A 72,089-nucleotide genomic window follows, 5' to 3' on the forward strand; every position below is an offset into this window, starting at 1 on the left:
TGGATCTCTCTTGAAACGTTGGAGAAGGCAGTGTGTTGCAGTTGTGGTGCCTGACAACCACTATCACCTTTGACACAACAGTGTAAACATTTTGCCTTTAATGATGATATCTCACGGTTCTTCTCCGCATTGTCCCGGCTTGGAGTCATTCTCTGGAAAGGGGGGACAGTTCAGGTGAACTTAGTGACCGGACGACCTTAGAGCACGACCATGAGCAGGCACTTGTAAGTGGGTGTGGATGCGCCAGTCTTTGTTCCTTTCATCAGTGGTTTGTGATAAATACCCTGCCAGCATTGTGGGTGTCTTTAACTTAGAGGTGTCACTGGATCTCACCCAAGGCAGCTCTCCAGACATGGGCAAACCTGAGAGAAGACCACAGCACGGCCTTCTTTCCAGGTGATGCGATGCAGAGTGAAGGCAGGGCAGGGTGGCTGCAATCTAAGACGGCAGTATAGGTCAGCAGCATTGTCTTGACAACGTGAAGACAGACATTTGGTGGTAAGCCCATGCTGCCTTGTTTAGCTAAGTGATTCAGGATATCTTATGTTTGTAAAACTGTGTGGCCCCACATTTCGATTTATGGTCAATTAATATGTGATGGATGACAACATTATTTATTTGTGAGCACAGTGCAAACTCTGGTACCTGCCTGGCCCTGGGTGCTGTGTGCATGGGCCAAGAAGCTCAGGTCATTGTCAAGGGGCACTGACGACAGATCCTGTTCATGGGGTTAAGTGCAGTGGTGGCTCCTCTGCTATTGTAGAGGAGCATTGCCCCCCCCCCCAAACGCCAGGAAAATAAAAATAAAACCATACTCGTTTTATTTTTCCTTACCTGCTGAGTCTTGAGGGTGGGGTGGGGGTGGGGTGGATTGACAAGCACTGAGGGAGCGGTTGTGCATTCCCTTCACTGCGCATGACAGTTAAGCCTGCAGTATCTTTCTGTCAAAACCGCCATGCACAGTGAAAGCTCTCCTCAACCCAGCTGCACTGCTGGGTTGGAGAGAGCAGGGCACTGACTCCCAATCTGTTATGGAGTGCAAATCGAGGGTGCTCAGGCCAATCCTGAAGCTGCTCTAATGCGTGAGAGCAGCTTTAGGATTGGGCGCCGGGCATTCAGAGAGCCTATTCCTTCGTGCTGTGAAGAATAGCAGAAGAGCGTGAGGAGGAAGGCTGCATTTAATTTTTTTAACACCCGCACCCTTATTCCCCCCCACTCCCCGCCCGCCTGTCTGCTCCAGCACACCGGCCTCTCCAAGTTAAGAGTCTCTAAAGGGAGACTAGTGACCAAAGGCCCATTCATCAGTGGGAAGACTCTATGCCTACTGCATTCACGAAGGCCTGTATCACTGTTCTGTTTGCAAAAGCAATGCCTTTGTCTTTTTATTTCTTTATTTATCAGAGAACCAGTGTGAAATCAGCAGGGATGGAAGCTGATGTTGACATGCACAAATGAACAGCAGGTGTATCCTGAGCCCTCCCAACGATGCTAAAAGAGACTGCTAGTACCCGTCACCAGGTGCTTAGGAGATGAAAAAAGCGATAATGCAAAGAAGCCTGAACATGATTTTTCCCTCCCAAAACAAGTAAATTATAATGTGCCTAAAATCAGAACCTCTATTTTAGCAGACGGTTTGTTCAATTTTCTTGAATTCAAATTGTTTTTATTGAGTTTTGCAGAAAGAATAACAAACATATAGATATTGGCAGAAATACGTTATTCAAAAGGGGTGGATTATACCATTGTACCAGTATATAGGGGTTACAGAAGAGAAGGGGGGGAGTGGGGTGGTAAAGCTGTTTAAATTTCTACATCAGTATCAGTTCTATTATTTGCTGTTTTAGTACATAGCTTGTTCAGAACATAGTATGCATACATATCATTACAATATTGCCTTTTGTATAACGTACTTTATCTTATGTAGAGTGGCAGAAAACATATTTTTACAGTACAAATGCACAGGAAAAAACAACTGTCAGTGCTTAGATATGAGAGGTAAAGTGTAAATGAGTTAGATGCCCGGGTTGAGCTAGAACCATTTGAGGGGCCCCAGGTGGTGAGGTAAAGCGATATAGAGGATCGGGAATCTGTGGGTGTAGTTGTCCCAGTAAATTTGCAGGATGGGATAGTAAAATAACATATGGGCCAGGTTCCCTTCATGCAGTTTGTAATTCCAGCAACTAGGATTTTGAACAATGTTCCCTCTAATTTTTTTCCTCTATGTGCGGCAGTGTAAGTTCTCTGTGTGCTGCAGCCAAGTCTATGTGCGCTAGGAACCAGACAGCACATGTGGGAGCAGCGACCAATGTTCTTATTTTTTTACTCTGTGTGCAGCAGTGTAAGATCGAGGAAACAGTGGTTGGTTGGTACATTCTTCAGTTCCTGAGAGACATTAAAGAGCTCTAACTGAGTAAGAAGCAATGCACAAGCCCTGATCCTCATTTTGGCTGGGTGGTGGCAATGTTCTTCTCACCAGCTTAACATCACTCATTCGCTCCATGGCATTGCATTCACCGCCCATCTCATCACGGGGTGCATTATATATCACATTACAGCGAGAAGTAATGAATCTGCAAATGCTGTACATCAAAGACTGCATCGACTTTAAGGCTTGAACCTACAAATCAGTAACAACAGGTCCACTGATTCACCTGCTTGAAAATCATGACATTGGAAGCCTCCAGATCAAGAAATGCAAGAATGAAAACTGGGGACAGTGTACGCTGCAGGACCTCCAAGAAAGCCCCTTCTGGATTTCAGGCTCAGCACATCGCTATCGAAGTTCAGAAAGGAACTAAAGTCTTTTCTCTTCAGTGATCACCTCATCTGGCATCGATAAGGACCTCCCAGCTCCGCTGTCTATGAGCCCAACTATGAAGAAACTCTGTCCCAATTTTAACTCTCTCCTTCCATCGTACACTCTGACTTGCTCCATAGTCTCCACGTGAACTAAAATGGTTTCACTTTCATATTACTATGTAACGCACAGCACTGCTTTTCACATTTTATTCAATTTTTGGGGAACTTTTTCAGACATAAAATGTATACATATTTTGTGGAGGCGAGGAGTATGATGAGTTAGACAGTAAAATACCCAACTGTATAAATACAGTTGAAGAGACCATCGTATACAAGGGGAATCATTTCTATAGATCAGGATTTGTGGAGGATTAGCTCAGAATGTGTAGTAAATGCCTGGAATTTGCAGCAAAAGTAGCAAAATAATAACAAGCATTGTCAAATCCAATATGTCTTGTTTTTACGGCCTCTTTGCCAAAACCTTTTAGCTATGCTATTCAGCATTATCAAGACGCTGTGCAGCATAATGGAAAACTAAAAAATGGAAGGTACTATTATGCAAACAAGCTATTTTGTAGGCACGAGTATGCTGCATTGCGCATGCATGCCTACAAAATGTTTTATGTTTACAGATATCAGATGGAATAGTAGATTTAAAAAAATAGAATAGAAATAGCACACAAGTGCTTTTAAGTTGGAAGAGGAGGAGGGGATAGCCTGGGGGAGCATGAGTGTGGAGGAAAGCAATGGGAAGTGGCTGAGGAAGATATCACTTGTGGCAGAAGAACAGAAGTGTAGAAACAAAGTGGTTGAGTAGCACATGAAGACGTGTGAAACACATAGAGGAGGAGGAAACACATGGGCAAGAGAGGGCAACATGAAGCCTAGCAGAATATGGAAGAGAAGTACACAAGGGAGACAGCTGGAAAACACATGCACTCTCATGGAGTGCTGAACCAAAAAGAAAAATTCAGTTCCCGAAAAGTAAGTGGTTGAAGGAAGTAAAGATGCTATGTTCCAGGGGGAGGGAAAACAGGAAAGGAAGGTAAGCCCAAACAAGGAAATTAATAATGAGCAAGCTGATAGTGAAAATAAAGCCAATCAATGGGAAGCAGTGGGCAGCGTCTAAGACCACTACAAGTTTACCATAGGTCTATTCACAACCAGACAGATTGAGCTGTGTGGTAGGTGAGACCCAAACAATCCCAGATCGGGCGAGAAAGCAAGGTCTGTAGATTTATAGTAGGCAGCCCTTATGTGCGTTAAATACCGACTTTTCCGTGCATCCGCCACCATCCGCAGTAGGGTCCGTTGAAGAGTAAAGCAATTGTGACATATTATACAACACATATGAGAGCTTAATGATATTTCAAACAAAGGTGTAGATCCAGATGCAAGGAGGAGGGATCCTAGTGAAACAGTAACACCTCTATCCATCAAGGACATTTGTAAATCATTGATGTTGGCCAAATCGGGCTCCCCCATGACCCTTACCAGGTGGCGGTGTCAAAACTAGCCCCTAAACCCATTGTTATAACGCTCACTTCTATGATGAACTCAATGTTTAAGGAAGGATATTTTCCTAAAGCCTGCAAAACTGCTCCAATACATCCTCTACTCAAGAAGTCGAATCTGGACCCGAAGGATCCCAATAACTTTCAGCCGATCTCCCGCATCCCCCTGCCAGCTAAACTGATAGAGAAAGGCATGAATGCACAACTAAGTACATTCTTACGAGAGGCACAAATATTGGATCCAACGCAATACGGGTTCAGAGAGGGACACAGTACTGAGTCCGCTCTCTTAAACTCTACAGAGGAAATTAGGGCCGCGCTCGACCAAGGAGGCAAAGCAGTAATAATTATGTTGGACCTGTCTGCAGCTTTTGACACGGTCCACCATGACTTGCTGCTGGACCGTTTGTGGGATTGTGGAATCCAAGGTAAAACTTGGGATCTCCTGAAGTCCTTCCTCTCGGACAGAGTACAAACAGTTTCGCTCTGCGCATTCTGTTCCAAACCCTTCTCTCTGCCCTGCGGAGTTCCGCAGGGGTCCTCACTTAGCCCCACGCTTTTTAATGTCTACGTGTCCCTGATGGCCCCCCTGATCAAATCCTTTGGATTTGCTCTGACATCGTATGCAGACAACACTCAGATTGTGGTGTCCCTGCTGCCTGTGCAAGAGACGGGGACTGCAAAACAATTTCATGACTGTATGGAAGCAGTGGGTAAATGGATGACCCAAAATTGTTTAAAAGTCAATTCTGGTAAGACAGAAGTCATTCTGTTTGGCAATGACCCCAAGCTCTGGACCCTAAGTTGGTGGCCAGATTCGCTGGGGGTGCTTCCGATCCCTAAGAGGAAAGTTAAGAACTTGGGTGTCCTGATTGATGACAAACTCAACTTTGAGGACCAGGTCAATGCAGTTGTCTCGGTGACTACATTTGCTCTTACAACATGCAAGAAAATCTTGCAGTTTCTACCTAAGGAAAACCAACGCACAGTAGTGACGGCACTAACTATGTCGCGGTTGGACTACTGCAACAGCCTTTACCTAAACATTCAGGAACGATTACTGCATAGACTAAAACTTTTACATGAAACTCAGGAACATAAAGGTTTCCAGATGTGTCTCAGCGATGCTTGATGTGTGGTGCTTTGGCACGCCTGAGACTGCTTCGTGGTCCGTGGTACTGTTTACGAGGTGCCCCATGATCGCATTGTCCCCGCAGTGTGAAACATCATCCACACTGCTGCATTGCTGTTTGTGGCCTGACCCGTCATTGTAACGGAGGCTGTGAGTAAGAATCACCGCCGCAGGCCCAAGCAGCAACATGCCACAGGATTTCTGAAAGACTGCCGTGTGTTCCGTGGTACTGCTTACGAGGTGCCCCGTGATCGCATTGCCCCCGCAGCGTGAAACATCATCCACGCTGCTATATTGCTGTTGTGGCCCGAGCCATCATCGTAACTGAGGCTGTGAGTAAGGATCACCGCCGCCGGCCCGGGCCGCATCGTGCTAAAGGATTTCTTGAAGCTAAGAAAGCTGCAAGGTGAAAGGGATTGTGATCATTGTTCACCGAGAGGAATCTGCCCAAGATTGTCAATGAAGGAGAAGGCAGTGCCATAATCCGTCCGGCTACAGTGTCGCTTAACAAAGGAGCTGCAACGTCATCAGGACTGCCCAGCAGGACATCCGACGATCGGGGAGAGAGAGAGAGCAAGAAAGCGCACCCCCCCAGGTAAGGCTTGGACTTCGGTTGGGAGCCGCAAGCAAGTGTGACCTGGGGAGGCGTGCAGGAGTGCTCCAAGCTCTTTCCCGCTGCGACGCGTTAGACGCACTGAGTCCCCAAGCAGCCCGTACATGACCAGCAGGCCGGGCCGCTCCTTTAAGCTCATGACCATTGTCTCTGACGTTGGGGCCTAGTGGGAGCTCGAGTTGACCGCGCAGATTGGCGTATAGCTTTATTCTTACATTACAAACTGCCTGATTCTTGCATTACGAATCGCATTATTCATACAGTACGAACTGCGTTATTCTTGCATTACGAATCACATTATTCTTACAGTATGAACTGCCTGATTCTTGCATTATGAATTTTTTTATTCTTGCATTACTAATTACATTATTCTTGCATTACAACCTGCATTATTCCTGCAGTACTGCAGTAGTACGTGCATTAAGGACTGTGTTATTACTAAATTATGAACTGCATTACGAACTGCATAGCATTGCATTATGACTGCATTAGATCATTGTGAACTGCTCATTAATACTGCAAGAACCTATAAGTGTTTGCTGGCCTAATAACCGGCAAAGTGAAAGATTACGAATACGCTTATGTTGAATTTCTATCTTTTGGTCTCATCGTATTCCTTTTGATAAAGATACCGCTATTTTTATAAAAACCAGTGTGGTGTCCATTTGTGGTGTTATCACTGTGTTACTGGGAGTGTAGTTGCAAATACTTTACACATCGCCTCGGAGATAAGCCTGGCTGCTCGTGCCAAGCTACCGGGGTGAGTAGGGGTTATCTAAGAGGGTGTCCATCCTATCCCTGACTAGAAGCAAGGGTCCCTATTTGGACTAAGGTACCTACCTCAGCCAACTAGAGACACCAGTTCTAACAAGTAGCAAACCACAAACAGCAATAAGGTCTAGGAAAGGCACAAAAATGTCTGGCAAATGGTCTGGCTAGAGGGATAAAAACATTAACCTACTCTAAGAACACGCACTATTATAATCTGTTGAAAAGAATGTTGCAGTTTATGCTTCATCTTCTCCTCCTCCTCTCATCCAATCTGCTTTCAGTGTTCTCCTGGGAACAGGATCACTGCTCTTCTTCCACAGAAGGTTATCTCTAAGTGTACAACCTTGTTGTAACATTCTAAACTACACATTAGACTTTTTCACATTCAGGGTGTCTTTCCCACGAATTAAACTACATCTCTAACCCTCTAATAAAGCGAATTGTATGTTTTGTCAACAATGAGCGAAGTAAAAATCAAAACATCAGCATTAATGAGAGAATTCTTAGTGAACATCATCCCCTGGAAGTAAAACAAGTATGTTAACAGAGATCAAGTTCACTTTATGTGCCGCACTCTATGTGTGGTTATTCTTCACAATTCTGTTAAATGAAACATTGACAGCCTTCTTTGTATAAGTAGAAACATTTTAGAGCTATGCACAGGTTTTATTTAACAAGAAAAAAATAAGTATCAATGAAAGAACAAGAATTAACACTTTTTTCATCCTTCAGCACATCTAGCCAAGCGGCTTGTTAAGCAAAGCTGTTTTAAACATGTTGCAGCCTATTAAGAGTAAGTATGAATGCCTACTACAATTTTGTACATTTTTAAACACATTTTTGTTTAAGTCTGTATGTTAATATGACACATGCATTTTAACTATATTATTTTATGTTTTTCTAAAAATAACCCCTCAATCCCCCTTCATGGTTATCTTAACCATCACGCTTTCACATGTGAATTTATTAGAGCACACTCTCATCCTCAGTTAAGTCTTTTCTCTTTTTTTTCAAACTTTTTTATTGTTTTGTCTTTCTGTACTCTTCATTAATGCGATTTTTGAATGCTATTCCTCTCTGTTCTTTCACTCATTTCCCCGCTCTTCCTTTTTTTCCAAGCAAAATCTACAGCCTTTGAATAAAGCAACCAATAAGCAAAGCCCTCTAATTAATATTGGCATAAAAATAGCTTTCAGGATTCCTCCTTCAGCAGTGGTAAACCAAGTTCCAATTGTTTTAGTTCACTTTTCAAAATGTCCTAAATTACTAGGTGTCTATAGAGGTTCTAATTCAGGTTTCAAATCAAAAATGTTCTTTGCAACTTCTTGTGTTTTCTTACTTTCATTTGGGATATATGAACATAATGCTACATTAATCCGGGCACTTCTAGGACCAGTGACTCATGTCCACGCCGACTGTCTATAGCACCTCATCCATCAATACCACTCCACATGCAGTTTTAAATAGATGGAGTTGCGCAATCTCCTTTGCTATTGGGTTTAGTTGCTTACATCAGACCCTGAGCCATTGTGGAGATTACTTGGTAGGCCTGCTAGGAACAGGAGATGATATCCTTTTGAACTGAGATTCTGGGGTTCACCAATGGAATGATCAGTACTCTTTTACTAAAGAGCACTGATTCTTCCATTCGAGTATTCGAGATGAAGTTCTGATCAACAATACCTCAAGATGAGTTTGGAATATTTTGCAACCTGAATCCAGACCTAGTACTATGGAAGGTAGGGACCCAGAAGCCAATGCAGGCCAGTACCGGGGACAATAAGTTCATTCATTGATTGGATGCTGGACAGCTGGACAGTAAGAGGGACTGTCCATAATGGTCTGGTTCAAGCTCCATCTGAAGAATAGACAGAAGAGGCAGGGGGCTTTCATCTAATTATTGTTTCAATGGGGCCAGAAGTGAGTCGGGCAAATCTGCCAATTGGGTTGTTCAACCACACCTGCTACTTGCTGTCACCTTCACACATTCTGACATTCACATAGATCAGCTGAAGGGCAACACAAGTAGCCACATAAACCTCTAACATGGAATAGCTTAACAACTGGGCTGAAAACAATATAGAAGACAGATGTTAACAAATATTGTTATGGAACTCTGTTTCACACAAGAGAAAACAACTTAACATGAAGAAGATGCTGCTACCCTAACAATGATATGTACACAACACACTTTGACAGGACCAATAGGTCTTGCTTTAAATATGCAAGTGCTAAGCTATTGGCTTTCCAATACTTGCTGATAAAGCATTGTTATAAAAGGAAAACAGATTTAAAAAATTGAAAATTCTGTCTTTTTAAATAGTATGGTTTGTTTTGAAAACTTCATGCTGGAAACTGATCAGAATTTAAAGAGCTTTTTGCATGTGATCCAGCTTAAAAATAACCTGAACGACTAGTTGGAAGTGCTTAAAAGAAAGTAACTGCTTGGGGAAAATACTTGCCATTTACTTTCCTCATGACGTGTAAGGTGAACAAATGCTTTGGCCATTTAATACGCTGATCTCCTATAGCCATAAATGCTGCCTTTGTGTGCCAATACATGGGCATCCATGCAACATGTGGAAGGTAGGAGATAAAAGAAAATGAAACCAATGAAGGTGTGCTCCTTAGTGTAACATGGCAAACGTATATTTATTGACGAGCCTTTGTGGATCAGCTTGGAGGGGCAGCATTGTTTAACCCGCAATCTTTACAATGAACAGCATTTACAACGAGGTTGGTGCCCGACATGTGACGCTACCATCCGTTACTTTCAGTGCAGAAGTTGTTAGAATGATTTGCTGTAGGGGGCGCAAAGCTGGACTGATGTTGGATTCTTAAGTCCAACCCCTTCCTTACTGTTGCGTAGACTGGAGTTGACATAGTAATTTATACTATTCCAAAGTCCAGCGCCCCCCAAAACAAGTTGTTGTAATAACTTCGTGCTAAAGTAAGACATGGACGCATGGTAATGTAGCACGCAGGGTAAAGGCATGCGGGCTTAATGCCTGCGGGGTTCTGTTATACAACCAGCTGGGAGAGGTGGTAAGCAGCACAAAGAGAACAGGGAGGGGGTGCCAGCGGGGAAGGACTTTATATGGAAGGGAGCAAAAAAAACACAATTCACTCCCATGGAGTACTCAAGGAAAATGAGCTATAGTAGTTTGCTCATCGGAGCGGAGGAAGGGTACAAGTCATCTAATCAAAAGAATGGTAAAGAAGCAATGCTTCTTGAGAGGGATAACCACAAGAAGAGGACGAAAAGCCATTAAATAAGAAGCAATCAACTGAGACTTACAAGAAATCCAAATAATGAGAAGCAATGGATGTCCCACAGCAGACTCAAAGTGTTTTTATTATACACAACAGGTCTCCGACAAGAAACAGCTAAGAGCTGCCTGTAGGTGAGATCTGAAAATGTTGTTTATTTAGCAAAAAAATAAACAACGGCTCCAAGCAGGACCAGAGTGGGAACCAAAAGCAGCCCTGGCAAATTTTGTCACACCAGGCCCGTATGATGCATAGCAAGTGGAGCGAACCAGCCTGACCCCTAGAAATAGGGGGTTTGGGCAGGAGCGTAGCTTGGTCCGTAAGATTGGGGGGGGTGAGCTTCAGATTTCCCAAAAATCACGCTGCCATATAATGTTAAAATCCAATATACAATAAGTAGTGTGCATGAGAGGGGCCTAATGGACAGTGGAAAGGGTGAGGAATGTGGATTGAGAGGGGCACTAAGTGAGAGAAAACACAATATCATGTAAACATGAGGAATTTAAAATCAGAGGGAGAGAGTGTGTGTGTGCGTTTGTCTGTGTGTATGTAAAGATTTCTGGTGAAACCCGACAGACACCTCACCACACCCGACTGAAAGCACCTGTACCCAACTATTTATCAGGATATACATTTATATACATTTAGTAGGGGGGTGTAACAAACTCCCCCACCGAAGTTAGCCCCTGGGTTTGGGGGTGGGTTCTCCCTCAAAGAAAATTATTGAACAAATGGTACATTTTACAACACATTTGTCATTATACATTCAATTGTTTTTGCTTTTAAAGCATAGTAAATTATGACTTTACTGTGCATCAGGATACAACAAACTTTGTTGGGGCTCTTCAATGATTCCCTCACTATCAGCCTCCAATAGTGCCTCTCATCTCACCATAGCCCCTGTCTCACATGTATTTTATCTGTTTTAAAGCACCTCTCATCAATCAATCAATCATTTGTATAGCGCGCTACTCACCCGGAGGGTCTCAAGGCGCTGGGGGTCCTCTACTGTTCGAACAGCCAGGTCTTGAGTTGCTTCCTGAAGGAGAGGTGGTCTTAGGTCAGGCGGAGGTGGATGGGGAGGGAATTCCACGTCTTGGCAGCCAGGTAGGAGAAGGATCTTCCTCCCGTTGAGGCTCTTTGGATGCGGGGAACGACGGCGATGGCGTGGCTGGTCGATCGTAGTTGGCGGGTGAGGGTGTAGAAGGTCAGGTGGTCGTGGAGGTATCTGGGTCCTTGGTTGTGGAGAGCTTTGTGTGCGTGGGTGAGGAGTCGGAACGTGATTCTCTTGCTGACGGGGAGCCAGTGCAGGTCTTTCAGGTGTCCGGTGGTGTGGCTGCGTCGGGGGATGTCCATGATGAGTCGTGCTGAGGCGTTCTGGATGCGCTGGAGCCTGTTCTGGAGTTTGGCTGTGGTTCTGGCGTAGAGGGAGTTGCCGTAGTGCAGACGGCTGGTGACTAGGGACTGGGTGACCGTCTTCCTGGTTTCGGTGGGGATCCACCGGAAGATCTTGCGTAGCATGTGTAGGATGTTGAAGCATGACGAGGACACGGCGTTGACTTGTCTGGTCATCGAGAGGGAGGAGTCCAGGATGAAGCCCAGGTTGCGTGCGTGGTCCGTTGGTATGGGTGCGCTGCCCAGGGCGGTGGGCCATCAGGAGTCGTTCCAGGCGGAGGGTGATGATCCCAGGATGAGGACTTCTGTCTTATCTGAGTTCAGTTTCAGGCGGCTGTTCATCATCCACTCGGCTACGTCTTTCATCCATTCGTGTAGGATGGTTCTGGCGGTTGCGGGGTCCTTGGTGAGGGAGAGGATCAGCTGGGTGTCGTCGGCGTAGGATAGGATGTTGAGGTTGTGTTGGCGTGCGATGGCCGCGAGGAGGCTCATGTAGACGTTGAACAGCGTGGGGCTCAGTGATGAGCCTTGCGGTACGCCGCAGATGACTTCGGTGGCCTCGGATCTGAATGGGGGGAGGCGGACTCTCTGTGTTCTTCCGGCGAGGAAGGAGATGATCCACTCCAGTGCCTTCTCCTGGATTCCGATGGTGTTCAGGCGCTGCACTAGGGTGCGGTGGCAGACAGTCTCGAACGCTGCGGAGAGGTCCAGGAGGATGAGGGCCGCTGTTTCCCCGTTGTCGAGCAGGGCTCGGATGTCGTCAGTGGCTGCGATGAGGGCAGTCTCGGTGCTGTGGTTGGCCCGGAAGCCGGATTGTGAGTGGTCGAGGGTTCCATTCGTCTCGAGGAAGGTGGCCAGCTGTCTGTTGACGCTCTTCTCGATGACTTTGGCAGGAAAAGGAAGGAGCGAGATGGGGCGGTAGTTTTTGAGGTCGGTGGGGTCCGCTGATGGTTTCTTCAGTAGGGCGCTGAGCTCGGCGTGCTTCCAGCTCTCTGGGAAGGTGGCGGTGTCGAAGGAGGCGTTGGTGATGTCCCGGAGATGGGGTGCGATGACTGAGTTGGCCTTGTTGAAGACGTGGTGAGGGCAGGGGTCGGTTGGTGATCCGGAGTGGATGGAGTTCATCGTGCAGATGATGTCTTCCGTGTTGACCGGGGTCTAGGTGCGGAGGGTGCTGGTGGGTGGCGTTGGTGGGGTCGTAGGGTGCATTGGCCGTGTGCTGAAACTGTTGTGTATATCTGCGATCTTGCTATGGAAGAACGAGGCGAGCGAGTTGCAGAGGTCTTGCGAGGGAGTGATGTCGTTGTTTCCGGCGCTTGGGTTCGACAGCTCTTTGACAATGTTGAAGAGTTCCTTGCTGTTGTGGGCGTTGTTGTCCAGTCGTTCCTTGAATGAGGTTTTCTTGGTGGTGCGGATCAGTTGGTGGTGTTTTCGGGTGGCGTGCTTGAGGGTGGTCATGTTGTCTGTAGTCAGGTCTCTGCGCCAGGCTTTCTCAAGGGCTCGGCAGTTCTTCTTGGAGCGCTTGAGCTCGTCGGTGGACCAGGATAATAACATTGTAGGGTGTCGGAGCACTTTACATCACATACACATAAAGAGACAATGAATCATATGCATGTAAATCAGTGTATAGGAAATGTTACATAAGGCAAAGGGGACTGCAAAGTGTAGGAGTCACATGTGCTCCATACTGGTAGACATTTTGCTTGGTCTATAGAAGCACAAACTCAGTATTCAGAACATAACACAGTGGCAAGGGTTGAACTTAATAATTAGAATTTATTTCTACCAAAATAAACCTTTTTAGCACCATCACGATAAAGAAAGGCTAGGAAAAAATGTCTAACCTGTACCATGCAGCTTGCATGCAAGTCTTTAATGGCAGTGCATTGCTCACTGTGCAGGATTACGATTATAAATTGTGAACTGCACAGTAGCAAAATAATCTGTGTGACAAAAGCAGTAACCCACTGAGCTATGCACATAAAATATTATTCTTTAATATGCATGGCGCACATTCTTTGCAGCAGGCATATTAACACTCTCGCTACCTTAGATGAGTCAAACCTGCCACTAGACAAAACTCCCATCCCTCTCCAGCAGGTACATTATTCACCAGAGTTATCTTGACACTTTTATTGTTGCCCGAAAACTGCTGAATATACAGGGAGCTTTGCAGGGCTTTTGATACTGCTACGGTTCTACACAACCGGCCCCACCACCAAAACCGGCCCCCCACCCTTCCAGCCTCCCGGGGAAACGCCCGAAACCTAGTCCGGCCGTGATTCCATGTTTGTAAGTGGCTCCACTTGAGGCATGTGACCTTTATGTTTGTCACAATTATCTGAAATATTCAGAAGGAAAAAACAAGTAGGTACTAATTGCCATTAATAGCAACTAAGAAAATTATTATTGCAATCGACATCCTCTTCTCCATTAACATCAGTACTAGAGGTGGACAAGACACTGAAAGCTCAAGCCAGACTCGAGCCAGATGCAAAACAGGAGACTGAAAATATTACGAATCTAGTATCTGAACTACAAAAGGTGATAAAAGAAACCCGTGTTGATCCCGGCTATCTTTCTCTTGAATGGTGTGGTCCCAGGCAAGTATTTTAGACCAACACGCCTACTTTTTCTTCAGCAACAGTTATGAGAGCACCTTCAAATATGTGAGTCCTGGATGTACGCTCATTTTGCTCCATCGATAATAGGAATCAAGGCCACATTTAGGGGATACTTGAGAAATGAATTTTCTCTAGGGCTTCCCCCTGGCTGTTTCTTTACCACCATGACCAATATGTTAACGTCTCACCTGGTATATAAATTAGGAAAATCCTCTAACACCAGTATTATTTCCCCTTATTAATACATAATTAAAACAGTAATTATAAGAATAAAGCACCTTAAACTGTGTTCTCGAGCTGGCTTAAAAACCCCTGATTAATAATTAAAATAAACAGAGACAGATGGCTCATGTTAAAAATAATAGTGGGAAATGTTGTATAAATGTCTGTTTAAGCATCATTTAGGCCTTTGCAGAAACTTAAAAGGTGAAGAAATGGCCGGTATTTTCCTCAGAGAAAGGTGGCACCCTAACTCCCCTTTCATTACACTAATGGCATTTTCGTAATGGCCGGGAGGGGGACAATGGAGCGTTTTGAAGTTCATGATTAAAAACTATCACTTTTAATAAAAGCGCTCAATGCGGTTGTATGATGCCATGTATTAAGGTGAAAAGCTCTTGTAAGTGAAATAAATGATTTATATGCCCAATATTATTAAGGGTCGGCTGGTTCACGGGCTCTTAGAGCCAGACCCTTTGGCTCTTCCCCTTAATCTGTTGGCTCGCTGGCCTCTTCTATGTAAGAGCAAAAACACACAGGTGCGAACGTAAACCAGAATAGCAGAGCCACGAACCAGGTAAGCAAAGGAAAGCCATCAATAGGAGGTCTTGACTTCAGTTTACAGAGTAAAACAAAAATAAAGACAAAAGGCCGGAGAGCGCCCGCGGGACGCGAACCTCCGAAGAGGTTGGGTGAAAAGCATTTTTCATGTTGAGAAGGAACCACTGAGCTAAAGCCGACCTGCTTCGTAGATCGTACCACTCGTTGAAGAGTTTCATTTCGTCAGCCTGGAGGCGGAATGTCATGAATGAGGCGGGGCTCACCTGCGACTGGGAATTAGGGTTGTAGGTACCGGATATGATTATTAAGCGCCACCCACCGGAGAGCCCGTGTCCCCGCGCAGCCCCAGCACTACAGAACCGCTGGAATATCGGGGTCTCGGAGTTGGCCTTGCCCTTGCTATATATAACACTATCAGTAATTCTTTCCAAAGTGTCGTTGAGGCCCTCTGGGCGGGGCAGGCGAGCTCTGCACCACGCCTCGCCTCGCCATGGTACAGCCTTCGCACGACTAATGACTTCCGAGTTTTCAGACAAACTGAGAACACTGCAAAATAATGATCAAAGTTTCTAATTTGTGAGTTTTGATGGACGAAATACAGAGGTGGGCGAACCAATAAATGAGGGCTTGGCTCGGGTTTCAGAGACATGCACGAGCTGAGACCTGAAAAGATTTGCTATGTAATCATACATCACGTAAAATATAGCAAAGTCGTTTCAAAATGCAAAAAGCTTCAACATTAATAGGGCACATTATCGTAATGCACTGAGAAGTACTTTTAAAAATTGTAGTTTTCTACAACTGGTAGTGTGAATTCACATATTTGAAAGAGGTTTCATACTCGATAATGTCATATCCTGGTGGAGGGAGCGAAGCAGACAGACCCACATGAAAGCTCGGTTCGTTATAGGCTCGAGGTTCCAACAGGACTGAGTCAGAGCCAGGCGCGAGTTTTAAATGGCTGGCTCACCTCTTATGAAATACTGAGAAATTCAACAGGTAAATATGGAACTACAGTGGGAACCCTGGGGTACTTGCAACATTAAAGAAACGTGGACAGTGAGAGGTGGACTTGTGTAAAACACTCAAAGAAGGGGGCAGAGGAACGGGTTTTCATAGAGGAGGGGGAAAGATGTCAGCAAAGTAACTTGGGATATGAGATATCAATGTTTGTTTAGAAGCGAATGATTAGAAAAGATCACTTTTCACAATTGCCTGAAACCAGGTGGGAAGATGAATTAGTTTGATGGCGAACACAGGCTCCTCGGTTCATCTGACATCACCATCAATTCTGTGAAGTAAACGCAGAACTTTACAGAAAGGATCCGAGGTCCTTAGCAAGATGTCCAGATGAACGCTGTCCTTTAGAATAGCACAACCTGGTCTCTTTCAAGTGCCTAGAAGTGATCCAGTGTGTGGTGTGCTACATACCAAATCCCTGTGACACTTTCATTCGCACCAAGGGCATGCATGGCTCAGACACTGAGGGGCATTTGTAGTTTAAGAGCAAAGATGGGACTGGAGAGTAGGTAGAGTGTGTGATGAGGCCCCCGGCGGGAAATATAGAGATTATATGGGCCTGGCAGCCCTGATCTGCCATCTGTGTATCCATTAAAGACTGTCATGATTGCAATACCTTTCGCTTCTGTGCTCAGCAGTCCTGACATGCCCTGCCTCTGAGACACTTCTTGGGGCAGATGTAGGTAATTCTATTTTACCACTTCTTAAATACCGAATCATACCGATTCGGTATTTAAGAAGTGCTAAAATAGAGGGGGGGTGGAGGGATGTAGGTAATTCAGACTCGGTAAATACCGAATCGTTAAGATTCAGTATTTTCCGATTCTGTAAATACCGATTCGGTAATGCCCATTGATTCCTATGGGCATTGAAGCCCATAGGAATCAATGGGCATTACCGAATCGGTATTTACAGAATCGGTAAATACCGATTTCAGCAAGGGTGCAGGGGGTGTTACTTTGACACCCTCTAGCACCCCAAATACAGGCATGTGTGCCATGTGGCACACAGACATGCCCTAAGGGCATATCTGTCTGTCACATGGCATAGGTGTGCATGCACAGATGTGCATGCACACCTGAATTCGGTATTTTACCACACAATAGGATTGTGTGGTAAAATACCGAATTCTGAAGGCCTGTAGCACTGTAAACAGTGCTACCTACATCTGGGATTTACCGAATCGGTAAAATTACCGATTCGGTATTTTACAGATTCGGTAAATGTACCGATTCGGTAAATTTACAGAATCTGTAAAATGATGCCCCTACATCCCAAAAACCCATTTACCGGTCGGTAACGGCTGAAATCAGCCGTTACCGGCCGGTAAATGGCCACCTACATCTGGCCCCTTGTCTCTTCCTTTAACTGGAGAATGAAGCTCATTGCAGCTTCATGAACAGATTGAACTGGAACAACCACAGCTCAGAAACTCCTTCCAATGTATTCAAGACGTTTGAATAGAGCTAATTGTGGGCCCCTGCGTGCGTGTCAGCCATGTTGTGTCACAAACAGGACACGGACACCAGGTCAGTCTAGTCAATGAAGTGGGGCACGAGCACCCAAGCTCTCTTTTACTGACCCGGCTATGTGACGTGGTGATTGCATCCTTGTGAGTGTGATGACCTTTTGATTAGGTCGATCCAACCGGCAGCAGAGCTGTCTGGTTGCAAAAGACATATTGTTGGTTTACCAAGAACACTGAGGGGCTCACAGCCTACCACTTGCTTAACATTGGTTGACTTTACTGTCACTCTCATTTGCATTCTTTTTATTTAATGGCTTGCCTTATCCATATTGTAAAAGCAGACAATAATAAACAACAGTGGACCACAGATACTGCACCTCACAATGGGATTCAACAAGTTATGGTTACCATGCACTACTTATCCAATACGTGCTGTTGTTTGATACCTCTGTCCAGCAGACATAAATAGAACGACAAATGGAACGAACATGTATGTCCACGCATGTACGTGCCTAGGAAATAGCATGTGCAACACTTACTTACCGATCCAAGCCGGATCTGTAAATTAAGAAAATCAGGAGTCACTGTTGGCAGTAACAGCTGTCTATCTTACTTGTTGACAAAGTATATTGTGTTAGCATCTTACGTGATTGCTGTTAGTACAATGCAGATGCAGTGCTGCAACACTGGAGGGGCATCTGGGCATCTTGTGTGGTGGAGACCTTGATCTCCTAAAGGTGCATATTGTGCGGTTACCTAGTTTACTCATCAATGATTATACTTCAGTAATAACTATTCATTCACACGTACAACATCAATGCTTGGAATCATTCCTGGTTGGAGTCAGTCTAGCAGGATGCTTGGTTTGTTGGTGAGCAGATGTAACTTTGCTAACAGATTTAGCTTTTGGAACTTGTGTTAGCGACAACAGCTTAGACACAGGTTTTCAGCAGTTCTTCCATGGTGTCTTGTCTTCCACCGCGTATGAAGACGGTGCTGGCAGTTCTGGAGGATTTGTGTGGGAAGGCTGGCGGATTGCTGGATCTCTCTTGAAACGTTGGAGAAGGCAGTGTGTTGCAGTTGAGGTGACTGACAACAGTATCGCCTTTGACACAACAGTGTAAACATCTTGTCCGCAATGATGATATCTCATGGTTCTTCTCCACATTGTCCCGGCTTGGAGTCATTCTCTGGAAAGGAGGGACAGCTCGGGTGAACTTAGTGACCAGAAGACCTAGGAGCACGACCATGAGCAGGCACTTGGAAGTGGGAGTGGATGCGCCTTAGTCTTTGTTCCTTTCATCAGTGGTTTGTGTCAATACCCTGCCAGCATTGTGGGTGTCTTTCACTTAGAGGTGTCACTGGTCCGCACCTAAGGTGGCTCTCCAGACATGGGCAAACCTGAGAGAAGACCACAGCACGGTCTTCTTTCCAGGTGATGTGATGCAGAGTGAAGGCAGGGCTGCACTCCTGAGGAGGACATTTGTATTCCTTTGTGTACCCTATCTCTTCCGCTGCAGGAGCCTGCTTCAGGTTCACCTCTCACCGTTCTTGTCTTTTTAGTGCCAGGGTGTGCTGCAGTTTGTGGTTCTACAGGTCAAAAGGCCTGTGAGAGGCAGCCTTGACAATAGAATGGCTCCCTGGGAGCAGACGCCACTCTCCTTACCTCTTCTTGGCTGCTAAGCAATGTGCGGCTGGAGCCTCAGTTTCTTGGGCAGGGAGGCTGCCTCTGAGACGGTAGTATGGGACAGCAGTATGGTGCTGACAACATGCAGACAGGCTTTTGGTGGTAAGCACATGCTGCCTTGTTCAGCTAAGTGGTTCAGGATGGGTTATGTCTGTAAAACTGTGTGGCCCCTCTTTTCTATTTATGGTCAATTGGTATGTGCGGGGGAGGGGGGGGGCAGGGCCACGAGGGGCCAGCAGCCAGTGAAGGGCATGGCTGCGGTTTGCCAGCCTAGCAGGAGCAAGTCTTAGTGGAAGTTTAGTGCTATGGAAGACAGATGAAGCGGTGTCTACTAGGATTAAAGTGGGAATGGGGACCTGCATCAGATGGTGTCATACCTGTCTGATGGGAATACATTCACGCTGAAGGCACCTTCCTTTTTGTATCCCACCCACGAAAACTGCCCCTTTTGTAGTGAAATCTCATATTTATTCTCACTTTTATGTTTTCTCATTTGTGCTGTGCCTCCGTCGCATAGGAATTTTGAGTCTTGTGAAGGAGGACAACATTACATTTGTGTGAACTCAGTGGAAAGCCTGTCACCTGCCGACCCTGGGTGCTGCGTGCATGGGCCAAGGAGCTGTTTGCACTGAGGACAGATCCTGTTCATGGAGTTAAGAGAACCGGTGTGAAGTCAGCAGCGATGGAAGCCGCTGCTGCCATGCCATGCACAAGTGGTATCCTGAGCCCTCCCAACTATACCAAGGGAGACTGCTAGTACCCCTCACCGGGCGGTTAGGAGATGAAAAAAGCGATAAGACAAAACACCCTGAAAATGACAAGGACATTAAAATGTGTCTGAAATCAGAACCTGTATTTTAGCAGGCGGCTTGTTCTATTTTCAACCTGCTAACTTGCAGCAGTGTATGAAAAATACCTTCAGCAAAATCTGAACTAAAGTAATGTTGTATCCTGACACCTGGTTAAAGAAAGAACATTGTATAAATAATTCTACTTAACACTGACAGGCAGAGACATGTTAAGGCAAGAGCAAAGAGGGCAATTATTGAGAGTCTACACCTTCCAAGAAGCTCCTTGTTAAAGCGAGTGGGATCACCAAAATTCCTTATATGCTTCCAGCACAAATCCTGTGCTAGGCAGCATGTACATACCCCAGGCAGCCTGTTTGTGTGCCAGCGCAGTGTTTTAAGAAATATGGCTCTGGGCGGCTTTCTCTCCTTTGCACGACGCAGCACAGCCCAGCAAATCTGGCTGATGCGCTGTGCTGTGCAAAAAAATTATAAATCTTCTCCCTTAGTGTTCATGCCTGCTCTGCACTGCCTCAACTCACTACCTCAAGCAAATGACTGCAACTAAACTGAAAAATAAACTCTTTCATGTCTCTCTCCTTTCTTCACCTCACCTCTTCTACCTTAATCATCTCTCTTAACCTCAATTTCTCTGTGTGTTTTTTTTACATATCTTGATCCTATATTTCTAGCTAATCTCTCTCTACCTCACCTCTCTCCCACTCGACCCATTATACTTCAATCGACTTCATATCCCTCTACCTTTTTTTACGACTTTGGCCCTCTTTCTATTGCGGTCTTTGCCAAGATATGTATCTATCACTCTTGGGCCCCTCTCTCCACTCAGCACTCTCTTTATCATCACTCTCTCTATCTTACTGCTCTCCTCCCACTGACCTCCTGGTAGCTTTCCTCCACCTCTTTTACTTCTCACCCAATTTCATTTCTACCTTTACCTCACCTCTTTATCTCCTTCTCCATATGTGTACTACCTTACCTCTCTCCACCCATCTCGGCTGTTTTTCTACCAGACAACTCCCTGTCATCTCTCTGTCTCATCTCTCTGTCTTCCTCACATCTCCCTCACTATTCCACCTCTCTCTACTCCACCGCTTTCACTATCTCACTAACTAGTGTCTACATTTACCTCACCCTTAGTTCACTACCTCTTCATCACCAACTTCTCTCATTCAACCTCTGTTCCTTTTCCTGCACCTCTCTAAAAATCGCACTTTTTATGGCTACCTCTTTTCGCTGCCACCTACTCCTCTCTCTCTCTTGAGATGTCTCTCATATAAACACGGGTCTATTTAGAGCACTGCCCCAATTTCATCTCACCCCCTCCACCTCAAAAAGCTCTCGCACCCTCTTTCCTTACAAATATCCTTACCAACCATGTTCGCTATTTCACAACTCTCTAGCACTGTATAACCTTCACCTGTTTCTCTACATCACGTGTATTTCTCAACTTCCTCTTTTTGCATTACACATCATTTCTTATTTAACTCTTTACCTGTCTCTCAATGTTTTTTTCTTATCCACTACTCGCTTTACCAGAACCACTTAAAAAAAATCTATTTTATTTATTTTTTCAGGTTTGCTAAAATTCGCACAAATATACAATCCTGCTTTTATTACAAGAATGTTGGAGATAATACATGTACATTGGCAGGTCACATATACATTACAGGTTACAATGTTACCAGTATTCTGATCGTAGACCATTTTACATGTACATACGCATCTTGACAGTGACTACGAGCTTAGAAGCTTAAGCATCATTTAGTTAATATTCATAATTGCATACCATGTACTGCATACAGTTGGACTTGTTTAAGTGTGACAAAAGACGATGTAAGTTAGTGCGAGTGTCCAATCAGTTCTAATAGATTCAACAAAGAAGAAGGAACAATTAAAACATTAACCCAGCCCGTTCAACCCCTCCCACTTCTCTACATAAATTTGCGTACTGCTTTTTTGCCAATTTACTACTCGTTATCTTCAATCAATCAATCAGGGGAATTTATAAAGTGCACTACTTACCCGTGAGGCTCTCAAGGAGCTGAGGGTAGGGGGTGCTGCTACTGTTCGAAGAGCCAGGTCTTGAGGAGCTTCCTGAAGGTGAGCAGGTCCTGGGTCTGCCGCAGATGGGTGGGGAGGGTATTCCAGGTCTTGGCGGCGAGGAAGGAGAAGGATCTGCTTCCGGTTGTTGCTCGTTGAATGCGGGTGACGGCTGAAGGGCGAGGCTGGCAGAGCGGAGCTGGCGGGCGGGGGTGTAGAAGATGAGTCTGTTGTTCAGGTAGGCTGGTCCGATGTTGTGGAGTGCTTTGTGCGTGTGGGTGAGAAGCTTGAAAGTGATCCTCTTGTTGACGGGGAGCCAGTGCAGGTCTCTTAGGTGAGAGGTGATGCGGCTGCGTCGAGGGATATTGAGGATCAGGCAGGCGGAGAAGTTCTGGATGCGTTGCAGCCATTGTAGGTGTTTGGTCGGGATTCCTGCATAAAGTGCGTTACCGTAGTCCAGCCTGCTGCTGACGAGGGCTTGGGTCATAGTTCTTCTGGTTTTGGTCGCGATCCACTTGTAGATCCTGAGAAGCATGCGGAGGGTGTTGTAACATGAGGAGGAGACGGCGTTGACCTGCATTGACATGCAGAGGGAGGAGTCTAGGATGAATCCTAGGTTGCGTGCGTGGTCCGTGGGTTTCGGTGCTGTTCCCAGTGTGGTCGGCCACCAGGAGTCGTCCCAGGCAGAAGGGGTGGGGCCGAGGATGAGGACTTCTGTCTTGTCCGAGTACAGTTTCAGGCGGCTGCTCCTCATCCACTCGGCGACGGCCTTCATTTCCCCGTGGAGGTTGGTTTTGGCGGTGTGTGGGTCCTTGGTGAGGGAGAGGATGAGCTGGGTGTCGTCGGCGTAGGAGATGATGTTCAAGTCATGTTGGCGGGTCACTTGTGCGAGAGGGGCCATTTAGACGTTGAACAGGGTCGGGCTGAGGGATGAGCCCTGGGGTACGCTGCAGATGATGTTGGTGGCTTTGGATCGGAAGGGTGGGAGGCGGACTCTCTGGGTTCTGCCGGAGAGGAATGATGTGGTCCAGTCCAGGGCCTTCTTCTGGATTCCGGCTTCTTGGAGGCGTGTTCTTAGTGTGCGATGGCAGACCGTGTCGAAGGCGGCTGACAGGTCCAGGAGGATGAGGGCTGAAGTTTCGCCGTTGTCAAGTTGGCACCTGATGTCGTCTGTGGTGGCGATGAGGGCTGCGTCGGTGCTGTGGTTTCGTCTGAATCCGGACTGGGATGGGCCTAAGATGTTGTTGTCCTTGAGGTGGCGGGTCAACTGTATTTTGGCGATTTTCTCTATGACCTTCGCCGGGAAGGGGAGCAGGGAGATTAGCCGGAAGTTCTTGAGGTCCTTGGGGTCCGCCTTGGGCTTCATGAGGAGGGCATTGATTTTGGCGTGCTTCCAGCTTTCCGGGAATGTTGCTGTGTCGAAGGAGAGGTTGATGATCTTCCGTAGTTGGGGGGCGATGGTTGCGTCTGCTTTGTTGAAGACACGGTGGGGTCAGACGGGGATCCTGAGTGGATGGAGTTCATGACCTTGCGTGTCTCGTCGTCGTTGATGTGGGCCCAGGAGGTTAGCTGCTTGGTGCAGGTGGCGTTCGGGGTGGGGTCTGTCGTGGTCGGGGCGGTCGGGGTGTTGAGACTGTCGTGGATGTCGGCGATCTTGGGATGGAAGAAGGCCTCCAGTGTGTCGCACAGATCTTGCGAGGGTGGGATGTCGTTGGTGTTGGCGCTGAGGTTGGAGAGTTCCTTCACTATGTTGAAGAGCTCTTTGCTGTCGTGTGCGTTGTTATCCAGGCGGGTTTTGAAGGAGGATCTCTTGACTGTTCTGATCAGGTGGTGATGTCTGCGGATGGCGTCCTTGTGGGCTGTGTGGCTGTCTGTTGTGCGGTCTCTTCTTCTCCAGCTTCTGGCATGTCCGGTTGGAGGTCTGGAGTTCTTCGGTGAACCAGGCGTTTTTCTTGCTGAGGTGGTTGATGGAGGGTTTCTTGAGTGGGGAGAGAGTGTTGGCGCAGCAGTCGATCCACTGTCTGAGGTTATGGGTGGCGGCGTCTGGGTCGGTGGGGTCGGTGAGTGGGCGCTGGGCGCTGGGCGAGGTTGGAGGTCAGTTTGTCTTCGGTGAGTTTGCTTCTGCAGCGGTGGGGCAGCTGTTGGGTACGGTGGTGCGTGGTTGGTTTCTTGAAGGTGAAGTGGATGCAGCGGTGGTCTGTCCAGTGGAGTTCGGTGGTGTGGTTGAAGGCGACGTGGATACTTGTGGAGAAGACGGGGTCAAGCGCGTGGCCGGTGGCGTGGGTGGGTTCGGTGACGAGCTGTTTGAGGCCGAGGTTGGCGAGGTTGTCAATCAGGGTGGCGGAGTTGGCGTCGTTGTTGTTCTCGAGGTGGAAGTTCAAGTCCCCGAGGATGATGTAGTCTGTGGAGGCGAGTGCGTGGGTGCTGGCGAGGTCAGTGATGGAGTCGCTGAACTGAGCCCGTGGTCCGGGGGGGTCTGTAGACGAGTGTTCCTCTGAGGGTGGTCTTGGGGTTGGTGTGGATCCGGAAGTGCAGGTGTTTGGCGGAGTAGAGTGAGTCGTCTGCGAGGGTGTGGACCTTGAGGGTGGACTTGTGGATGATGGCTATTCCTCCCCCGATTCCGATGGCGCGATCCCTGTGGGTGATCTTGTAGCCGTCCGGGATGGCTATGGCGATGTCTTGTGCCGAGGAGTCATTGCACCAGGTCTCAGTCAGGAAGGCAACGTCTGGGGCAGAGGTGTCGAGTAGGTCCCAGAGCTCGATGGCGGGATTGCGTGCGGAGCGGGTATTGAGGAGTATGCAGCGGAGAAGGTTGGGTCCGGTCCTTGGACGCTTGGTGGTCTTCCTATTTTGGTATGTGTGTCTGTGTGCTAGTATCTCCAGTACCCAGTTGCTAGTTAGGTGTCGTGGTGTATACGCAATTGCAGCGCCCGTTTATGGCGTCTACCTATAGGTCCCTCAGCAGAGGAGTCTCCCAAGACCCCACCCACATTCTGCTGCAGCTCAGTTAAAAGCGCGTCCCAATATGTTGCAATGGAAACCTGGCCCAGTTCCAATGTTTCCTCATGTCTGATAGCGAGGCTTTCTGCTTTGGCCCATGCTAGTAATGACTGATGCCACGGTTGTGCATGCGGCTGATCCGGTGCTTTCCACCTATTAGTTATCAACCTCTTGGCTACCCCCATCCTACGTCCAGGAACCTGAATGTTACTTTGGTATTGGATACTCTTCGGAATTTGTGCAATAAGTACACTGGCCCTTCAAAAGGCAACTCGTGCCCTGTGCAGATGTGTAACATATTGTCTACCTCACTACAGCATGTGCCAATCCGGGCGTAGCTCTAGAGCATGTGTATTAGATCAGCTCACAGATCAGCACATCTCGGACACACTGCATCCTCTTGATTGAAATACCAATTGATTTTAGCAGGTGTCAGATATGCCCTATGGATTATATATAACTGAATTTGCCGGAACTGCATGTTCTTGGGGATACGTGTAGGACTTTCTAGTATTCAAATCCATTCTGTGTCTGCGAGCTGGCGTCCTAGGTCTTGCTCCCAATTCTGGCGGAGAGAATCCAGGCTTACTGCAGCATGGGTTCTGAGCAAGACAGCAAACCAACGTTTGAGGTGTCTACCCTGTCCCATAACATGCAAATGTTGTATGGTGAGGTGTGATAGTTGTAGGAAGGTGGATACCTGACTATGGTTACCCCAGATTTTTTGCCTTGTGTTTAGCTGGTTTTCGACTTAGTTGGCCTAGGATCCTGCTAATCAGGGCCCCAGGCTATCTGCTCTCACTGTAAAATGGACTCTATCTACTCTAGGTACATCTCTAATTGGATATTGGGTCACCTTATGAGCCCCTGTATAGTGTACTATAGGTAACCAGGGCATAGGTGCATCCAAGGCCTACCAGGGGCTGCAGCATGTATTATGCCACCCCTGGCTGGCCACTCAAACTGACACAACTGGCTGATCACTCAGCAGGTGCAAGGTCGTGTAATCACCCCTTGCTTAGGTATAGTATTCCTATATCTACCCTTATATATAGACACACAGTAACCTATAAGTCACTCCTATGGCAGGCCTTAACAATCCTGGAGGCAGAGTGCTTGGTTATGTGTGAGATGGTGCTCTAGCATGAGCTGAGCCTGTCTGGAGCTTTCGGAACCATGTCCTTATAGCTGTTCTATGATATCGCCTTACCATATACTCTTAAGTGCATTATAATCCTCGCAGTTGAATGCTAACTTTGGTTTGGCTTTATCAAAACATGTCGTGTAAGGTGTCATACGCTTTGGAATACTACCCCCTCGCCACTTCTGGTGATGGGGGTAGCATTCCACCCTTCTAGAGGGAGAAGACTTGTTAGTGCTGACTATCCCGGTTAAAGTTAACCAGAGCCCCAGCGTCACAAAATGGACGCTGCTGCCACAGACACAAGTCTGACCTCCTGCTGCTGGGAGTCCTTCCAGTCACGGAGGTTTGGACAATAGGTTTCCTGCCTGGAGAGGTGCGAGCACCACCCCAGACAGGACTTTGTGTATTGGGACAGGGAGGGCTGAATAAATTGAGACACTGCCTGAGGCACACTAGGTGCTTCATGCATAACCCAGTTCAAACCGGTTGCTGGGGCACTCCAGCCCCAGCTCTGGCGCAAAACTGGACAAAGGAGAGGGGGTGTAACCACCCCCCTTCCTGGTCCCACCCATAGGAGTGAGCTAGGAACGAGTCCAGCCCCTTTTAGCTGTATAAAGGTAGGAGCTGTGTCCCTTGACTTTAGATTTGATCCTGAACTGAAACTTGAACGAAACCCTGGACCTTCGACATTCTGCTGAAGCTGAAGACTGAAGAATCTCCCTTGTGGCCAAGGAGTGACCACCCTGGGCAACCAGGCACCATCCAGCAAATCAACGGATTGCTTTGTCGACGCTCCCGCCGGGACCCGAGCACAGAGCCTGACAAGACCCAGACTTCCAGACCTCTCTGACCCTCTCTTCACATCTTCAGCATACCTGAGATTCGTGGAGGCGACGAGACACGTGGGACCGGCCATCTTGAAAAGTCCATGACTTGCTAACTGTGCAGCTCCTGAGGTATCCTCGAAGCTGTGCACTGGGGATTGAGAAGCCCCGAATCCGAGCTCCACCTGCACCGAAGATCAGCCCTCCACACTCCACGAGTTCTGCGTGGGGCCCTTCTGCTTGTGTTCTACTCGACGCGTTGTCCGGTTGCTGGCCCGTTGGCTAGTAGCCTTTGAGACGACAATCCTTTGAAACCATGAAACCAACTAGCTAGTCTGGTTGCTCCAGACTGGCCCTTGCCTCCCTGCAAAGGGGAGGCACCTCAGACCTTGCTGGTCTGCATCAGAAGCCTTCTTTGAATCCTGCGTGGGTTGCCTTTGCCATGGCTTGTTGACTCCAATCCGGCGGTCGACCCCTCCATCTGCGAGAACCTTCGTGGTACAGCTCCTCTCCAGCGTATGGTCGTCCTCGACGCCTCCTGGTCCGCGTAGCTGAAGAGACAAGCTTCACGACAGCACCTGATTGCTCCTCGACGTCGTCTGGTTCCTTCCTGGTTCCACCTGGTCACTGGCTAGTGACCCAGACGCTGTCCCCTCTGCTTTCAGGTCTCCTTCATCCTCGATCCACCCTTGGATCCACCCGGACATCTTCCGCCTTGTCGCCTGCAGCATCTTTCTTCACAGGCTCCATAGACTTCAACGGCGAAACCCGACACATCTTCACACCAATGCACCTTTTTCCTGTGGGTGAGGTAACGCGAGTACTTCGGAGCTCTCAAGGGTATTGTCTATCCAAGTGTCTAGGTTTTTAGTTGTTTCCTTCTAGCTAGACCGGAAGTGTCCTGAATCCTTCTTTGTCTAAACTCTAAGTTCCCATTGACTTAACATTGACTCTCGCGTGTGTGTAAAGACACTGCGCGTGCCGCCCGTGGCCCTCCTACTCCTAACCTAAGGGTCAGATAGTGTAGCCCCAGCGATTCTCTAGGCCCTGGGCCTTTCCTTTTCTCAAGTCGTGGTACTTATACCCCTTACTTAGTATATGGTTTTACGCGCCCCAAGGGCCTGACTGTAAATTGTGCTATTTAAAGTATTTCTAAGAGTAACTTGTTATGTGCTTTTGCCTCTGTTCTCATAAAGAGTTTAGAGGAGTGTGTTAGTAAATAAATACATACATATTTTATATATATCCTGTGTGGTGTCCTTTCATTTGATATTCAAGGGGTTGCATATGGTAAAACAGCTGGCTTTACACCCCCTCAAGAGTCTTTTAGCCTAAGACTGTTCTGTCCACGCTACCACTAGGATAGCTGGTCTATAAGGTTGACTTACAACCATCACCATAAGGGTTGTTTGGACTGGTGCAAGGTGTTCACTAGAATAGTGAACATCATATACCAGGCCAACTTCTCACATTGGTGTGCAGCGGTTGGGATTAGAGCTTGCTGTTGTTTTACCACTTGTAATCTTGAGATATCATTTGAAAGATCACATAGGTACCTGTAGGTACATATAAAAACAAGTCTTAGTATACTTAAATTCTACTGAACTTAGCTGTTGTAGAGCCTGGGCCTAGCACACCCTGACTACAACTCCTAGACAGGTTCTGTAGGGAAACAAATAGTGTAGGTAGGTGCAACACCCCACCTCACTAGAAAACATGTCTCAGACAGTGACCCCCAGTGGTTCTCTGCCTGCAGAAGTAGATCCCTTGAGGACTGCTTCGAGATATGAAGCCTTAGCCTTCCAAGAATTGAGACAATTGTGTACTTCTAGATGGCTAAAACAGATATTTGATATTTGATATTTGTGGGTATTTGTAAAGCGCAAACTTTCGCTCCGGAAGGAGCATCTTGGCGCTGAGCATGCGTGTGGGAGATAGGTGGTGAAAGATCTAAATAGCTGTCAATACATAGGTATCTGATTGCTGATATACCCATGTCTTCAGTTGTTTCTTGAAGAGACTCTCAGTCTCGATCAGTCTGAGATTTACGGGCAAGTTGTTCCAAGCCCTTGCTGCCAGGACTGTGAAAGTTTTTCCACCCCTGGTTTTGTACTTAAACTTCGGGATCTTCGTGAGGTTGGCCCCTGAGGATCTCAGACATCGTACGGGGTTGTAATGAATGAAGCGATTGACGAGGTAGTGAGGACCTATATTTTTCAGGGATTTGAACACTGTAAGTAAAAGTTTAAAAAGAATTCTCTTGTGAAGTGGCAACCAGTGGAGGGAGTTCAATGCTGCTGAGGCCGAAGATTTTCTGGGGAGTTTCAACACTAATCTTGCAGCCGCGTGCTGTATACTTTGCAATTTCTTAAGGGTGGACTTTTTCACTCCTGCCATTTATCCATTGCAGTAAACGAGTCGGGAAAGTATTAGTGCTACCACGACCGATTTCCTAGCGGTGATGGGGAGGAAGTCAAAGAATTTCTTTAAAGATTTAATTAGTCCAAATCAGCAGCCAGCCGTGATCCTGACGTGATCGTCAAAGGAAAGGGATGCATCAAATTGCACGCCCAGGTTGCGCGCAGAGGACACCGCACTAGGCGGGGCCTCTGAGTCTTTAGGCCACCAATCTTTCGGGCAGAAGGATGAATTTTTACCCAATGGTATGATTTCGGTTTTCCCACTGTTGCATCTCAAGTGGTTTTTATTCAGCCACTGGAATACCTCGGTGAGACAATTCCGAAATCGCAGCTCTGTATCTATGCAGTTTTTGTCGATGGAGACGACAAGTTGGGTGTCGTCAGCGTATGACGTGACAAGGATCCCATGAGACTCTATCACAGCGAGGAGGGGTGCCATATAGATGTTAAAAAGAAGTGGGCTTAATATGGACCCCTGCGGTACTCCCGATGTAATGGGTTTTTCGCTGGATAGGTAGGGACCCAAGGACACAGATTGGGACCTATTGGACAAGAAAGATTTTACCCATGCCAGAGCTGTGTCTGTCACGCCAATCTCTCGCATTCTATCAATCAGGATGACATGAGAGATAGTGTCGAACGCTGCTGTTAGGTCAAGCAGGATGAGGACGGCTTGCCTTCCCTCACCCTGCAGGAACTTGATGAAATCAGAGAGTTCTATCAGAGCCGTTTCGGTGGAGTGACCGGGGCGAAACCAAGATTGCTGAGGATGCAGGATGTTATGATTCTCCACAAATGTTTTTAGCTCCCAATGTACTATCTGTTCAGTGATTTTTCCTAGAACAGGCAAGAGTGAGATGGGGCGCATGTTGGTAAGATCTGTTGGGGATTTATTCTGCTTCTTCATCAAGGGTTTCACGATAGCCTTTTTCCATTCATTAGGCACTACCCCTGAGTCAAGGGATGTGTTAATGATCGCGTTGATGTAAGGGTTTACTACCTCGATTAGATGGTGCAGAATGCGAGGAGGACAGGAGTCGGTTGGTGCTCCTGATTTGCAGGCCAAAATTGCCTTGCGGGTCTGCTGGAGGGAGACAGGTTGGAAGCTGCAAAGGGAAGGATGGTTGTCAGCTACCTGATGAGGAATAATCAAGGGAGGCGAAAAGTCCTTTTGTATATTGGCGATTTTATCCACAAAGAAATCTGCAATTTGGTTACACAGAGTTTCAGAGGGAGGAATTTCGGGCAGAAGAGCTTTAGGGTGGGTAAAGGATTTGACTATAGAGAAGACGGTTTTTTGCTTCTGGTGGGCTTCATTGATGGCCTTTGTATAGTACTCCTTTTTAGCCGCCTTTATACTGGAGAGGTATAATTTCAATTGCTGAACATAGAGGGCTCTTGAAGCCTCGTCATATGTTTTCCTCCACTTCCTTTCTTTTAATCTACATAGTAGATGACTCTCAGTTAGATCCTGGGTGTACCATGGTGCATTTAGTTTTCTTTTAGGACATTTCACGTGATCACCTTTTAGATCAGATTTTTCCGAGATAATTTGATCCATCCATACGTGAAAGTTGCGAGAATCAACCGATACATCTCCTATCAATTTAGGGGCCTATACCAGTGATTGGGGGTCCAGCTTAATACGGTCGGTCACCTTTCTCCAATTTATCGTGAAGGAAGGTTGAGGACGCTTAGTTATGAGTGAGGCTTGAGCTTGTTTCTCGATATCAAAGGGAATGAAACTGTGGTCAGTCCAAATTTGTGGGATGGGGGGGACGTAATCATAGTGGTTAAGTTGGAGCAAATACCATCAAGAGTATGGCCAGCTAGGTGGGTGGGAGCGGTAACTAGTTGAGCCAGTCCAAAGATATTTAAAGTGTGTTGGAAACAAGTGGCGTGAGGGTCAACGCACGATTCCAGTTGCATGTTCATATCTCCTAATAGGGTGAAGTTGGGGTAATGTAACATAAGTGACCCAAGAGCTTCATCTACGGAGTCAAGAAACGGGGTGGCATTGCCTGGAGGGCGATAGATTAGTCCTCCCGAAAAAGAGGTGCAGGCGTTAATTTTAATCGAGAAGCCGATGCTCTCACTTTCTTTAAGGTGGCCTAGATCAAATGTATGACATAAGAAGGACTTTTTAATAATAAATGCAACCCCACCTCCTCACCCGATTGGTCTGTCCCGCCTGAAGATTGTGAAATCCGGAGGGAGGGCAGTAGCCAAATCAGGATTGGAAGAGTCGTTGAGCCATGTTTCGGTTATAAAAAGGGCGTCCAGGTCGTGACACGTTATTAAATCATGTATGTCTTGGCAATGGCAGGACAGGGACCGGGCATTAATAAGTCCTCCCTTAAAGTTATTAGAGCTACGCCTTGGGGGGGCAGAAAGTGGAGAAGTGTGGCTCACTGGTTAGAGCAGGCAGACCCTGGAGCAGAGGTCAGACCCGGGACCAGGGTTCAATTCCCGACGCGGCAGGGTCTTGAGCTCAAATGTCCATGGACTCGATAATTCTCTCTCCGGTGCCTGCCCTAATCATGGGTTCTCACTCTGCAACTCTGGGCATTAAGCTTGCTTAATCTCCACAAGGGCCCCCCTGCGGCGGGATGCCCTGTAGGGGCTATCTCACAGGGAAAAGCCAGGACGGGTTCCCAAGGCAAGCGCCGAGATGCCTCCGGGTGATTCGAGCGCTATATAAGAACATACAAAAAAAAATATAATGCGTCTCTGTAGGTATCCCAGGGGACATCCATTTACAGTGTAAACATGAGAAGGGGCCCCGGAGAAGGTCAATAGGGGGACATCCCTTACACGGTTCACCGGCTTTAGATCGTAGTGCCAGTAAATCCTTACTGTCGTACCTGATGGTAAGTGGATGTTGACCGGCGTGACCAGCCCCCGTCGCGATCCTGGCGCGGACGGGCGCAGACTGGCTTGGCTTAGGCGCGGCTTCGGCGCGCAACCGGCGCGCCCGCTGCGCCAGCCCGCTGCGCCGTCTGGCTGGCCTACACATTATATAGGGAGAAAGGAGGGTGGGAGGACGGCGCGACTAGAGCGCTCTCCCCGCCTCACCAAAGATGGCGCCCACCGCCGCCGAGTGTCGGCTGGAAAGCGGCTGGGCAAAGTGAAGGGAAGTCAAAGAATGGTCAGAGTGTCAGTGTACCTGCATTAAAATTCCCGTTAACACTAAAATAAGCCCCCAATAATAAAATCACAGCAAATGTAAAATCGCTCTAAAGTGCAATAAGTATTCGTTACAGGTATCAAGAATGTCACCACGTTATAGCAACACGCAGCTCGCAGCCCCAGTTACCCTCACTAGGGAGAGCTCCGTTAGGCACCGAGCTCGATGTGAGGCTCTGTTAAATATTCTAGGAGGGCGGGAGGACGGCGCGACTAGAGCGCTCTCCCCGCCTCACCAAAGATGGCGCCAACCGCAGCCGAGTGTCGGCTGGAAAGCGGCTGGGCAAAGTGAAGGGAAGTCAAAGAATGGTCAGAGTGTCAGTGTGCCTGCATCAAAATTCCCGTTAACACTAAAATAAGCCCCCAATAATAAAATCACAGCAAATGTAAAATCGCTCTAAAGTGCAATAAGTATTCGTTACAGGTATCAAGAATGTCACCACGTTATAGCAACACGCAGCTCGCAGCCCCAGTTACCCTCACTAGGGAGAGCACCCTACCATCAAGTTCCTGGTTGAGCTCTTAGAAGAGTATGATGCTCAACAGCCACCTGAAACAGGGAACACAGGTAGTGTAGATGAAGTCCTTACCTCCTCAGATGATAATGCTGATACTCCAGTACCAGAAGAGGAAGAAGAAGAGGGAGTAGAAGAAGATGATTCTGATCTTGAGACAAACAGCCAGGTCCTAGTCAGAAGACTTAGTCAGGCTAACTTAAGCATACATGGGAGTCAGTATGGGCAGCCCTCATACAGACCCCCAAGTGGGCTTAACCAGAGGCAGAGAAGAGGAAGATACCACTCCAGGAAATCTCTCCTATCTCATGCTTCAAATAGCTCTCATGGCCTTGCTCAGAGAGGTATGACTTCCCCTCAGAGAAAGAACCATGAGGCAAATATGAGAGCAGCTGCTCTTAGGATTGAGAGACAGGAACTTGAGGTTGCCCTGGCCAAAGAGAAGCTTGCTCGTGCTAGAGAGCATAGAGAGAGTGGGTTAGAACCCACTGGTGGCAGCAATATCCCTAAGGATAAAGATAGGTCCTATGAAAATAGACACCTAAGCAAGATGGTGCCCCCCTATAAAGAAGGGGATGACATCCATAAAAGGATTACTGCTTTGGAGAGGGCCTGCAAAGTGCAGCAGGTACCCCAAAGTCAGTGGGCAGCAATCTTATGGCTCTCCTTTTCAGAAAAAGGTAGAGATTAGCTCCTCACAGTTAGTGATGGGGATGCTAACCACTACTCTGTCCTGAAGAGTGCTCTGATTGATGGGTTTGGCTTAACCACTGAACAGTACAGGTTGATGTTCAGGGATACCCAGAAGACACAGACTCAGGACTGGACTGATTTTGTGGATTGTGCTACTAAGGCTCTGGAGGGCTGGTTATTGGGCAGAAAAGTACAGGACTTTACAGGATTGTATAATTTGATTATGAGGGAGCAGATCCTTAGTAATTGTCAAAACCAGATTCTACACCAGCACCTGGTGGACTCAGATCTGACCTCTCCACAAGAATTGGGTAAGAGGGCAGACAAATGGGTCAGAACCAGGATTAGGCCTAAAAATCAGGGTGGTGACCAGAAGAAAGATTCTACCAAGCCTCAAGAGAAAGGTGGGGATAAATCAAAAGACAAGTCCTCCACAGGGCCCCAAAATGCCAATGGTGGGGGTGGGTCCCAAAACACTTCCTCTAACCAAAAGAAACCTTATTGCCATGTCTGCAAACAGCCTGGCCACTGGAAGACTGACAGCAGTTGCCCAAGGGCCAACAACAAGGAAAACATTCCCCCACGTAATACTCCCAGACCTCATGTTACTGTTAGTAGTAATCCCCCAGGTGATGGGAGTGCCCCCAAGAATTTGGCTGGGTTTATTTTGGGATATCAGGTGGACTCTGGCCTAACCAGGTCCCCTACCACAGCTACTCTTGTCTGTGAAAATGGCATGGGGTTTGCCAGCTTCACTGCTTGTCCCAACACTTTAAGAAAGTACAGACAAGAGCCCCTCATCAATGGCCAGAAAGTTGAAGCCTATAGAGACACAGGGGCTAGCATCACTATGGTGACTAACAGTCTAGTCCCCTCAGGACAACTTTTACCTGGGTTCACCTATAAGGTGACCAACATTGATGGAGTGCAGAAAGATCATCCCATGGCAGTAGTAAATCTCAGCTGGGGAGGTGTCACTGGCCCTAAGAGAGTGGCAGTGTCTACGAACTTGCCAGTAGATTGTCTACTGGGAAATGATCTAGAGATCTCAGCCTGGGCTGAGGTAAAACAAGAAACCCATTCCAGAATAGTAGGCCTTCCAGAAAAGGTTAATGGGGCTGTGATGGCTACAGCCCCAGCTCAAGCAGAATTCCTTCCTAAAGAGGTTGGAAGGGCTGTGATGGTCACAGCCCACACCCAAACAGAGTTCCTCCCTGAAAAGGTTGGTAGGGCTGTGATGGTCACAGCCCAAACTCAAACAGATTTCAGTGTTGTGAAGCCTGAAACTATGGATCACTTCACTCAAACAGAGAGCATTGGGGAGGAAGAAAAGTCTCCCTCCCACCAGACATTAAGTGAGAGTCAGCCTCCTCAGGGAACTGACCCTACCCCTTGTGAAGAAACTGCCCCAGAGGTAGCCAGGCCTGGCCTGATAGAGCCTATGATGTCAGTGGACCCTTCCAAGGTGGGACCCAGTCTGGAGCAGGTAACCTGCCCCTCTCTACCCTGCCTCAGTCAGCCCAGGGCTGTAGAGGTCAGGGAGGCCAGTGGACCCCAAAGGCCCCCCTGTCCACAGGAACTCCCCCATCAGCAGATTAGGGGCACCAAAGCTAGAAACCCTAGCCAGGTGAAAATTCCAAGAACTCCTGAGGGATCTCCCTTACACCTAGTTAGGAACCTCCCCCAGATGGACTCTGTTGGGCACAGCCAAACCTGGGACATAAGGGCCCCAAACCTGACCTTCCCTCCAGTAAGCCAACAGAAGGGACTCCGCCTCCAGCTGTAGGTAGCCAGAGGTTGACCCGGAGAGCACAGTGCAACTCAGTCATGGAAAGAAAGGCATATATGGTGAATAGTGATTGGAGGAAGCTGAGCCCAACATTAGTGGAGCCTCACTTCAATACTCCATTCCCACACCAGCCTTTTACTTTGCCAACACACACCACATGTAGAGATTACTTATGGTAGAGACCCTCTGACACCCTTAGGGTGAGGGATTGCTTAGTAGACCATGAGACAGGGGGTAACCATGCCAGTGCAGTTACTTCCTTATATGGCCACTTAGGCAATATAGGCTTACCTGGTCAAGGATAGTCTTATCTCCTTTCGTTTGGGGGCGGGGGGGGGGTTGTGTAGGAAGGTGGATACCTGACTATGGTTACCCCAGATTTGTTGCCTTGTGTTTAGCTGGTTTTCGACTTAGTTGGCCTGGGATCCTGCTAATCAGGGCCCCAGGCTATCTGCTCTCACTGTAAAATGGACTCCATATACTCTAGGTACATCTCCAATTGGATATTGGGTCACCTTATGAGCCCCTGTATAGTGTACTATAAGTACCCACGGCATAGGTGCATCCAAGGCCTACCAGGGGCTGCAGCATGTATTATGCCACCCCTGGCTGGCCACTCAAACTGACACAACTGGCTGATCACTCAGCTGGGGCAAGGTCGTGTAATCACCCCTTGCTTAGGTATAGTATTCCTTTATCTACCCTTATATATAGACACAAAGTAACCTATTAGTCACTCCTATGGCAGGCCTTAACAATCCTGGAGGCAGAGTGCTTGGTTATGTGTGAGATGGTGCTCTAGCATGAGCTGAGCCTGACTGCAGCTTTCGGAACCATGTCCTTTATAGCTATTCTATGATATCGCCATACCATATACTCTTAAGTGCATTATAATCCTCGCAGTTGAATGCTAACTTTGGTTTGGCTTTATCAAAACATGTCGTGTAAGGTGTCATACGCTTTGGAATACTACCCCCTCACCAATTCTGGCGACGGGGGTAGCATTCCACCCTTCTAGAGGGAGAAGACATGTTAGTGCTGACTATCCTGGTTACAGTTAACCAGAGCCCCAGCGTCACAAAATGGACGCTGCTGCCACAGACACAAGTCTGACCTCCTGCTGCTGGGAGTCCTTCCAGTCACGGAGGTTTGGACAATAGGTTTCCTGCCTGGAGAGGTGCGAGCACCACCCCAGACAGGACTTTGTGTGTAGGGACAGGGAGGGCTGAATAGATTGAGACACTGCCTGAGGCACACTAGGTGCTTCATGCATACCCCAGTTCAAACCGGTTGCTGGGGCACTCCAGCCCCAGCTCTGGCACGAAACTGGACAAAGGTGAGGGGGTGTAACCACCCCCCTTCCACCCCCCTTCCTGGTCCCACCCATAGGAGGGACCTAGGAAGGAGTCCAGCCCCTTTTAACTGTATAAAGGTAGGAGCTGTGTCCCTAGACTTTAGATTTGATCCTGAACTGAAACTTGAACGAAACTCTGGACCTTCGACATTCTGCTGAAGCTGAAGACTGAAGAATCTCCCTTGTGGCCAAGGAGTGACCACCCTGGGCAACCAGGCACCATCCAGCAAATCAACGGCTTGCTTTGTCGACACTCCCGCCGGGACCCGAGCACAGAGCCTGACAAGACCCAGACTTCCAGACCTCTCTGACCCTCTCTTCACATGTGCAGCATAGCTGAGATTCGTGGAGGCGACGAGACACGCGGGACCGGCCATCTTGAAAAGTCCAGGACTTGTTAACTGATGTCAAAAAAGAGAGCTGTGGCTGACCAAGGTTCGCACTCAAATTTCGCAGTAGGAAGAGTTTAAATAGTTGTGCAAATCACATCCGGGGCTAGCCACACAGAAGCTCCACTGTCTGGGCAGATACCAAGTTGCATGAGTGAAGGATGGTGCACCAAAGAAAGAAGTCCGTAGTAAATATGGTAAGTAGAAAAAGTTCCTTTATTATTAGAAATCTTTAAAAGGCCTCAGTCAACGCGTTTTGTCCCCGAGGGGGACTTCGTCAGGGCAAAAAGAGAACAGCAATATTTAGAAATAAACCGAGGACCTGCTAATCCCAAACAAAGTGTCCACGTCGCAGGTGAGTGAAGTTCTCAACCTAATATGAATTTAGATGTTGACGTAATCAAAGTAAAGGTAGATCAACGCGGTTGTAGTAACAGCTGAATCTGTCTGAAGATTTACAGAAAATGATCATCTAAGTGCTTGGCCCTCGTATCAAAACGAATAGCAGATGAGTAGCTTGGGGACGAAACGCGTTGGCTGAGGCCTTTTAAAGATTTCTAATAATAAAGGAACTTTTTCTACTTACCATATTTACTACAGACTTCTTTCTTTGGTGCACCATCCTTCACTCACACGACTTGTTAACTGTTCAGCTCCTGAGGTATCCTCGAAGCTGTGCACTGGGGATTGAGAAGCCCCAAATCCGAGCTCAACCTGCACCGAAGATCAGCCCTCCACACTCCACAAGTTCTGCGTGGGGCCCTTCTGCTGGTGTTCTGCTCGACGCATTGTCCGGATGCTGGTCCGTTGGCTAGTAGCCTTTGAGACGACAATCCTTTGAAACCAACTCACTGGTCTGGTTGCTCCAGACTGGCCCTTGCCTTCATGCAAAGATGAGCCACCTCAGACCTTGCTGGTCTACATCAGAAGCCTTCTTTGAATCCTGCGTAGGTTGCCTTTGCCAAGGCTTGTTGACTCCAGTCCGGCGGTCGACCCTTCCATCTGTGAGAACCTTCGTGGGACAGCTCTTCTCCAGCATATGGTCATCCTCGACACCTCCTGGTCCGCGTGGCTGAAGAGACAAGCTTCACGACAGCACCTGATTGCTCCTCGACGTCGTCTGGTTCCTTCCTGGTTCCACCCGGTCACTGGCTAGTGACCCAGACTCTGTCCCCTCTGCTTTCAGGTCTCCTTCATCCTCGATCCACCCTTGGATCCACCCGGACATCTTCCGCCTGGTCGCCTGCAGCATCTTTCTTCACAGGCTTCATAGACTTCAACGGCGAAACCCGACACATCTTCACACCTATGCACCCGCTTCCTGTGGGTGAGGTAACGCGAGTACTTCAGTGCTCCCAAGGGTATTGACTATCCAAGTGTCTAGGTTTTTAGTTGTTTCCTTCTAGCTAGACTGGAAGTGTCCTGAATCCTTCTTTTTCTAAACTCTAAGTTCCCATTGACTTAACATTGACTCTCGTGTGTGTGTAAAGACACTGCACGCGCCGCCAGTGGGCCTCCTACTCCTAACCTAAGGGTCAGATAGTGTAGCCCCAGCAATTTTCTAGGCCCTAGGCCTTTCCTTTTCTCAAGTCGTGGTTCTTATACCACTTACTTAGTATATGGTTTTACGCGCCCCAAGGGCCTGACTGTAAATTGTGCTATTTAAAGTATTTCTAAGAGTAACTTGTTATATGCTTTTGCCTCTGTTCTCATAAAGAGTTCAGAGGAGTGTGTTAGTAAATAAATACATCTATATTTTATATATATTCTGTGTGGTGTCCTTTCATTTGATATTCAAGGGGTTGCATATGGTAAAACAGCTGGCTTTACACGCCCTCGAGAGTCTTTTAGCCTAAGACGGTTCTGTCCACGCTACCACTAGGATAGCTGGTCTATAAGGTTGACTTACAACCATCACCATAAGGGTTGTTTGGACTGGTGCAAGGTGTTCACTAGAATAGTGAACATCATATACCAGGCCAACTTCTCACAATAGTGGCTCTGCAGTGATGACGCCCCATTTGGCCGTGATTGTGACTATCAGTGAGCAGTGTATGAGAAACTGCCCCAGTGGAAGCCCCTCTTCTGCTACCAGAGATGTGTATGGTATAAGGGCACCCTCTCGATATAGATCCCCGAGTGTTCGGACACGCTTCTCCTGCCAACCCTTGATTGAGTGTGCCGTGAGCACTGCCTGACTGCTGGGGGACCCCTCTTAGGCGCATACGGAATAATGTCCTGAGTTATTTATAGACTCCTGCGAAAGCATTTGTATGCCACTGCAAGTAACAGGGGGTCTGGGGTCCTTGTCTTCGCACCGGGGTGAAAGAGTCTAACAATCTGTTCCAGTGAGTAGGGTGGCTTTGCGGTTGCCGTGTCCCCACAAAACCGATCAACCAGCCATCAGCCACCCACTGCAGCTGAGCAGCTAGGTAGTAATGTTCCAAGCAAGGTGCTGCCAATCCCCCTTGGTCTGTTGGTAAGTACAGCTTTTTTAGTGACATTCTGTGCCGAGTGCTGCCCCAGATGAATTCCCTTACCTGTTTGTCTAGTGTGGTAAAAATAAAGAAGGAAGCTGGAATATGTATAGGTAGGTCAGTGAAGTAGTATAATAGCCATGGGAGAATTACCATTTTGGCTGGTGCCACTCTACCCGTTAACATAAGTGGAAGTGTGCTTCAAAATTGCATATGGGACCGGATTGTCGTCAGTGCCCTTCCCAGGTTCCCGTCTAACAGATCTTTCGTCTGGCGGTAGATCCGAATACCTAGGTAGCAGAATGTGTCTTCTCTCCACTGCACTTTCCTTTCACTGATGGTAAGGCCCGGATCGCGATTGCCTGCATTAAACGAGTATATGCAGGACTTATCGATGTTCACCTGTAGCCCGGAGAGTGCGACAAAGCGCTGCAACAAGTGTGCCAGCTGGCTAGGAACCTTCTCGATGTCCTATATGTAAATGAGGAGATCGTCAGGATAGAGCGACACCTGGTGTACAGCATCTCCCAGAGGCATGCCGTCTCCCAGTTGGGTACGTATTGCCTCCACCAACAGCTCTATCGCGAGCGCAAAGTGAAGAGGGGACAAAGGGCACCCCTGCCTTGTTCCTCTTCTTATTGAGATGGCATCAGAGATACAGGGGCTCATTCTGACCCTAACAGTGGGGCCAGTGTAGAGCAGGCTCGTTAATTGAGGGAAACCCAGACCTAAGACATATTTCTCAAGTGTTGAGAATAGGTAGTTCCATTCTAAGGAGTCAAAGGCCTTTTCCAAGTCTAATGTACGACATCCGGCTTTTGGCCACTCCTGTACGGCGTCCGTCGCCGCTCTAAAAAAGCATCTTAGGTTAAGAGAAGTACACCGAGATGGCACAAAGCCGTTCTGGTCATTGTGAAACAGTTTAGGGACCACCTGTGCTAATCTGTCCGCCAACACCTTTGCAAGTATTTTGTAGTCTGTGTTGAGCAGAGCCAGGGGTCTATATGAACCCATCTCCATGGGATCTTTATCTGACTTTAATAAGGACACTAGATATGCTTCTCGCAAGGAGGGGGGAAGTTGCCGCTCCTCCACAGCGGTGGAATATAAAGTATGGAGCCGTTGCGTGAGTGACTCTAGGTATGCCTTATAATATCCTACCAACAAGCCATCCGGCTTGGGTGATTTCCCAGAAGTTGGGGACTTGATTGCATCTCCGATCTCCTCTAACAAGACCTGCTTGTTGAGCATTTCCTTATGTTCATCTGCTGCTTTGGGTAATTGTAAGGAGCCCAGAAACCTTTCCAAACTCTGCTCGTGACAGCGCCCCTTAGACTGATACAGCTGAATATAATGCTGTGTCATGGCTCTATGTATTTCGCGCTGTGTTTATAACACAATCCCTGTGGCCGTCTGTAGAGCCCCTATCGGAACACAGGTGTGCTCCTGCCTTATCAGCCAGGCGAGCAGTCGGCCTGCCCAATCAGCGGCGGCGTGTGTACAGGCTGTGTGTGCAGTATAGTTGTGACACCGTGGTAGGTCTACGCCGCACCCTGAAATTGACTTAACTGATGCATCACGCATATCAGCAACAACCAAGACCTTTTTTTGCATTTTAGCTTTTTTTAAAGATTGCCACAGAATTAGTGTGTTTTTAATTATTCACCGCAACACGAGCACTAAGTCAACCTTACCTGCCTTTTCCGTATTCTTGCCTCGTTCCACCACGGCTGGTGCCATTTGTAGTGGAGATCAGATTGAACCGGAAATTCCTGACTGACTTCCAGGTCAAAGGAGGCAGTCACTCGTGCGCGCGCCAAATCCCCTGCCCCTTGCATAAAGATAGGATGAGCAGCGGATGCACCAGCATTAGTGGTAGGTCTACGTCCACGCTGAAATTGATTTTAAACTGATGAACCAAACATATCAGCAACAACCAAGACCTTTTTTTTAGCATTTTAGCTTTTTAAAAAGATTGCCACAGAATTAGTGTGTTTTTAATTATTCACTGCAACACGACCACTAAGTCAACCTTACCTGCCTTTTCCGTGTTCTTGCCTCGTTCCACCGTGGCTGGTGCCGTTTGTAGTGGAGGGCAGAGTGAACCAGAAATTCCTGACTGACTTCCGGGTCAAAGGAGGCAGTCACTCGTGCGCGCGCCAAATCCCCTGCCACTTGCATAAAGATAGGATGCAGCAGCGGACGCGCAGCTGGCGTGCCGAAGGTGCGCCTAAGTCAAGCCCGTCTGTGCCCGTTCGCGCCTGGACCAGGCCTAGGGCCACACCCCCTGCCCAAAACACCCCAAAAGTCTGTACAAGACTGACGTATTCTAACATCAGTCTTATGAACCTCAATAATAAACACCCTACACCCCCCTGCCTACGGCTAGATCCGTCCAATGAGCTTAAGACCTGCCCCCATTGCAACGCTAAGTTTCTATTTACTAAAGCCAAGACATGTCCCATAGAAAACCAAAACTCATATGGACAATCACCAGCCCCCAAGGCAGTGACAGGCTTGCCCCTCAACACCCGCTCCCTTATAAAACACAACATAGAATTCGCAGAACTATTGACCTCACACAATGTCGATATGGCTTATGTGACCGAAACCTGGGCAAACAGCTCTACTGATTTCGATCTGGCCTTAGCTATACCCCAAGGATTCTCTATTATCAAAAATGATAGACAAGATAGACGGGAAGGTGGACTATCAATTATAGTCAATAATTCCCTGGAACTTAAAGGATCCCCGGCAGGAAGTAACCCAGACTGAGAACTTCTCTTCTTTTTTTTTTTTTTTTAATTTCTTTATTGAGATGTTGCGATTAATTGAGGTATAAAACGAGAATCAGCATTTATATAATACAGTTACACAATCAGAATGAATACATTAACAAGAATAAATAACAGATATAAAAGGTCAGATAACTTTAAGAATTCATACCAGGACAGATCAATCAATATATACCTGGGAACAAGTTATCTCTATACACACTTCACCTTACATTTTCAACATCTAGATTCCCTCCATTTCCTGAGGGGGGCCCAGATGTTTCCGCCCATTTCCCGTGTTTTCTTTCCCTTAAAATCATACAGGCACTCCTCAATATTATGCATTCCTAAAAGCCTAGTGAGCCACAGCTGGAATTTGGGTGCTGTAGTGTCCTTCCAGCCAGCAGAGATTAGTATGCGCAATACAGCTACTGAGATAAAAACAAGGGCTTCGGCACCCCCTTCTGCCTTCAGCTTGCCGTCAGTACCTAATAAGACCACAGTAGGGGATAGAACGATGTTTTGTTCTAGCAGCCCCTCCAGAAACAGCTGTATCTCCCTAAGGACTGGGGTCAAATTCGGGCAGTGATAAAACATATGGAATAAATCTGCTGGACTCATATTACACCTAGGGCAGCTGTCATTATCTCTCAAGCCCCAAGTAAACAGTTTTGAGGGAGTAAAATACAAATTAAAAAGGGTCTTGTAGTGCTGAGCCCTCAGGTTAGAGGACCAAAAGAGTTTTTTATTCAGAACTAAGGAGAGATCTAGATCCACATCTGAATCGCAAATTTTCTGAGCCAAGGTAGTTTCCGTTTTTTCCATATCGTCCTCAAGCACTAGTTGTAGGTAATTATACCCTATTCTAATTTTCCTTCCCCCCCTTTCTCAGGAAGTCGACTATTGGATTAATCATAGAAGGAGAAATCCTAGACCTAATTGAGCGAAGTGTTTGAGCAATTTGCCCATATAATAGCCACTGACTTGCTGGAATACCAAATTTCTGCTGCAATATATCGAAACCAAGAATATCATTGCCGACCATAACATCCCCCAAGCACTTTACACCCAGCTCCTTCCAGAGTCGACTGTTTCTATTTTGACCTAAATGGAAAAAGAGGTTAGAGTTCCAGAGATCAATATTACAATTAATTTTGGGGATGTTCAAAAATTTCATTACAGACTTCCAGGTCCAGAGTGCCCCTTCTGATTATTATTTCGTCCAATCGTTGGCCCATGACCGTAACCCTCGTGACCGGGTCCCTGTACATCGCCTTGATAGCTCTCATACTCTTATTCCCAAAACCTCTTCCGGCTAGAATTGAAGAACCGGGTTATTTAATACCCGGCGGTGCCAGGGGCACGCCCAAAGTCTTCGGGTATCACCTGTCTTAGAATACAGAGACACGGAAACTTCTTGGTGGCGTCAAAGATCCAATTTATTGGCTGCAGCCAGTAACAGAAGTCCTAGAAATCATCACGGTATGAGTTCTCAGGAGACTGCTCAATTTTACAAAGCAAGTCATCCCTTTTTTTGCCAAAAATCACATTCCAGACAAATACCTTATATTTACGAACTGTCCAATTACATGTATCCAGATCAGAGGTATCGCATGACGGTAAAACCCACTTTTCAGTTGCCCAGCCCATGATCAATCATCGGTCAAACCCAACATTCTTCTTCAGACAGGTCGAACGAACCCATAATAAAAAAAGGCACATCCCAATCGTAAATAGACCATAAAGAAAGAAGCAGAAACAGGTGAGAGTAGGATAAGGCATATTTGTGTGCAATAAAGTTTTACGATGTCCTGTGCTTTGATCCTCAATCTTGATCAGCTACTGGGAAAGGAACTGGCCTAACAAGGTTGGCTTCAGGCAAGAGGGTCAGTTCGCTCAGGTCATTCAGAAGTCAGCTAAAGTGTACGTGTGCTAAAGACTCGTTCGGCCGTAGTCATCGGCCTATGTGAGGGCAACCACAAAATGGCTGCCATACACAAAATGGAACACAAGGGTTCAGAACGAAATCCCTAAATACATAGTGAATCCATCGGTCTAACATGATGAAAACACTCCTACTTGCCGTACTAACTAGTTACGGTTCGCTAATATCAAATTCGTAATGAAACCATGACCTTTATGAAACGGGTTCAGAATTCACAGAACCTCAGACCCTCCTTTTGCCCTTACATAGGCAATAACCTACACTCACCTCAATCTGAGTCCAGGTCTATATTCATCAGATCATCAAGATGTTGCTGGAGCATAATCCTATTACTTAGTACCTCTCTTGGGACAGGTCTCCTTGCACACGTAGTAGCACAGAGGCCACATATAGCAGGAGCGCACTGCACACAAAGACAGAACAGGAAAAGAATCGCTAAAGCCATCCCAATGATCATCAGAATCTTCCATCCCCAGGTCGATAACAGTTCCCAGAACCATCCAATCACCGACCAATCTCCTTTATCTACATGTATAGACTCAGAGATCTTATGTAACTTAGAAATGGCCTGGTATACTGTAGGAGCATTGTCTGGTATGAAAACGCAGCAACTTGATTGGATCACTTTACATACCCCACCTCGATCTGCAAGTATTACGTCTAAAACCATACGATTTTGTAACGTCATAAGGCGATCCGCTTGAAGCTCAGCGGTCAGATTACTAAGGGCACCAGCAGTTTCGTTTATGGTGGATTCAACCACTCTCGTCAATTGCCGTAAGCCTCTACTGTTAGCCATAGGTCCCCAAAACGGTAGGAAACCCTTGAAAAAGTCTCCCACTTCTTGTCCCGTGGTATCTTCCTTACTGAAGACACCCCTAACAACTCTCGTTCTGTGGTAATCTACGGCAGCAGTATATGTAGGAGGCAACAAATATGCAACATAACATGTTCCCGAAAAATCAGGGGGCCACCAGGTATATGCCCTATCATAGCAGACAAAATACGTGCCCTTAGCTGCTAAAAACGGTGGGGAAGTTTGAGACGCAAAGACATAAGTCTGAGTACAAACACTCTTCCCTAACTGTGCTTTCAGATTCTTGCCCTTCCCTTGCAGACAAAAATGACCACGAGGGGGTACAATCCAAATCGGAGGTGACCTTTTCCGTCTCTGCTTCTCACCCAGACTAATACTATATCCGGTTGCGTTCCAACCAACATATGCTAGTAACTCATCCTTGGGAATAGTCTTATACGTTTCGATATCTCTACTCATATCTGTAATTCCTTTCACCGAAGCTTGGTTATTCGTGTTCTCTCTTCCATAACGCGGAGGATAAACCTCAAGGGCATAAAGGAACATAGTCTGAAAAGCCCACAAAGACCCGTTCTGAATAAATAGTAAAATCAGATAAGGAATACCTCTATCCATAGTATGTGGCATAAGACCACACACCCAACAATTAGTGGTGTTCACTACTAACTGGTGTTGATGGAGGAGTTGCACAAAGGAATTATTCGCAAATTCGGACCTTCTAATTTGCTCGTGTTCAGGTAGGACATGGAAGGAATGCAAAGAAGTGGTAGAAGGTAAAGTCGTAGGTTGGAAAATGGGTGCCGAAATCAGTTGAAGGGAAAATACAAACCAACCCATCAAAGCTAACGTCATGCTAAAAAACATCAAAACACATGTGTTCAGAAAACATTTGCTATGTACAATTTTACACAGTTTCTTCTTAAAGTTAATTTTCTCAACGGTTCTCTCAATCTCAAAAAACTCCATCCTCTAACTGATGCTGTTCACGGCGGTTGGTTTTCTTCTGCTAAGGAATGCTTCTGTCAGCCCAGGGAACTCCCTTAGACCAACCAGAACCGTCGACCTTGCGTCTTCGGCTTGCACACTCTAGTCTTTGCACCGCGACCCTACAGCTGAACCCGGATGGTGGTTCACAAAAAATATACCAAAAAAGTTTCTTGGCTGAGAGAGTTCAATTCCTGAGACAGTTCAGTTCCAAAAAAATAAAAAAAGGAATTCATTCATTTTATTAGTCCATTGTTTCTAGGACGTAGATTATAAAGCTCTTTTCCAGGCCTCGCTTGAGGCTGAAACAACAGTTCAGGTTCAGTAGTGTCTAATCTTTGAGACACAGGCACAGCTTCTTGAAGGACATCGTCATTTTCTTTCTCGGAGCCTCTCCACACCAACTCAGCGTCGCTAAACGGTGCAAACTTCAGCACCCTTTCAGTCTCTGAATCTGCAATACCTTCACGGACCCACTGGTCGTACGGCAGAGGCAACGGCGCCCTCTTACAATGTACGCCGTGGATCCAGTTTTTCTTCCCGAAAACGTTTACTGAAGTCCTCGTAGATAGCAGGACTTGGTGTGGGCCGGTCCAGCGGGGCTGATCATTCTTGGTTCGCTGAAAGTTCTTCACCAAAATCCAGTCACCAGGATTGAGGGTGTGACCTGGATCCACAGAAGCTGGCGGCAATTTATCATGAACCTGTTGATGTAAGACACGCAATTTAGTTGTCAAATCATACAAGTAGTCCACTAGCATAGGGTATTCAATGTCACTAAACTTCGTTGGCCTCGGCACTCCCCAAACGTTTGCCGGACGGCCAAAGACAATCTCATAGGGACTAAGGCCAATCCGGGAATGCACTGTAGTTCTAGTTGACAAAAGTACCAATGGTAGAGCATCAGGCCATTGAAGACCAGTGCTCGCTTGAATCTTAGCCAGCTTTAACTTTAACGTGCCATTATAGCACTCAACTAAACCAGCTGATTGGGGATGATTCGCAGCGTGGAATTTCTGGTGAATTCCCAACCCTTCACACACTCTCTTCATCACCTTCCCCACGAACTCACTTCCATTATCACTCCACACCATCCTTGGCAGCCCAAACCTAGGGAAATATTCTTTGACCAGGACCTTAACAGTGGACGAGGCAGTATTATCCTTTAGGGGGTATGCTTCTACCCATCTAGAAAAGGCGCAAACAACTACAAGGACATACTTTAAATTATTGCACCTTTCCATGTGGATGAAATCCAATTGCAAAACCTCGAACGGATACGTCGGAGGAGCAAAGTGACCTGCTGGAGTTGGACTTCCCGTGCCAGGATTATACATCAAACACACCATGCAATTCTTGACCACATTCTCCGCACACTTGGGAATTCCAGCATTCTGCCATACTGGAGCCAACAACTTACAAATCCCTTTCATACTGATGTGAGACAAGCCATGTGCCATAGTAACCACTGCAAGCACGTACGCATCTGGTAACATCCATCTTTGGTGTTCTGACAATTCAACCCAACAACCAGTCGAATCCAATCTACCCGTAGTTTCTCTCCATACGCTCTTCTCACTTTCAGTAGCTTCAGCCTGTATCGATTTCACACTCTCTATCGTGTCTTCACACATTCCACCAGCCATAACCCATCTCGCTGGTCTTGCAACATACATACAGCTCATCATATCCTTTGCTGTTTCTTTCGCGTTTTCATCCGCAAACGCATTTCCACGGCCAACATCATCCGTAACCTTCCGATGAGCGGTACACTTCATAATCGCAACTTGCTTTGGCAAAGTAAGTGACTCGAGAAGCTCATTCACCAACTGCCCATGCTGGATTTTAGTTCCATGAGAAGTAAGGAACCCACGCTCTCTCCACAAACGTTCAAAACTGTGAGCAACACCAAACGCATATTGACTATCGGTATACACAATCACTCTCTTTCCTTCCGACAACACACACGCTCTAGTCAATGCAATCAACTCTGCTGCTTGCGCAGAATTCTGTGGTATGCGTGCTGTCTCGACAACTGTATTTAAACTTGTGATAGCATACGCTGCGGTCGTTTCACCATTCGGAAGCTTAAAGCACGAACCATCAACCCACAGCGTACCATCAACATTCTCAAAAGGAGTGTCTTTAAGATCCACTCTAGCTTTTGTTTCTTCCTCTGTGCGAAGAAAACAATCATGCTGTTCTTGGACATCCGTCTCTGTAGAGATCGGCAATAACGTAGCTGGATTCAACACGTTACATCTTCTGATATGAACGTGGCTAGCCAACAGTGTCAACTCGTAACCGGAAAGACGTGCACTAGTAAGGTGCTGTGTCTTAGTCTTGTTTAATAAGGTATCCACTGCATGTGGAACCATCACAATCAGCGTATTATCCAACACCAAACCAGCCAACTGTCGAATAGAAACGGCAGCTGCGGCTGTAGCTCTCAAACAACTCGGCAATGCTTTAGCAACTGGATCTAACGTTGATGAGAAATACGCGCATGGACGCTGCTTGTCCCCAAACGATTGTGTCAACACTGACAACGCACATCCCTCTCTCTCGTGCACATACAACGTAAAAGGCTTGCTATAGTCTGGTGTACCCAACACAGGAGCCGAACACAATGCATCACGTAATTCCGAGAGGATTCGGTGTATCTTTACAAGTCAAAGCCAACAGAGGCTTCGCCAATAGAGAGAAATTCGGTATCCACTGTCTACAATATGACGTGATACCCAAGAAAGCACGTACCTCTCTCTGCGTATTTTGCACAGTCATTCGCGCAATCGCTTGAATTCGTTCTGGGGTCAACCTTCTTCCCTCCTTTGACAAGAGATGACCTAAGTAGGTCACTTCGCGGCGACAATACTGCAATTTAGAAGGTGACACTTTATGATGCAAGTCCGACAGATATCGCAACAAAGAAAGAGTAGCTTCTTTACAAGTTTTCTCATCATCAGCGGCCACTAACAGATCATCCACATACTGAATAAGAGCAGCACCAGCAGGCAACACAAGATTATCAAGTTGAGTTTTCAAAGCCTGACTATAGATAGAAGGACTTTCACAATAGCCTTGAGGAGCGCGTTTAAACCGGAAGCTTCGTCCTCCCAAAGAGAAGCCAAAAATATCTCTACTCTCCTCAGCAATTGGAATACTGAAGAAAGCCTTTTTCAAGTCTATGACTGAAAACCAAGCAGCTGAAGCAGGAATCAAAGTCAACAAGGCAGTAATGTCCGGAACAACTAGAAACTGTGGAACGACAATCTTGTTAACTTCTCTAAGGTCGATCACAAACCTGTAAACAGGTGGCTGAGAAGAGTCAGTGCATTTCAGGACAGGCAAAACAGGACTGTTACACACATTACCTCTCGTTTCTTCAATCACATCTTTCTCAATCAAATCATAGATGATCGCTAAAAGCGCTCTTTCACCATCGCTAGAAATCCTATATTGGGGAATGCGTGGCAATTTAACATTTGCTTTAAGCGTTACAACGTAAGGTGGAATCTCCAAAAGACCCACATCATTAGGACCAGTAGCCCAAAGAGTATCAGGGAGAGAACCTAATTCCGGTGGAAGCCGATCTTTAGACAAATACATCGGAGAGATCACTTTCGTACCCAATGTAAGCTGTACTCCCGAAGGAGAACAATGCAATGTCGCATTCAACCTTTTCAACAAATCCAAGCCCAACAAATTCTCGCCACAACCTGTTGTTAAAATAAGGGGTGCTTCCAATTCACAAGGCCCTATAGAAAGAGACAAAGGGCTAGAAACTGGATTACGAACTGGGGCGCCAGAGAATCCTACTGAAACATTCGTTAAGCCAGACAAAGGTGCGCCAGGGAGTTTAGAGTGCATGATAGAACTCTTCGCTGCACCAGTATCCAAAAGAAAAGGCTCTACCACACCCGATGTGGCTACTGCAACATAAGGCCCACTCTGATCTACTGGAACCGACACTACTCCATCTCTTTGTCTATGGCTGTCCTAGCAATCATTATAGTCAGCATTCTCACTCTCAACATAATAGTCATCAGCATAGTACTGAGTCGACCGATCAGATGCAATTTTCTGTTGATCAAAGCAATTCATAGAATTTTGTGGAGGAAAGGAACGTTCGCTCTGAGGAAATGCACCACGTCCTCTACCCCTAGACACTTGCTGAAAACCACCACGACCTCTCGGGGCCGGCATACCACTCGCACGTTGCCGTAAGACAGGGCACTCATTTTTATAATGACCTTCCTCCTTACAATACGCACACTGATTCAAACCCAAGGGTGGCCTTGGAGGAAAATACCCAACGTTCTGTTGCGGCCTCTGAAATGGCGGAGGTTGCTGAAACTGTGGACGTTGCTGTGATTCTTGCTGATTCGAGCGAGGCGGATACGCCTGCTGCAAAAGAACCTTTGTCTTTAAGTCTTTAGACTTTTTCTCTACTCTATTTTTTTCGTCCTTATCCCTATTCTCATAGTACTGTGCAGTCGCCAATATCTGGGCCGACGAGGAAACAACCCAAGAACTCTCAAAATCTTTCAACTTATTACACCGTTCAGGAAGTAAATTAAAGACGAACTTATCTACGAACAATCTTTGCCCACCTTCCGTACTCATGTCCTGACCACTATGATCCATAAATGTTTCTTCAAATCTAGTGAAGAAATCAGATACACTTTCGTCCTTCTTCTGCTTACATGCTGCTAACTTGTCCCAATTTACTCGTAACGCTGGCATCATTGTCTTCATTAAATTAATGATTCTACCTGGCAATTCCGTAACCAAAGGTTCAGGTTTAGCACCTCCCTGTTGTCTACCATCCGCAGCAATAATATTCGCCCAAGTAATTCCTAATTCTACTGCATGATTCTCATGACGAATCTTTGCCCATAGAGGTTGAGGTACTACATTACCCAACAGCATATCTATATCTGCTAAATTCATGATGCATGCGTCAACTGTCTGGGACAATTCTTTGTAATAGCCAGCAGGATTCTTATGGGGATCAGGTAAGGTCTGCTTAAGAGCCAAGACCTCAGCTCTCTTCCATGGCACATGTACCCATACTCGCTGAAAATGAGCCGGTGCGGCAACAATACCAAGGACGGCATCAGCCTGAACTGCTTCCTTCCATACAGGAGGAACTTCCCTCATGGGGTACTGTCTCGCTTTTCTTCTAACAGAGGAATCAGGTTCGTACAATGTCTGAGGCGGAAGGCTAGATCTAAAAGCTAGTATAGTCTCTACGGCATCTGTAATATCAGATTCCACTATCATCCCTTTAGCAAAATCCGACTGAACATCAAGTAGTTCCTGCGGGATCAAACCCAAATCATTATCTTCCCATTCCTGATGCAGAAACATACACATCATATTAAAACATACCTCTGCTTAGGCGGTTCCCACTGAAAGAAAACATCCATAACCGGTGGCAAACTATACCTTGAGGCATTTATAATCCATTTACGGGCCAACAAATCCAACACAGCCCGTTCCTCGGAACCAGGAAGCTGACTACGACTCTGCTTACGTTCCGAAACAGGGGTCATATTCAATGACCCAAACAATGGCGACAATAGAGTAGAAAAAGTTTCTGTCATTCGTTTTCGAACAGAAGGAGAAGAAGCAGTCATAAGAACAGGAGAATAAGGGCCCGATGTAGGTAATTCTTATTTACCACTTCTTAAATACCGAATTTTACCGATTCGGTATTTAAGAAGTGGTAAATATGAAGGGGGGAGATGTAGGTATTACAGATTCTGTAAATACCGAATCTTTAAGATTCGGTATTTACCGAATCTGTAAATACCGAATCGGTATTGCCCATTGATTCCTATGGGCCTTGAAGCCCATAGGAATCAATGGGCAATACCGATTCTGTAATTACAGAATCGGTAAATACCGAATTTTGCAAGGGTGCAGGGGGTGTCACTTTGACACCCTCTGGCACCCCAAAAATAGGCATGTGCGCCATGTGGCACACAGACATGCCCTAAGGGCATGTCTGTCTGTCACATGGCTAGGTGTGCATGCACACCTGAATTCGGTATTTTAACACCCAATTGGATTGGGTGGTAAAATACCGAATCTGAAAGGCCTGTGGCACTCAAAGATGTGCTACCTACATGTGCTTTTACAGAATCAGTATTTTTACCAAGTCTGTATTTACCGATTCGGTAATTTTACAGAATCTGTAAATACAGATTCGGTAAAATACCGATTCTGTAAAGCATGCTCCTACATCTGAAAACCCTAATACCGGTCGGAAACGGCCGGAAACGGCCGTTTTCGGCCGTTTCCGACCGGTATTAGGGCTCCTACATCTGGCCCCATGTGTTATGAGGCAAAGAAGGTGTAGGAATAAGAACAGTAGGAGTCTCAGATACAGAAGCGGAAGGCAAAGGAGCTTGAGGCAAAGCTGGTAGCAAAGCAGGCGACCCTAGAGCGGGTTGCGCAGGAGGAGGTAAAACCACCTGTGGAGTAAAGTAAAGTCCACATTTGTAAAGCGCACAATCACCCGTAAGGGTCTCTAGGCGCTGGGGGCCGTCGGGAAGATTAAGCGAGCTATTGCCCAGAGTCACATGGTGCTGGGCTACCCTGCCGCCGGAGCCGGGGATCGAACCGTGGTCCCCAGATTCCAGCGTCAGTCGCCCTGGCCACGGCGCCACACCTCTCTGGAGTACCAGGTGGCTGAGCAACAGCAGGAGGTTGAACAACAAAGGGTTGAACAACCGGTGGTAATGGAGGCGCAGTAGCACCCTGCACATAAGGAGGTGGTAATCTCAGTAAATGAGACATCAAAGGATCTTTCTCAAGATCTTCAATCGCTTTCGGAGGAGAAGACGGGAAGGCCGGATAGCATTTATCTATGGCCATGCAACTTTGCCTATCTGACACCTCAATTGCTTTATCTTCTTCGTTTTCCTTAAACTGCCTAGCAGCTTGCATTATCGACAACCCCTTTTCTCTCTTATCTCTTTTAGCTTGTTTTATTTCTCGTTGTCTGGCTTCTTTACGCCAAAGGCGAAAGGAGTCAAACATTGCCGGCTGGGCTTTCTGTTTAAACAATTTCATTTCTAGATTATCTAAAATCTCAGTATCAAAACTACCATGTTGGGGCCATCGTAAGACACCATCTTTCCTGGGGTCGCGAACCCATACTTCATTAAACGTAATGGGGCCCACGCCGTGTTTAGAATAGAGCTCATAAGTCGGAGTTCCAACCGGAGGTATCAAACACGAATCCTCCAATCGGGAATCCCTGTTGCAACCACAACCAAACCAAGTACCAAATTTGCTACGATTAGGCATCTTCGCTCACTAATCGAGCTTCAAACTTCAAGGGATTATCTCTACCGATACACTCGTAAATATACAAGACCCTCGGCTTTGGAAATTGCAATTTTCAAATCAAAACTAAGGACCAAACTAAGAACCAAAGGACCAAAAACTAAGGACTGGGAGCGACCCACTTATACTTAACTGAGGTATCAGTCACGCCACCAGAAGATCCGTCTATCATCTCGCCGTACAAAGCATCACAAATGGGTCCAAGACAGGGCGACAGTCAGGGCAGCAGTCCTTCGTAGCCATCAGGAAAGCGGGAAGCCTCGCAGAAAAGACCTTCCGTCCACATTTGACATGCCGGGGTCGATAAAGTGGTGGCCGTCCTCCAGAATTTCCTCACGAAGCTCCTCACGATATTCAGGCTTGGACCGGTACCGCTGAAGGCGCCCTACGTTGGGCGCCAACTGAAGAACCGGGTTATTTAATACCCGGCGGCGCCAGGGGCACGCCCAAAGTCTTCGGGTATCACCTGTCTTAGAATACAGACACGGAAACTTCTTGGTGGCGTCAAAGATCCAATTTATTAGCGGCAGCCAGTAATAGAAGTCCTAGAAATCATCACGGTATGAGTTCTCAGGAGACTGCTCAATTTTACAAAGCAAGTCTTCCCTTTTTATGCCAAAAATCACATTCCAGACAAATACCTTACATTTACGAACTGTCCAATCACATGTATCCAGATCAGAGGTATCGCATGACGGTAAAACCCACTTTTCAGTTGCCCAGCTCATGATCAATCATCGGTCAAACCCAACATTCTTCTTCAGACAGGTCGAACGAACCCATAATAAAACAAGCATTGAAAATGCAATAGGTCTCGCAATAGAAGAGTTTAACATTTTTCGTTTTGCAAATGGATGAGTGGCGTTGCGTGGATGAGTGGCGTTGCGTGGATGAGTGGCGTTGCGTGGATGAGTGGCGTTGCGTGGATGAGTGGCGTTGTTTGTGTGAGTGGCGTTGCGTGTGTGAGTGGCGTTGCGTGTGTGAGTGGCGTTGCGTGTGTGAGTGGCGTTGCGTGTGTGAGTGGCGTTGCGTGTGTGAGTGGCGCTGTTGTTTGAGTGGCGCTGTTTCAGTGGCGTTGCGTGTGTGAGTGGCGTTGCATGTGTGAGTGGCATTGCGTGGTTGAGTGGCGTTGCGTGGTTGAGTGGCGTTGCATGTGTGCATGGCATTGCCAATAGGTCTCGCTTTTGGGACCTTATAAGTACTTAGTTATGCAGCACAATATCCTTGGTGCAACAACATCAACTGTTGCATGGCTAAACACTTATAAGGTCCCCACGGTGAGACCTATTGGCTACGCCAATGCTTGTTTAAATGTATCCCCTTTTCACCTCGAAAAAACTTATGTGGGGTAGAACATACCCCTCCTTGTGACCAGTGTACGTTTTAATTTCTAAGTGTCACATGTTAAATGTTACCTCATGTAGCGATTGGCTGGCACTGTCCTGCGATCTGCTTCAGACGATGATGAGAGCTATGTATAATGCCTTTGAATATCCCCAAATGCCTGAATTGTACACACTCCTAAGCCAGAGTGGGCTACGGAGAACGCACTAAAGGCTGGTCACTCGCAGGGCTGGTGGGGCTGCAGAGTCACTCATATGATGGCTCCCTCTGCTGTGCCACTCAGTACTAGTCCTAAACCGACATCCAATCAGTACCTACAAGAATGGTCTTCGTGGTAAATGCCATGTCCTCTATGAGAGATCCGTGAATGCATGCCACCTTTGTGGGGCAGCACTCACCGGCTGCCATGTCCTCTATGAGACATCCATAAAGGCATGCCACCTTTGTGGGGAAGCACTCACCGACTGCCATGTTCTCTATGAGACGTCCAAAAGATTTGAAGTTGAACAAGGACAGGATAGTGAACCCGCTAAATACAGACAGCAGAGCATATCTGTTGTCACTTCATTTTAAACATTCGGAATTCAAGTGCTGAGATGATTATTTTCAAAGAAGCGCCTTTAGTATTGTGAATACATCACAGTATCTTCACTAAAGATGCCATTAAAACCATGAAACTGCATTTGAGGCGAACATGTATGAAGAGAGGCTCCAGGGCTCAACAGGCAACATTAAGAAACAAATTTCGGGACCGACAAAAACATTCACTCCTTGCCGACAGTATAAAAGCAACGGGTGCATGGGAGGCGATGCATTCTGCTGATAGGCACTACTTTTATGAGCACATGAAAATGTAAACTTCAAAGCAGTATTACAATTTTTTTTACAACATTGCATGTGTTTCAGCCCCATGGTTCATGCTGCTCCTATGAATGAAAACAAGGAATGGAGTAGGATACAAAACGCGCATCGTAGTAGCAGCGTGTGGTCTGAAAGGCTGCACTGCACACAATATTTCCTCTCAATGACACATGTATTCGGGATGCGTCCCCGGTACGGTGTGCGTGTCGGTCGGATCAAAGCACGAAAACGCCAAAGGGGAAAGGGGATGGCCGAGAAGAAAGGGGATGGCCGAGGAGAGATGTCCTCCCTGCTGGGGTGCAGCTTCCTATCTCCCGCCTGGATCACTAGCGGGGATATGGGTGACCTGGCACAGCTGCTGAAAGTTTGGCGGCTGTATGCCTGGGCAGACTACAAGGAACAGAAGGGGAGGTGCGCAGTGCAGTGTAGGTGGAACAAAGATGAGCCACTCATATTGGGAGACAGAGCGCACACGAGGCGTACTGACCTTCCAGGAGTAACAGGTTTCACCCCAGATCACACTACTGCAATGGAGCAACAAGACGGAGGGATTAAACAAGACGGAGGGAGAGAAGGGGAGGGGGGAGGAGAAATGCGACACGGCGGGCAGGGGAGGGGGCGGAGCGGGGAGAGGGTGTTAAAGCAGCCGAGAGAAGGGGAGGGGGGAGGAGAAATGCGACACGGCGGGCAGGGGAGGGGGCGGGTCGGGGAGAGGGTGTTAAAGCAGCCGAGAGAAGGGGAGGGGGGAGGAGAAATGCGACACGGCGGGCAGGGGAGGGGGCGGAGCGGGGAGAGGGTGTTAAAGCAGCCGGCTGAGGGAACTGATGTGCACGCGCTTTTAAGCTCAATGCACATGCGCATTGAGCTTAAAAGTCACGGGCACTGCAAGGAATCACCACGATTCCTTGCAAGTTAGTTAAAGACTGTTTAAGCCCCAATAGTCTCGCAAGCTCGATGCGCATGCGCATCGACAGGCGAGACCTAAAAAGGCACATCCCAATCGTAAATAGACCATAAAGAAAGCAGCAGAAACAGGTGAGAGTAGGATAAGGCATATCTGTGTGCAATAAAGTTTTACGATGTCCTGTGCTTTGATCCTCAATCTTGATCAGCTACTGGGAAAGGAACTGGCCTAATAAGGTTGGCTTCAGGCAAGAGGGTCAGTTCGCTCAGGTCATTCAGAAGTCAGCTAAAGTGTACGTGTGCTAAAGACTCGTTCGGCCGTAGTCATCGGCCTATGTGAGGGCAACCACAAAATGGCTGCCATACACAAAATGGAACCCAAGGGTTCAGAACGAAATCCCTAAATACGTAGTGAATCCATCGGTCTAACATGATGAAAACACTCATACTTGCCGTACTAACTAGTTACGGCTCGCTAATATCAAATTCGTAATGAAACCATGACCTTTATGAAATGGGTTCAGAATTCACGGAACCTCAGAATGCCCCACAAAAATTCCCAGACCACGCGGTTGAATGCTTTCTCCGCATCGAGGAGGATCATGGCCATCTCTCCGCCCGTGGCAGCAAGGGCATCAAATAAAGCAATAGCACGTCTTGTATGGTCCGTAGTGCCTCTACCTGGCACAAACCCATGCTGCCAAGGGGAGACAAGTTGGCCAATGATCCCCCCCAATCTCTTTGCCCAGACCTTGGAATATAATTTTTTGTCCGCATTAAAGAGCGAAATCGGACGATATGAGCCTGGGTTAGTTTTGGATTTACCCTTTTTGTGGAATATGACAATATTTGTCTCTTTCCAAGAATCTGGAATTAGGCCTGTACATAATATACCATTAAATAGATCCAAGAGAATTGGGGCAATCTCTTCCTCTAAGCATTTATATACTTCTAGCGGAATTCCGTCAGGGCCCGCAGCCTTAGCAGCTGCTAATTCCCGCAGCGCCATCCTTATCTCAGTCAGGGTCAGGTCATGCTCCAACAATTCCCTACTGTGATCATCTTGTGCAGGACCGTCATCATCAAATTCTGGGCTTTGAGCAAGCATCCCACCCTCCTCATCATACAGTTTTTGATAGAAAGTTTGGAAAACTCTTAGTATATCCTTTGGCTCCGTATATTCGATGCCGTCCTCCTGTATGCTAGAGATCGAGTTTTTGGACCTCTTCTGCCTGATCCGGAGTGCCAATGCCCTTCCTGCCTGCTCGCCCGTCTCGTAGCGCTTTGCCCTAGAGGACTGATACTCTCTGGTCTCCTTCTGTATCACTACTCCCTGAAGATCTGCTTTGATAGTGGCCATTCTGTTTAAACTTGCCCAACCATCAGCCCCCTGCCCAATTTCCTTGATATGCTGTTCTTCTGCCACTGCCAACTCCCTGATCAGAGTCTCGACCTTCCTCTTATCCTCCTTCCTCAATCTAGCTGAGCAGCTTATTGTTTCACCCCTTAGAGAAGCCTTAAAGGCTTCCCAAACTCCCTTACGGGACGTGCTATAGCGATTTGCCTCGTAAAACTCCTTTGCCCATTGTCTAAGATGTTCAACAAATCTGTCATCCGAAAGAAGCTCTCTTTCAAATGACCAGCTTGTTTGTTTCCTCTCAACATTATCTACTTCACAAGTTAAGATCAACGGGTTATGGTCTGAAACCGATTTGGGTAGCTTCGTGATATTGACTTTGCTAAGCTTCTCTGAAGATAGCAGGAAGTAGTCCAGCTTGGAATATTTCTGACAAGGGTAAGAAAAGTATGTAAAACCTGGGTCAATAGGTTCCTTAGCATTCCAAACATCCTTCAACCCATGTGATCTCATGAGTGAGACCAAGGCCCGAAACACTCTCGGTTTACGCCCTGAATAGCTACCTGACCTATTCCAATCAATCGAAATATCCAGGTCACCACACATTATAATCGGTGTTGGCCAATCTGCGAGCTCTCCCTCTAATAAATCAAACACATCCGGATCATCGTGGTTTGAACCGTACACTATACATATCGTATAACCAAGAGTCAGCTCGGCGGCTATTACCCATCTCCCTGAGCTATCAACCTTAGATCTCTTGGCCCCACCTAGAGTTTGTTTAGCCAGAATGGCGACCCCCCTAACTGTTGTGGTTTGCGAGGAGCAGGCCAGTAGCTCGTAGCCCCTTATGTTCAGTGGATTTCTTTTAGCCCAGGGAAGGTGGGTCTCTTGCAGACACAGAATATCGACATTATTATATTTAACAAAATGACCCAATCTTTGGCGCTTCCTCCAATCATTTAACCCTCCAACGTTGATGGTACAGATTTTAATGTGTGGCATAATCTTGGATTGAATTTCTCCGACAAAAGAAAGCAGACACCCAGGACTTATCCGTTGTTGTCAATGAAATCCACTGATTGAGACCGTGGACCTCGTTACACCAAGACATCTCATTTTTTGCTTTTTCCTCCTTCAACCCCCTGACCCCCTCCCCCCACCTCCCACCCCTCAACCCCACACCCTCCTAAGCCTACCCTCCCCACCGGCTCCCCCACCCCCACCCACACACCCAGCCATGTGAGGCGCTCAGACCTGGTCTGTGCACGTGATGGAACGCAATTGAAGCAGTGGAGATGAAACAAACAAACCATACATATACCCTGCACCCTGAATATGAATAAACGACAGTTGAATACCTAAACACCACAAGTACACCACGCCCCCTACACCGACAGTTTATGATACTGACGATAGTCTAGTTATCAAGCTGATCAATATACCATTAAACATCTCGTGGGACAGAGAATTCATTTGAGCAAGATCAGACCCCCTGAGAATCTAAATATTCTTTGGCTTTGATTTCCGAGGTGAAATACAGAGTTATTCGAGCATTAATTATTTTCGGTTGATCAAGTATGCCTGCATCTTTTTAACTTGAAACGGTTTTATCAATTGCCTCAACCTTCAATGTCTCTCCACTGTTATATGACAGAAGTCGGGGCGGACAAAAAACGATATCCCTTCAACAGCCTTTTTTGAATCTGGTCTTGCTCTTTCCGATATCGCTTGTCTCAACACAAAGTTACCCATGAATATTAGTATAGCTCTTGGCTTGTCCCCTTCCTTTGAGTTCCTGCCCAATCTGAACGGGGTGCGGTGAGCCCGCTGGATTTCATCTGCCCACTTCCAGCCAGACAGATCTGTGAATGCTTGCTTGAAGAGTTTGATGACAAATGCTCTCACGTCGGGCCCTTCAGCCCCCTCCGGCACTCCCAAAATCCGGAGGTTGTTGCGCCTCTGCCGGTTCTCCAGATCCTCCAGCTTCCATTGGATATCTGTTATTTGAGCGCTTTGGGCATCAACCTTACTAGTGGCAGCCGCTGACTCCGTCTCTGTTGAGACTACTCTCTCCTCGAGATTAGATACTCGATCCCCCAAGTTAACACACACTTTGGACAGTTTTCTCACAGCGCCCTGCATCTTTCTAACAGCGGCCTGTGCCTTGTGACTGTCCTGTCGAGTCTCTTCTCTGTGTGCGATGATCTCCTGGTGGATCACCTCTAGGAGTGACATCTGTGCAGCTTCCCCGTGTGAGCTCCCAAGTAGTGGCATAGCTGAGGAGTGATCCCAGCTGAGCTCCTGCGCTTTGATTCCAACAGGCGGTTTCGCCGTAGTTATTAGTGACTCATGCTCGTGATCTGGTTCGCTTTCTGAGTCCAACTTACTCCCTTCCTGTACAGAGCTGTCGTCCTCCTCCGACCACTCGCCACCTTCTGATACAGAAAAAAAACACTCACTTGGGGCCTTTTCTTTATCTCTCAGTCTATCAGAGTCAGGGTTTGCAGCATTATTCGCCAGCACAAGCTCCTGTGCTACTGCTGGTTCCAGCTCTGCATTGGATAGTTCTTCTGGACCTGCTGTTACTGTATCTACAAGATTTGCTGGCTCTGTGTTTTTCGCTGCCCCTCCTTGTGTCACTACCACTCCTTGCAACAGTTTTTTGTGCCGTTGGATTGCCCATCAATCTCTCCAGTGCTCTGGAGGGGGTCGACAGCTGATCCCGGCAAGGGAGAGGGTGCTCCTACCGCCCCCCCCCTGCCCCCCCTCCTACCGCTGCAGCCCCTTCAGCTACTTCCTCCTGACCCCCCTCCTCTGGCAAAGTGTTCGTTTTTGGGCCCTTTTCTTTGCCCATTTTAGCAAAAATATCGGCAATTGGAGTGCCGACCTGCTTAACTTTAACCGCCAGCTGGTGCTGTTTCCTTACTGGGGGCGCCTGTTTCCTCTGCCGGTTTCCCTCCTCCTCGGCTTTGGCTGCAGCCTCGGCTGCGGCTTTCCTCTTTGATGCGGCTTTGGAGCTTGTATTCACTTTGGGAGCCATGGCCCCCCTCCTCCTTTCCCTGTCGCTGTGCCACCAATTCCGTGAGCCTCGAACACCTCGAACCGCTCTTCCTGGTTCAGCTGAGAGCTCCGGCTTACTCCTTAAACTCCGCGGACTCCGCGACTCCGAACTCCTCCCCTCCGTACGAGCTCTGCCTCCGGACGAGAGCACTCTCACCGCCAGCGTTAGCTCGCGCAGTAGCCGTCCAATGGGTCCGCGACAGGTACGGGGCAGAAACATGAGTTACTCCTCGCCGTTCCTCCGCTCTGCCGGTTAAATTCGATATACCGATTACACTATCTTTTCAGGTGGCTGTGTGGCGTCTTTTGTGGTGCATTCGATCCGTGATCAGGGCTCTGACCGCATCCCCACTGCTTCGCTGCTCACGGCCATCCTAGGCAGCCGCCATCTTGCCTCACCGGAACATGACCGGGAACTTCTCTTCTTTAGAATCACTCTGAGCGCACACTACACTTTTAACGGCACATTACTGTACAGACCTCCTAGCCCCAAAAGCAAATTTGAGGAAACTATTAGTCAGGTAATAGAATCAAGTACTAACTCAGAGGACGACTGTATATTAGGCGATTTTAATTACCACCTTGAAAATTCAGACGACCACAATTCAACATCACTAATAGAGATGATGTCCAATGCATCACTGGAACAGAAAGTATTGCATCCCACACATAAAGCTGGTCACGCTCTGGATGGACTTTTTACTGCCAATCCACACCTAAAAATACAAGAAACCCTGTCAATTCCATGGCCAGACCATAATGCCATCTTGTTCACGTTAACTACCACGGACCACATTCCCAAGGGGCACATGCCCCATAAGACAATCAGAGGTCGTAACTGGAGGAATATTGGCCCCCAGCAGATGCAATGCACTCTGGCCTCCTCTAAACCTGACCTGAAACATGAAACAAATGAAGCAACTGGTAACTTCTCCAACTGGATTCATTCCGCAGTGTATTTACTGGCACCAGAAAAAGCATCATGTTGTACATTGGATTATCTCCTTGTAGCTGCTCAGCCTGTATGAATGTGATGTCAGTGTAGAATGTTGAATGTTGGATGACAGAGTGAATAGAATGTTAGTGTGCCTGGTGTGTATGTGGAATGACAGTTGAAGAGAGTGGGCTGAGCAGTGACCATCCTGTTCCTGGTGGGGTTATCTTCATTATATCTTATTACTATATTACATGAATAAAGGAACATCAAGAAACCACCTGACTATCCATCATTTTCATATACGACATTTTGGCGACGTTTGGAGAACTTAAAGCGTGCAAGATACTACTTTCAAGCGAACTAAGGTACCTACAAGCAATGAAAATAGAAGGAAATGAAATGAATTAAGGTAAACGATTTCTAAATGTTAAACTTTGTTTAAGCAACCTGGCACTACAAAACCCCACCAGTGACCCCGAAATCGGTCGCCCTAAACTCTAAAATAAGTGCCAGATTAAGTTTACTTGTCCATGGTGAAGTCATCTTTAAATGGTGTTATGAGCTGTGGAGTGTGCCATGTTTTGTTGCTGCTCGTATTTGAACTGGTACCGTTATGATACTGAGAGCAACCCACTGATTTTACAAATGAAATATAATCTGCCGATCTCAGATTGACAAGGAACTGCAAGAGTGTTTTAAAGATTGTGAAAATACAGCTATTGAAAATGTATGAATAAATCACATTTAATGACGAACTAAAGACTGTTGAGGAAATGGCTTACTGGCTTGGAACATCAGAGACAACTTTCGTGTTATTTATGGCTCTTAAGGTTGAAGGGTCAATGTCTGGATAATTTCTGGCCTTCCCCACAAGTTTGCATATTTTACTCGTGTCACTGCTGTTCAAGGCTGTAATCGCAAGAACAAGGCACCGTGAGGGTATGCTGAAAGACATTATCTGTAAATAAAGGTGACATCTCTCAAGAGTTTTAAAGATAAACTGTCTTTGGCAGTATAAATAGTACTCGAGCAGCGTGAAAGTGATGAGCCGAGTGGAAAAGAAATTTACATGCGTGGTGGACATGATTTTGTTTTTACTTCAAGAACAGTCACAAGTCCCGAAGAGCATATTTTGACTTTGTTTTTTTTAATACCTGTTGGGTGTTAGAGATTGCCGTCCTATTCAACTGTTTATTTAAAAATTCAAAAGACTTTGCTCGCGCTCACCTTGTGATGCTGCCCAGCTCTTCATGACGTTCCATTGTCGTTCTGTTCTCTGGCGCTGCTGATAGACGTTTCGATGCACATGTGTGCTGGAAGCCATCCTGTGTGACGTAAAATACGTGCCTCCATCTTGGCCTTCTGAACTTTCCTCTCTGATGTTTCCGAGGTTTATGGGAGCAGTTGGAAATGCGGTAATGCGTGAAGTGAGGTAAAGCTGGCGAATGAAGATTTCTGTTCATTTTCGTGATATTTTACATTACGTGGAGTGCAAGTTTTGTGGTAATATTTACAATCTTCTTTGCTGTGACGCGAGGTTCACCAATTTAAAAGTACTTGCATCAGATCAGAGCATGGAACTTCAGGTTCTGTAAAAAAACCAATTTCTTCGTGTTGGAAGCAGTACAGTGCTTATTGTGATTAACATTCATTTCGCACTGAAGAAAAAGGGAAGTTTTTTTGGGGGGACTTTACGAGAATTGCAAAGAAGTATCGAAGAAGATGGATCTACGGTGGCAACTTTATTTGTTTTAGTTTATTGTGTTGTAATGATTGGCATGTTGGACTATGTTTGCACTATTCTTTGCTTATTTAATGTGTACTATGTGGGATCTTAAAAGCACTTAATTAAGACGCCTTATATGGGAATTTAATTAAAATGCGCACATTATAAGTCGCGATATGCTTACTGAATGCACTAATATTAATACATATTACGTGACTCATATACATAATATGAATCTTGAAGTTAGCAAAACTCAAGATTTAGTCACACATATTATAAGTCGCAAGATGCTTCATGCGCACAGGTATCAAGACACATATTGTCATTTTCAGAATTTTCCTTATTATATGTTAAATTTGGCTGATCTTGATATATGTACAGCCCAAATTTTGATCACACATATTATAAGTCACGAAACGATTCCTGCGCACTGATGTTAAGACGTAGTTGAAGTTTCCTGTATTTTATTATTAATGATTATATACTATATTCACAGTATTTTACATGATTCTATAATTAGAATTTAAAGGAGTAACATGTGTTTATCTGAATGATATTAACTGTTGTAGAACTCTAGTATTGATGGTGAGTAGTGTAGTTATGTATAGGAGCAGGCCTCTTTACATTTATTCCATACTTCAATGAGGGTGGTGCGCACACCTTTTTCATTGGTCCTACACTACATATTGCTATGTTAAGTTCACACTTCAGTTTATAAAATACATGGGTCATATACATATACATTTATGCCAGTATAAAATAGGCTATGTACTTATATTTATCTGACCCAAACATTGTGCCTTTATGCATTATTATGTCTTTGAGCATTCTTGCCGTAGACAGTACGTTATATACATACACATAGTTTTAGGTACCCTATTCAAGTTTTCCTTCTCTCTCAGTCCTGTATTAATTCACCTTCACTAAACATCATTTCTTTCTCAATATTTAAAAAAAAAATTTTGTTCCAGAGGAAGGAGATGTGTGTTATTGTTTGGACTGTTTTATCTTTTCCTCATTCTTGTCACTTTCAGCTACCATTCATTCTTTTCTGTTATTACGAACCATATGATATATTACAAGTTTTCTCTTTTCAATTTAAATAGCTATGTAACATAATATTGTGCTTATTGTTATTGAAGAAAAGGGGATATGTTGTACATTGGATTATCTCCTTGTAGCTGCTCAGCCTGTATGAATGTGATGTCAGTGTAGAATGTTGAATGTTGGATGACAGAGTGAATAGAATGTTAGTGTGCCTGGTGTGTATGTGGAATGACAGTTGAAGAGAGTGGGCTGAGCAGTGACCATCCTGTTCCTGGTGGGGTTATCTTCATTATATCTTATTACTATATTACATGAATAAAGGAACATCAAGAAACCACCTGACTATCCATCATTTTCATATACGACACTTAACAAGTAGCTTGACTAGATGTGCTGAAGCATGCATAAATGTTGAATTCTAGACCTTTCATTGATCCTTGTTTTTTCGCCTTAAATAAAAGTTTTTCCAAAACTATGTAAAATGTTTCTACTTATACAAAGAAGGCAGTCAATGTTTGATAAAAAGAATTGTTTAATAGAATTGTGAAGAATACCAACACATAGAGTGCAGCACATAACCTAAAATAGACCTCTGTCAACAAACTTCTCTTACTTCTGGGGGATGAAGTTGTGTTAATAATTTTCTCTCGTTACTAGAGATGTTTTGATTTCTACATAGCTCATTGTTGGCAAAACATGCAATTTACTTTATTAGAAGGTTAGAGATGTAGTTTCATTTGTGGCAAAGGAGTCCTGAATGTGAAAAAGTCTAATGTGTAGTGTAGAATGTTACAACAAGGTTGAAAACTTAGAGATTACTGTCTGTAGACCGTTGTGTTTGTGTGAGAAGAAAGGGAGTGATTCTGTTCCCATTAGAACATTAAAAGCTGATTGGATGAGACTTGGAGCAGATGCAACATGAAGTGCAATATTGTTTTCAACTGTTTATAATAGTGTATGTTCCTAGAGAAGGTTAACGCTTTTACCCTACTTTTCCCTGACCTACTGGCCAGACTATTTGCTAGACACTTATACCTTTGCCTTTGCCCAGACCCTATTACTGTTTGCGGTTTGCTACTTCTACTGCATATTTACCCTGACGCATTCCTCATTGCTTTAAGTCTCTACTGAGTTTTGTGAACCTCTCTTAATGGGAAGTGCTGCTTTGATTGGTTATTGACTATTGAGTCTGAGCTTTATGCTTGATCTCGCTCTCTCAAACTTGAACTCTTTATGGGTTCTTTCTGACACCCTTTAAGCCCCATTCTTAGAATAGGAATTCTTCCTTTATGAAACAACCTTAATGCATTTTATTATAATCTTTAGTTAACCATTTTTTCTATCAGTTTCTGTTAATGATTGAGTATCGAAACTAACATGAATAAAATGTATGATTTTGAATAAAGATGATTTAATAAACTTTGAATAAAAACACTTAAAAATGTTCAATTAAGTCTCATTATTGACTGAACTTAAGGTAAAGATTGTGATTATCATTTATGTTATGTTATGTTACTTTGTTACTTTATTTCTTTTATAGCGCACGGCGACTCCAGAGGAGCATCCCGGCGCTTTGGCAAAGAAAGACAGCATAGACAGCAACCACACAACAGAAAAGAGCAGAAATAAAAAGACTATTTCCTAAAAAGCCATGTCTTCAAATCCTTTCTGAAAGTAAGAAGACAGGGGGCCGATCTCAGGGACAATGGTAATTCGTTCCATGCCTTGGGTGTCAGGTAGCGAAAAGATCGACCTCCCAATCGTGCACGACGAATTGCAGGGACAGTAAGCAGAGACAGACCAGATGACCTGAGAGTCCTGCTTGGCACATACCGGGAAAGACGTTTCCCAATATATTTGGGGCCAATACCATGTAAGGCCTTAAAGGCCACAGTCAGGCATTTAAAAAGGATTCGCTTGGAGATAGGTAGCCAATGAAGGGTGTTCAATAAAGCGGTGGCACCAGCTCTCCTCGGGAGTCCAAAGATGGAACGGGCTGCCGAATTCTGGACAACTTGCAAACGGGTCATAAGATATTTCGGTAGACCCAAAAAAAGAGCGTTTGCGTAATCCAGTCGCGACCCGATTAGTGCCTGAACGACTGTTTTCCTGTGGTTGAGTGATAGTAGAGGAAGAAATTTCCTCAACATCCGTAAAATGCCGAAGCATTTCCCAACAATGGACAGGATGTGAGGTCCAAAAGATAAATCACAATCTACTATCACTCCCAAATTCTTGGCCTTAACAGCAACCTTGTCAGGGGGAAACATATCCTGTGGCCACCAAGATTTCCAGTCATGTTCCGGTGCGCAACCGAAAAAGAGCAACTCTGACTTATCAGAGTTGCATTTATGCCATGATTTTCCTCTGATCTCCTCAGAAACAATGGCCAAGGTCCTGACGACTGCGCAGTTGATAGAAAGTGGAGCTGAGCCCTGTCTAAGATGGTAAACCGAGTTTATTTAAACTGATTCCTACTCCAGCAGGATCAGTCAGTAAAATCTAAAATTATATCTAAAAAGTACTGAAAAACATCACTTTAGGTGCTTAACCAATTATGAATGATAACTAATATTGTAAAACAACACTACCTGTATTATTCAGAAACAAGATATTTGCACAGTTCTTTTGGAAATTTACCTTACTACCCTTTGTAATTTTAAACTCAGTTGAAACCTATGCTTTTTTAAATAAACAAATATATAATTTCATGGCAACATGTGGCACATTCTCCAGCATAATTTGTTTTACTATAGTGTAGTAAATGACACGTTTTCCTAATAGACCACTCAGTCGATATCCGTTTTAGAGTTATCAGACAGATTAACTGGAAATATGCCCCTGCTGGGATTTAAAACAATGTCCTGCAGGGCATAATTAAATGGCAGAGAAAGTTGAATGCCAAAGATATGCCCATCTGCATACACATTAAGATCATGTGAGTAGTGACATGTTAAGGATTTGTGCGGCACCTGTTTGAAGCAACTTTGAATTTATTTCTTGTTTTGGCTCATTCAAGCCCTCATGATGCCAAACAATATTGAATTATATATTACATTTTCAGAAACAGGGGCATGCAAAATCAACAGAGAGCTAAATCTGCTTGGTGTCCACCAGCCAAATAGTGCTAATATAAAGATTGACAAGCATTTTTAAAGTCATTTATTCCTGAGTCTGGATTGAGATTATTTTAACTTGCAATATCAACATTTGATGTTGGATTTAGCGTCTAGCTAACACATGCTAAGGGTGATGTGTTAGTGGTTTAGTAGATAGTGTAGATTATTAAGATAATACATATGCACACCGCGCTTGAAATTGTAGCTTTAGTTGCAGAATATTTGTTGTAAGAGTGATATTCAAATGGCTGCTCTCAGGATTTCCACCTTTCCATTGGTTAAAAATGAATAACTTTCTCCTAATTTATTTTTTCCTGGCGTGTCTCTCTTCTCTGTACGTGTGTGCACTCCTCTGACTAGGCTTTACCTGTGATCCTGCTGAGTGAGAGAAATGGGACTGGACAGGATACAGGAGATGGGCAGAGACATAAGAAAACAGTACAATGAGAGATTTGAATTAGAGTGAGAAGAGTTAGAGATAATGTTGAAAGATATCTGAGGTAGAGAGGGAAGTAAAGTAAACAGAAAAAGGTAAGATAACCAGACAGAAAGATAAAGAGTGGTAGGAAGAGAAAGATGTAGGGAGAGAAGGAGGGGGTAGAGAAATGGGTAGGATTTTAGTGTGTGATAAAGAGCTAGAGCAGTAGGGAGAAGGAAATGCAGACTGAGGCAGAGGAGTACAGTACTCCAAGGGATAAGGTAGAGAGAAAGGTCATCTAGACAAAGAGGTGAATCAGAGAGAGATGAGGTCAGCAAGAGGTAGAGGTAGACAGATATACAGAGGGATTCAAAGTAGGGACCCATCACAATGAGAAAGGTAAAGAAAAGGCGGGTCAGGTAAAATTACTAGCCGTATGGCACACCCTTAACCCCAGAACAGGGTTTTATTTGCATTGCTCTGCGGTGCATGGGCTTCATGTGCGACTTGACAGGTTGGTGGGATCACAGTCGTTGCTCCCATTAATTAACAAGATAGCATACCTGGGCCGGACCCATTCCGTCCATAATCCCTTGTGGATGTAACTTGGGTGGGAATCGGATCGCCCCCCCCCCCTCCCCGCCCCCCTCCCAATACCAACTTGCCGTCTCCAGACTAATGCACTGGAGGATCCTGCATTCCACTCGTCTCTAGGGATGCCAACTCTTGCATATTTTGAAATGAACTAGGGTACGGCGAGCAGTGCATTAATAGAATGGGAGGCATTCAAATAATGGTTAGAGGGCACTGTATGGAAGCCACATGGAACATCTGCAAGCAGTTGTCTGCCTCTCTTCCAAAAATAGAATCTCAGTTACTGTGGTACGAACAGGAAGGGGAAGGTAAGGGTAAAGACCCGCGGCACCTGGAGGCGCTGAGCGCAGAGCATGCTGAGCTGCTATAGTGATTGATTGATTGATTCTAAACTTTATATAGCGCACGGTTGCCCTGGAGCATCTAGGTGCTTTGCGGAGGAAATAGCCGAAGGTGGTGCATTAATTTAAAAAGAGCCATGTCTTAAGTAGTTTTCTGAAAACGAGCAGTGTTGGACAGCTTTTGATATTTAGTGGAAGCGAGTTCCACAGCCTCACAGTACCTAGGATGAAGCTCTTTCCTCCTTAGTTTGCTTTCTTTAATTTTGGTGTTTGGAGGAGTTTGCTCTGGCTGAGGGTAAGAGCCTTGATGGGTGGTACCAGGTGAAGTGTTGTTTCAAGAACGTTGGTCCATTTCCGTGGACAGCCTTGTATGCTACACATAGGGCCTTAAAGTCTATCCTTTTCTTGATAGAAAGCCAGTGGAGCTTTTTCAAGCCTTCGGAGACGGATTGGAATTTGGGTACGTCAAGTAGACCTACAGCAATGTTTTGTGCTCGCTGGAGTTTAATTATGTGTTGTTTCTGAAGGCCTAAGTATATTGCATTTCCGTAGTCCAATTTAGCCAAGGATAGGACTGTCACTAGTGTTTGTACCACTTCGGGGGGAATGAAGGAGCGCACTTTACAGATAGATTTTAGAGCGAGGAACACTAATGAGACGACTTTGTTGACCTTTTATTGGAAAATCAGTCTGTCATAAAAGATGATGCCCAGGTTCCGCACTTTCTGAACTGGAGTGGGGACTGTGCTCATACTAGGAGGCCACCACTTTTGTGACCAAAGGGAAGTGTCTGAGCCCAATAAAAGTACCTCAGTTTTTGATCCATTGAGCTTCAGATAGTGTGTTCCCATCCAGTGATTAATTTGGGACATACACTGGTTGAAACGCTCGACTGTTTCCTCTGGATTGCGGGAGATGAACACCACGATTTGGGTGTCATCAGCGTAGGATAGAAGACTAAAGCCGAATTGGCTGATAACTTTTGCCAGGGGGGCCACGTAAAGGTTAAACAAGGTGGGGCTTAAGGAGGAGCCCTGTGGCACCCCGCAAGTCAAGGTAAAGTGTTCTGAGCAGGCGTCCCCTATCTGAACATATTCATATCTGTTGTTCAGAAAGGATTTGATCAGAGTTTGGGCAGAGTTCTTAATTCCCAACTCTTGTAGCCTCCTAATTAGAATGTCATGGTTCGCGGTGTCAAAGGCCGCCAACAGGTCCAACAGGATCAAGGCGGCCTTTGCACCCGTGTCCAGAATGGCCCGGATCTCTTCTGCTGCCATGATCAGGGCGGTTTTGGTGCCATGTCCTTGTCGAAAACCACACGAGAGGAGTCCAGTAGGTCTGCCGATGAGATAAAAGTCGTTAATTGAAGGTTTAAAATGTTCTCCAAGATCTTGGATGAGAATGGAATCCTTGCTATTGGTCTGTAAGTATTGTTATCATTGGGGTCCAAGTCGGTTTTTTTAACAGTGGAAGAATAGATATTGACTTCCATGCATCTGGGAAGACACCTGAGCTGATTATCTCTTTAAAAAGGATACTTAGTTGTTCGCTTATTATGTTAGATGCCTTGTGAAATATGCTGGGAGGACAGGGGTCCGCTGGTGCTCCAGATTTAATTGATTTAATTGTCTTCTGTATCTGCTCTATGTTTGGTGGTTCAAATGACTCTAAGACAGTGGCGGGTCAAGGGGAAATTGTGAAGGAAATTGCTACTGTGCTGCCTTCCCAGTCTGACAGGGCTTCAAAGATAATTTGTACCTTGTTTTTGAAAAAAACGGCTAGTTGGTTGCAGAAAGCTGCATCCAAATATTTTTTTTCAGGTTCAGGAAGTTTAACTAGCTTTTTTAATGTTGAGAATAGTGTTTTGCTGGAATTGCCTACTTGCTGGATTTTGTTTGAGAAGTAATTACTTTTCTTTTCCAATAACATCTTTTTATAGATGCTCAAAGATTGAAAATATAGAGTTTTCTCAATTATAGAGTACTTGCTTCTCCGGCGCCTCTCTGCCTTTCTGCAGAGTTGTTTCTGTTTGCGCAGGACATCACAGAACCAGGGCTCAGATTTCTTTGTGCGTTTGCTAGTGATGTGTCGTATATGAAAATGATGGATAGTCAGGTGGTTTCTTGATGTTCCTTTATTCATGTAATATAGTAATAAGATATAATGAAGATAACCCCACCAGGAACAGGATGGTCACTGCTCAGCCCACTCTCTTCAACTGTCATTCCACATACACACCAGGCACACTAACATTCTATTCACTCTGTCATCCAACATTCAACATTCTACACTGACATCACATTCATACAGGCTGAGCAGCTACAAGGAGATAATCCAATGTACAACATTAAGTAATGCTGTTTTAAACATTTCGCGGCCTACTATGAGTAAGTATGTCTGTCTACTACAATTTTGCACATTTGTAAACGTCTTTGTATTCAGTTAAGTCTGTACCAAGGGCTGTTTCTCTATTAGGGCAGTGGGGCTGCACCCTTTGAATATTCCTACACATTTCCATTAAAAAATATAAAATAGATCGATTTATTTAGAGATAGATCATATCTCTAAATACATTGATGTATTTAAGTCTGGGTTGTCTGTTTCAGGCTGCCTGCCCCGCCTCGCTCTGAAGCAGGTGATGGAAGACAGGCAGTAAATCAGTTTTCTTAACATGACGCGCACACCACAGGGCTTTCTGTTTTAAAGCCCTTCATTGCTATTGGGCTCTTTGCTTGTATGCACAGTATAGGCCAGTGACGCAATAAGCATCATGGTTTCGGGCATAGGAGA

Source organism: Lissotriton helveticus, chromosome 7, assembly GCF_964261635.1.
Source record: "Lissotriton helveticus chromosome 7, aLisHel1.1, whole genome shotgun sequence".
NCBI classification, from domain to species: Eukaryota; Metazoa; Chordata; class Amphibia; order Caudata; family Salamandridae; genus Lissotriton; species Lissotriton helveticus.